General features: G+C 52.1%; 2 protein-coding genes across 3 annotated transcripts; one reads left to right on the plus strand and one right to left on the minus strand.

Moving 5' to 3' along the window:
- Window positions 1-215: 215 nt before the first annotated feature.
- On the plus strand, window positions 216-17,739 carry RPN1 (ribophorin I). Its single transcript, XM_004316880.4, has 10 exons — window positions 216-537; window positions 3,386-3,450; window positions 4,932-5,238; window positions 8,677-8,886; window positions 9,914-10,106; window positions 11,188-11,287; window positions 12,076-12,214; window positions 12,455-12,574; window positions 15,787-16,032; window positions 17,176-17,739. Exons 1-10 carry the CDS (start codon window positions 241-243, stop codon window positions 17,356-17,358), a joined length of 1,860 nt encoding a protein of 619 aa, XP_004316928.2. The 5' UTR covers window positions 216-240; the 3' UTR covers window positions 17,359-17,739.
- On the minus strand, window positions 6,589-19,969 carry LOC117313986 (uncharacterized). 2 transcript variants are annotated; one of them, XR_004528674.2, is made up of 3 exons: window positions 19,541-19,969; window positions 18,561-19,356; window positions 6,589-16,290 (listed from the first exon to the last, which is right to left on the minus strand). XR_004528674.2 is itself a non-coding variant. In XM_033865534.1 (2 exons), exons 1-2 carry the CDS (start codon window positions 19,966-19,968, stop codon window positions 18,855-18,857), a joined length of 930 nt encoding a protein of 309 aa, XP_033721425.1. In that variant the 5' UTR covers window position 19,969; the 3' UTR covers window positions 17,534-18,854. The 2 variants fall into 2 exon arrangements, 1 of the variants encoding a protein (XP_033721425.1); XM_033865534.1 differs by lacking the exon at window positions 6,589-16,290 and having other exon boundaries at window positions 17,534-19,356.
- Between the last annotated feature and the right edge of the window lie 45,956 nt (window positions 19,970-65,925).

Raw genomic sequence — 65,925 nt, forward strand, 5'->3', positions numbered from 1 at the left:
TGTGGACAGACGCAGTCTGTGCTCCTCCTTTATCTTTGTCAGTGTTACCTCTGTGGGAGAGCGGTGGGGAGACCAGGGCGCCTTCCAGGGACCTGAGACCGGCCAGTGCACGCAAGCAGGCGCCCGGCGGGCCGCCCGTTACCATGGAGACGGGGTCCTCGCCCCTGGGCGCCGCCATCTTGGGGCGCCAGCGGGCCCAATGGGCGGCTGCGCCGTGGCGGACGCGGGGTACGCGCGCGGATGGGCCACCCGCGGCCTAGCTCAGTCACGGCCATGGAGGCGCCCGCAGCTCGCCTGCTGCCGCTGCTGCTGCTGATCTGGGCCTGGGCTCCGGCGCCGGGCCGCGCCTCCACGGAGGCGCCGCCGCTGATCAACGAGGACGTGAAGCGCACTGTGGACCTGAGCAGCCACTTGGCCAAGGTGACGGCCGAGGTGGTCCTGGCGCACGCGGGCGGTAGCTCCTCGCCCCGCGTCGCCTCCTTCCTACTGGCTCTGGAGCCCGAGCTGGAGGCGCGGCTGGCGTACCTCGGCGTGCAGGTGAGCTGGGCCCGGGGACACGGGCTGGCCGGGAGGACCGGCGCCCGTCCCCGCCCCGGACACGTCAGCCCCAGCCGGCGGCGCAGGCGGCTGGGCCCGTGGCCTGCGGGGGCGCCGCGCGGTGGTGCGGCCGGAGCGCGGATTCGCCAGGGAGCTGGGCTCCGTCCAGTGCGATCGCAAATGGAGCAGCTCCCCTGCTTCCAAGTTTGGAATCGTTTGAAACCGTTGTTAATATAACGCACTTCTTACGGTTGCGAACGGCGGCTTCAAAAAATTTCCTTTTCCTTAAAGTTAGTTTAAAAACTCGTGCAAGTAATACAGTACAGAAAGGGAAAGTCCAGTTCTCTCCCTCGCCCCGACCGGTTCTCATTCTTACAGTAACGCAGTAAATGCCTCCCAACTTTGCTTCTGTTCTTCCATGCATTTCAGTGGTCATTTTTATGCCTCTCAAGGAAGCAGTGTTGGCTTTGGGAATAGAGGGAATATACGTATACAGAGGTTTGCCTTCTATTACTGTTTTCCTTAAACAGCATCCATTAAGTGATTACCCAGTTATTGGTTTGGAGAATAGTCATTCCAGTGTCGTATTTCTTCTTAGCGTACCTGACTGCTGAATTTGGAGCTATAAAGTTACCTTTATGGAGATCATGCTTCCGAAATGACTCCTGTTCCCTTATCATGCTTTGTCCATGATGAAACACGCAGTTTTACTTAAAGGTTTGTGGAAGGATGGATTAAAACTTCATTTGAATGTTCTGAATGTTAAATCCCATTCTTTTATAAAAGCAAGTTGTCATTTAGTGAGGTTGCCACAGTATAACAAGACGACAGCAGAAGCTATCTGGCCATCATGCCGGAGAGCGCTTAACTGGTGTCCTAACTGAGAATTTACCTTGTGTCGGGTATTGTGGTAGGTATTTTAAGTACATTCTCATTTAACTCTCATAAGAGCCCTTCAAGGTGTACTGTTACTGCTGGTGAGGACTGCAGTCTGGGAGGTTAAGTTGTTTAACCTACATGATGTCTTAGAATAAAGAGTCAGGTTAGTTTCTTTCACACTTTGTGTGTGTGTGTGTGTTCTTCAGTGTACGACATTGCCTCTTGTGGCCTAGATGGTGTGAGGTAGGGTTCTGTTGGGGTATAAAACCTGTAGTCCCATCACCAGGTTTATTCAGAACCATTTTTTGATTTGTGGTCCAAGAGCGAGATGAGTCAAACGGGTGTATGTGCTCCCTTGTACCCCTATCCCAATGGGAAACGTAACTGGATGATAAACTTAACCAAGAGATGTGTATTTTCCAACAACTGACTGGGAGGCTTTGGTGAGGTTGCTAGAAACTGTTTCAGTGAATTATCTTCAACACTACATGTAGAAGTTTAGGAACTGGTAGAGGAGGCGGGGATGATTATCGACTAGGAGCCAGTGGTTCCTTGTCTTTTTACTACCAAAGACTTATCTTACTATTTTTGCTTTCATTTGGATCCTATATTTGAAATATTTTGTTTCTCTAACCTTTTATTAGATTACACATTGAATCTAGTAAATATTTAGAAGTGATAATAAATATTTCTTAAGACAAATCAACATATAACTGAACAATGAGAGTTCCTGATAAGCACAAGTATACTAGAATGTTCCCACTGTGATAGGATTCTAGTAAAAGTAGTGAAATTTGTTGTTTTTATTAGGCTGTACACCTTTGTTGAGGATGATTGTATGATAACTTTTAGGCTTTTTGAAATATGACAAATAGCTTTCTCATTATAGCTTTGTATACCCGATTGGGAATCACTGGTCCAGTCTTAAAAGGTGGTCTTAAATATTTTTTCTTTTGGTGGAGGTTGGGTTGGCAAAGAGATCAGTGCTGTGTGTGTAAGTTTTTCCCTTAGAATCTGTTCCACAGTCTCATTCAAGATGCCTGCTCTTTCTCAGAAAGACCCTGCAGCCTGCCGGAGTTGGCATCCTTTTCCTGGTTGCACAGCTGGTTGCAATGAAGGATAAGAATAAAAGAGTGTGCCACACAGTAGCCATTGCTTTTGCCGCTGTTAACTTCTTTTGCGCAACTAAAATCAGTTTTGGTTATGCATGAGACTTTTCTTCTACAACAGTAAATAGGGACTTCCCTGGTAGTGCAGTGGTTAAGAATCCACCTGCCAGTGCAGGGGACACGGGTTCAAGCCCTGGTCCAGGAATATCCCACATGTTGCGGAGCAACTAAGCTCGTGTGCCACAACTACTGAGCCTGCGCTCTACAGTCCTTGAGCCACAACTACTGAGCCCATGCGCCGCAACTACTGAAGCCCGCACCGCACACTCTGGGGCCTGTGTGCCGCAGCAAGAGAAGCCACTGCAATGAGAAGCCCGCACGCTGCAACGAAGAGTAGCCCCTGCTCGCCACAACTAGAGAAAGCCCTTGCGCAGCAACGAAGAGCCAACGCAGCCAAAATAAAAAATGAAAAAATAAAAGTAATAAACAATACTGGGACTTTTTCTATGCATAGCCATATTGGAATGTAAATGAAGAAGAAAACGTCCAGAAAGAAACCTTTCTGGCCTTTCTATTTGGAAGTGTAAACTGTGTTTGGAAGCGTAATTTTAATTTGTATGTGTGTATTTGATCATTCAGGAAAATATGATTTTCTAGAGCATATCATACAGCTTATTCAGTGCAAAAGTAGGTCTTTTGACACTGTTCTTGTATTTCACTTGAAAAATTGTTACTGAAACCAGCAAAGTTCTGGTGGTTTGAATGTTTTAATGTGGACTTCTGCGGCAGTTAGTTAATTGTTGACTCAAAATTCAGAGACTAAAAGACAAAAAAGAATAACTTCCTTTGTCCTTTTACAGGTGAAGGGAGAGGATGAGGAAGAGAACAATCTGGAAGTACGAGAAACCAAAATTAAGGATAAAAGGTAAGGTAACGGTCAGCATATCTGTGTCTGTCTTGCCTTGTCTGGTTGTAGGTTATCACATCAGGGCTGGAATCATAACTAGGAGAGTCGCTTAGAATGGGCCCAGCATGTTAGAGGCTGTCTCAGTTAGTAGAGTGGGTGGTAGCAGGCGACAGGCTCCCTGCATTCTGGACCCGTTTATGATGTCTTTTCTGACTCCTCGTGCTGAAACTGGACTCCCCTGAGAGTGGCAGTGTGTTTCACAACAGGAAAGTAGTTACTTCCATGCCACATCAGGTCTCTAATCTATGGGGGTAGGGATCCCCAGCCAACAGATGGGAAACCGGTGGGTGGGACCTGCGGGCTGTTTGCCTCAGCAGACACCTTCCCATCGCTGCTTGGCTACCGTCCTGTTTCCAAGGGGTAGACAGCCTTACCACACCTCCTCGCCAGCCTTCACGGCGCTGAAAGTGATGCCTTTTATTTTATTTTATTATTATTTTTTTATTTTTAAAAAATTTTGACTGCGTTGGGTCTTTGTTGCTGCGCGGGCTTTCTCTAGTTGCGGTAAGCGGGGGCTGCTCTTCGTCATGGTGCGCGGGCTTCTCATTGCGGTGGCTTCCCTTGTTGCGGAGCGCAGGCTCTAGGGTGCACGGGCTTCAGTAGTTGTGGCACGCGGGCTCTAGAGCGCAGGCTGAGTAGTTGTGGCACACAGGCTTAGTTACTCCGCGGCATGTGGGATCTTCCCGGACCAGGGCTCGAACCCGTGTCTCTTGTGTTGGCAGGCGGACTCTCAACCACTGTGCCACCAGGGAAACCCAACAGTGATGCTTTTTCACAGGAGGTAGACTGAGCTCTTTGAACATGAAGCCTGGGTTTGAACTTGCCGCCTTCTCTGCTCTAACCTCAGTACCTAGCAGGGGGCCTGACACTTGTTTTTTATTTTAAAACACTTTACTAAGGATAGTTTTCAAACACACGTTAAAAAGCAGGAAGGGACTTCCCTGGTGGCGCAGCAGTTAAGAATCCGCCTGCCAATGCAGGGGACACCAGGGTTCAAGCCCTGGTCCGGGAAGATACCACATGCTGTGGAGCAACTAAGCCCGTGCGCCACAACTACTGAGCCCGCAAGCCACAACTACTGAGCCCGTGCACCACAACTACTGAAGCCCGCGCGCCTAGAGCCCGTGCTCCGCAACAAGAGAAGCCACCGCAATGAGAAGCCTGCACACCGCAACGAAGAGTAGCCCCCGCTCGCTGCAACTAGAGAAAGCCCGCGTGCAGCAACAAAGACCCAACCCAGCCAAACAAAAAATAAATAAAATAAATAAATAAACGCCAAATAAATAAATTTTTAAAAAGGCTTAAATTAATAGGTTGAAGGTGATCTCTTAGAAGTAACTGCTTTTATCTTGGTACAAAATTTTGCTGTGATTTTAAGCTGCTGTACTCTTTTCAGTTTCTTGGTCTCTCTTAATTGTTTCTCCTCATCCTTGCTCCAGCGGGAGATTCTTCACCGTCAAGCTCCCAGTCGCTCTTGATCCCGGGGCCAAGGTTTCAGTCATTGTGGAAGCCGTTTATACCCATGTGCTTCAGCCATATCCAACCCAGATCACCCAGTCGGAGAAACAGTTTGTGGTGTTTGAGGGGAACCATTATTTCTACTCTCCCTACCCGACCAAGACACAAACCATGCGTGTGAAACTCGCCTCCCGAAACGTGGAGAGCTACACCAAGTTGGGGAACCCCACGCGCTCCGAGGACCTCCTGGATTACGGACCTTTCCGCGATGTCCCTGCCTATAGTCAGGTGGGCCCTTGTGGAGTCCAGGCCACCCCTGTCTGCTTCAGGGACATATCTCCTGTGGGGCTGACTACGCGTTGAGGGGCTTGGGTGGGAATCCAAAGCACCATGTCAGATCATCCCCAGAGTTTTAACCTGCCGAGAAGTGACTCCATGGGGCTCACTGTCCTCATTCTGGGAGTTCAGATAGAGGCTGGGGCTTGAGGAGGGCTTTCTAAAGGAGGTGGGAGTTGGGGGAGCAGGAAACCAGGCATTCTGGGCAGAGGCGATGGAGGGACAAAGGCGCGGGGATGGGAAAACCTGAGCTGTGCTGGTCCTGGTGGCTGGGGTTAGCTGCTGGTGGTGTTGCTGAGCCTAGGGCGTGAGCCTTAAAGGCAGAGGGAGTGATGAAGGCGTAAAAAAGATGTTGTTATTATGGGACGTTTCAAACACACGGAAGTATGGAGTATCGTAAACGGACAGCCATCTGTCGCTGAGATTCAGTGGTTGTCAGGCTATTGCTACAATGCTTCAGCCGTCCTTTCGTCTTTTCTTTGCTCTGTACTCTCAGGATAGAGTTTTTGAAGTACAAGTTTTCAAATCAAAGCATATAAACATTTAAAAATCTCTTGCTGTACTGCCAAATGCTTTTTCAGAAAATTTAGCCAGTGTATTACGGCACCAGCACTATGGAACTGCCAGTTTCCCCATAGCCGTGCCGGTATTGGCATTAAATGCTGTTAACTACAATTATAATAAAATAGCAAAACAAAATAACCTTATCTTGTCTACTTCTTGGACTTTTGGGAAAGAAAGGTGTTTTTCTGGTTCTTTTGGCCTTTAACTTTTTCTTTTTCTTCCATTTTTAAGGAGATTAAATTGACATACAGCCCTGAGTAAGTTCAAGGGGTACAGCGTCGTGATTTGACTTATATCATGAAGTGATGATCGCAGGAGCTAGTGCACGTGCATCATCTCATACAGATACAAAATTAAAGAAATAGACACTGTTCAGGCCTCGGCTCCAGTTTTGGGTGCTTCATATATAAATTATATGGAACGAGGGGCCGTGAAATTAAAATAAAAAAAATTAAGGAAATAGAAAAAAAATTTTTCCTGTGATAAGAACTCTTAGGATTTACTCTCTTAGCTTTCATATGGAATGTACAGCAGTGCTAATTATATTTATCACGTTGTATGTCACTTCCCTAGTGCTTATTTATGTTACAGCTGGAAGTTTGGACCTTTTGACCACCTTCCTCCAATTCTCCCTCCGTCCCGCCTCTGCCTCTCGGGGCCACAAATCTGATCTCTTTCTCTATGAGTTTGTTTGTTTGGTTTTTGGTTTTCGAAGTGTAATTGACCTACAACACTATGTTAGTTCCTGTTATACAATATATTGATTCAGTATTTCTGTACATTTCAAAACGATCGCCACCATAAGTGCAGTTAGGATATGTCACCATACAAAGATATTACGTAGTTATTGACTTCGCCACACTGTACATTTCATACTTGTCTCATTTATTTTGCAACTGGAAGGTTGTACCTCTTAATGTGCCTCACCTATTTCTCTCCCTCCCTGACCCCCCTCTCCCCTCTGGCAACCACCTGTTTGTTCTCTATATCTATAACTCTGTTTCTATTTTGTTCATTTGTTTTCTAGATTCCACATATAAGTGAAATCATACAGTATTTGCCTTTTTCTGATTTACTTCATTTAGCATAGTATCCTCTAGATCCATCCATGTTGTCACAAATGGCAAGATTCCATTCTTTTTTATGACTGAGTAGTGTTCCACTGTGTGTGTGTGTGTGTGTGTGTGTGTGTGTGTGTGTGTGTGTGTGTGTGTGTGTGTGTGTGTGTGTGTGTATCTCACATCTTCTTTATCCATTCATCTATTGATGGGCACTTAGGTTGCTTCTGTATCTTGGCTGTTGTAAATGATGCTGCTGTGAACTTTGAGGTGCATATAACTTTTCTAATGAGTGTTTTACATTTTGTTTGGATAAATACCCAGGAGTAGAATTGCTGGGTCATATGGTAGTCGTATTTTTAATTTTTTAAGGAATCTCCATACTGTTTTCTGTTGTGGCTGCCCCAGTTTACATTCCCAGCAACAGTGCATGAGGTTTCCTTTTTCTCTACATCCTCTCTAACACTTGTTATTTATTATCTTTTGATGATAGCCGTTCTGACAGACGTGGAGTGATAGTACCTCATTGTGGTTTTGATTTGCCTTTGCCTGATGATGCGTGATGTTGAGCATGTTCTCATTTGTCTGTTGGCTCTCTGAATATCTTCCTTGGAAAAATGTTCAGATCCTCTGCCCATTTGTAAATTGGGTCCTTTGTTTTTTGATGTCAGGTTGTAGGAGTTCTTTGTACAGTTTGGATGTTAATCCCCTATTGGCTGTATCATTTGCAAATATCTTCTTCCATTCAGTAGGCAACCTTTTCGTTTTGTTGGTAGTTTCCTTAGCTGTACAAAAGCTTTTTAATTTGATGTTTTTCTGGTCTTTTTGTAATTTTACTTTTAAAAAATTTTGTTATTCAGTTTATTTAAATTAAAAAGAAACAAAACAGTTCACCCATTTCTCCCACCCATGCCTCTGGCAACCACCAATCTGTATCTGTGACCAGAAAGATTTCTTAATACTAACTGCTGGGCCTCTGGGTTTTTTATTTGTAAAATTGGGGATAAGTAGTATTTACTTCGTTGTGATGTTTTGAGGATTAAATGAAATTATGTGCTTATTCAGAGCTCATAAAGAGTGCCTGATACATACATACATGTCAACTCCATAAACGTTATCTTAAAAAGTCTCTTCTGTGAACTTTTCTAGATGACTTTTCTTCAGGTTAGAACAATCCAGTAATGCTACGTGTCTCCCTCAGTTATGAGTTATTTGTTAGCTCACTGGTGAGAGGTTATGTCTTCTCTGTTAGATCTTATATTTATTTCCTAGTTACAGTTTTTCTTTATTTACAGCTTAAGATTTTATTTTATTTTAAAACTGTAAAAATTGCTTTAAAAAATCAATTTAAAAAGCTCATTTGCAGAAATTTGGAAAATAAAAACTACAAGGAGAAAGTAGAAATAATCTGTAATTCTGTTTCCTATCTGTGTTGAGATTCTCATGTATCTCAGTTCAGGTTCTGTTCTCTTTTTCTCACATAGTCGCTATAAAATAATAAGTATAGACAATTTTGTTTGTACAACAAATGATGTTTATGTTGGAACCTAAAACAGCTTTGTGTATCCTATCTTTCCAATTAATAATATATCGTGACTATTTCCATGCCATTACGTTAGAGACAGCACAATTTAACCATTCTGTTGCACACATTAGATGTGTCACAGTTTAACCGTCCTGGTACTGATTGTTTCCAATCAATTTGCTTTAAGCTAGTGTTGATTCCTCTGTCACCAAACTTTGAGCTGCTTGTTTCCTTCCTCTCCAGGACACTTTTAAAGTACATTCTGAGAACAACAGCCCTTTCCTGACCATCACCAGCATGACCCGAGTCATCGAGGTCTCCCACTGGGGTAACATTGCTGTGGAGGAAAACGTGGACCTGAAGCACACAGGGGCTGTGCTGAAGGGGCCTTTTTCGCGCTATGATTACCAGAGACAGCCAGATAGTGGAGTCTCCTCCATCCGTTCTTTTAAGGTATGGACTGTTGGACTTGGACATTGGGGAAAGTATGACTATCACATCTGTCCTTTCTTTTGCTTTTTGAAAGTAGCTAATTATGGACAGTCATTGGGATTGACTGGTGTTCAGGTAGTTGAGTGATGGTGTTAGAACCAACAGAATGTTAAAAAAAAAAAATTGCCTCCAGGAGTTCCCTGTCGGCCCAGTGGTTAGAACTTGGCATTTTCACTGCTGTGGCCCAGGTTCAATCCCTGGTTGGGGAACTAGCATCAAGGCCAAAAAAAAAAGCCCCCATTTATATAAGTAGGTCATGTTTTTTAAAGAAAATTTGAATAATGGAAAAAGGAAAAACAAACCCAGGCACTAGTTTTTCTGACACACTTTTATATATTTCCTTTTTCTTTTATAATGCTGTTTTTAAAAAACATTTGATCGTATTGCATATACAGTTTGCATATACAGTTTTGTATCTTTTTCTGTCTTATAAATGAAATCCTAGAAGCATTTTCACGTACTTAAGTATTACAGAAGCGCTCACTGTGCAAACAGAGGCATTACATTTTCCTCTCAATTATCAAAATTTGCTTACAGATTTGGAAATAAATAATTAAAAATAAGTAAAGATTTTAAAAAATTAGTTAAAAATATTAGGTGGAGAAACCCCTTTCATAAGTAAACCATAAACCACCTAGCGATTTCATGTGATTTCCTCCGTCTTTAGTTTGCTCGCCTGCAAAATAACTTAGATGATTTTTACCTTTGTATTAAGTCTTTAGCATCTGCAAAGGTATTTATGAGTCTGTTACTTACTGTTTAGAAGAGTTTGGCTATTTACTGACGTTGATTGAGAAGCAGATGAGGTATCTAGATATTCTGGAGCCTTTGGGGGGAAGTTAGACTTTGCTCAGGTTGTTCACAGTTTGGAGACTACGAAGCAGTGATGTGGTGAAGAGCTTGGTGCAGGAAGTCTCTTCTGGACTTAGGATCGCTTCCTCTGCGTCGGTTTCTGGAGTCTTCAGAAGGCATGCTCACTCTCTTGCAGACCATCCTTCCTGCTGCTGCACAGGATGTTTATTATCGGGATGAGATTGGCAATGTTTCCACCAGCCACCTTCTTATTTTGGATGACTCCGTAGAGATGGAAATCCGGCCTCGCTTTCCTCTTTTCGGCGGGTGGAAGACCCATTACATCGTCGGCTACAACCTCCCAAGCTATGAGTACCTCTATAATTTGGGTCAGTTTTCAATTGTTGGGGAGTTGAAAAGGGAAAGACTGTCTTTTTCTTTAATTTCCTGTGGGTTTGTTTTGTGTTGTGTCGTGTGTGTGTGTGTGTGTGTGTGTGTGTGTGTGTGTGTGATAATTGCCAGTCCTTTTAGATGGGGAGAGGGTATTCTCTTGTCATTCTTAGGAAGGCTGGGATATCAGCAACAACTTTTCATGGGTGAGTAAAAATTACTGTTGTAAAAGTGATACCTGCGTATGGTAATCAATTCACATAGGACAGTAAAAAGCTTCTTCTTATCCCCAGTTCTAGCATAAGAAGGAACTGCTTAAATTCTTTAAATTTGAAATATTTAAAAAATAAAAAATTCAGAGAATAATAAACATTTTTACACAAGCACCCAGAACTATTGATTATAAACATTTTGTCATATTTCCAAGTCTTTCTTTTTAAAACCTTTTTAATGCAAAATAAAATCTAGTAAATCATACAAATGTAAAGTTCAGTAAATTATAAGAGGAGCACCTTGTAACCATCACTCAGGTCAAGAAAGTGAAATTGGCCAGCCACTCAGAAGGCCCTCATGTACCTCCTCTTTTCCCCACAACAGCGATCACCGTCCTGGCTTTTGGGAGACACTCTCTTGAATTTCTTCATCGTTCTATCACCCACTTGTATGTCTCTAGATACTCCAGTTCTGCGTTTTTCAAAAAAGTTGATTTGTCTTGTCAGCCTCTAGTAATCCACAGTTTCCTCCTCCATCTGTTTTCCTCATGGTTTAGCTGTTGAAGAAGTTGACCTTATTTGTAGTGTAGCCCATGGTCTGGATTTTGCTGATTGCGGGTCAGAGTGCAGGGCAGCACATTCCTCTGTCTTCCGTATTTCTAGCCCATTAACAGCTGTCTCTGGAGCCTGATGAGACTCAGGTCGATCCTTTCAGCAAGACTCAGCTGATGTGTTCTTTCATTGAAGGCACACAGTCGGTGGTGGCTGTTGTCTCCTTTTGTGACGTTCAGGGCCTAGATTCTAGTACTTTACTTAGGAGAAAGACACGCACAAAACCAGTCACAGCTATGTCTGCTTGACCCTCCAGGAGACCAGTATGCATTGAAGATGAGGCTTGTGGACCACGTGTTTGATGAACAAGTGATAGACTCTCTGACTGTGAAAATCATCCTGCCAGAAGGGGCCAAGTGAGTCTGACCTCCCTTCCTGTCTCCCTTCCTGGTGGTGCCCTCTTGGCACCTCAGTGGGACGTTGGGTTCTAGGGCGCAGAGGAGGGGCTTCTGGTGGAGTTTAAACTGAGACATTTGACTCAGTGAGGGCACAAGATGCACTTATGAGCTATCCCAACACAGCCCTTTCTGTGACAGGGGCAGGATTCATAGCAGGCCAGAGTGATGGCCTGAGTCCGATGAGGTGACTGGCAAAAGGAAAGAACTGCAAAGTTGAGGCAGCTGGGTGGCCTTGGGCTGTGCTCCTAGGAAGGGGAGGGATAGTGGAGAGGGCTTTGTCTTGTCCTGGGCGTGTCACACCAGGTTCAGAAGGTGGGGGGGAGGGTGGTCTCAGATGGTATATCAGGTTCCATGGTTATAAACAGAGGGAGCTGTCTTTGGCCAGTTTAAGCAGAAAGGAAGGAATCTGGAAGGGTAAGGGATCTCATCAAATGTTGGCCTAAGGTGAAGAACCAGGCTTGGGAAAGGACAGAGCCACAGCGTCTCTAGGGTCCACTTGGCAGAAACCAGCTGACACTCACAGGGCCCCCTGCCCTTGGCATGGGCGACAAAACATTCTCATGCTCAGGGCTTTCTGACAGTGGGTCCGCGGTCTCAGGGGGTTGGGTGTTCCCTGTGATGGGAGGGGAAGAGAGTGGAGTAGAACTCGTGACCCTGGAAGACCCCTTGGGCCTTGGATCCTCACTGTGAACCTAGTTGGTCAGTGCAGTTTGTGTGAGGCTCAGTTTCCTCCCATTGGCATCTAGAAACATCCAAGTGGACAGTCCCTATGAGATCAGCCGAGCCCCTGATGAGCTGCACTACACCTACCTGGACACGTTTGGCCGCCCCGTGATCGTGGCCCACAAGAAAAACCTGGTGGAGCAGCACATTCAGGACATGGTGGTATGCGCTCCACAGCCCTGCCCCCCAGGCCTCCTCCCTGGACAGTGGCTGCAGGGTCAGGGACTTGCCATCCTCTCCTCCTTGCCTGGAGTGGTTTGGGCACAGCCGCCTCTGGGGGCGGGGGTGGGGCACATGGTGGGGGCAGCCCGGACAGTTGTAGGCCTGGCGAGGCCCCTTCGCCCCCAGGTTTCCGAGTCCGGGTGGACCCGTGTGTCAGCGTGTGTTCCTGGCTCCCCCCAGGTGCACTACACCTTCAACAAGGTGCTCATGCTGCAGGAGCCCCTGCTGGTGGTGGCTGCCTTCTACGTCCTGTTCTTCACCGTCATCGTCTACGTCAGGCTGGACTTCTCCATCACAAAGGTACCCAACTCGGCCGTCTGCAGTGCGTGCTTGACTCGCTTTCCCAGCGCCCGGCCGCGCGACATACACCTCTGCCTGCTCGTGGCCTCAGCTGACCGTTACCCTAGAGACCCCTCCTTTTGTTGCTGTGGTCACGGACATGCACTGTTGAAGGAGACAGGTTGCTGCTGGCGGCCAGTTCCGTGGGGAGAGGCGGTGGGCAGAGCGTGTGCCCAGAAAGGCTCGCGGGGAAGTGACTGGCAGAAGAGGTGGGGCGGGGCCTTTGCCTCAGGGAGCAGCTTGTGGGACAGCGTGGCAGGCTTTTGCTGGGGCCTGTGGGTGGCAGTTGGTACGAATGAGCAAGGACGTTGGTCTGGCTGGTTCCGTAGACCAGCGAGGCTGCCCTGGGGTAGGGGTGCCACCAGGGCAGCTGCTCACCTTGTCACACAGAAGGGCTGAGTCTAGGTTTTACTGTGACATATCCCCATTTCCTAAGCTATATTAATTTTAAAAATCCCGAGTTTTAAAATAATTCTGCATTTAGACATTTTACAAGAATAGTAAAACGAACTCTTGTGCACTCTTCACCTGGACGGAGTGGTTAACATTTGGCCTGTCGTATGTACTCTTCCTGAGCCGTTTAAGTTGCCCGCCTCCCTTGAATACTTAGGCGTGTGCACAGCCTGACCCCAAGGGCCCCGTTTCATAGAGCCAGAGCACGATGATCGAAGTCCGGAATGTGACGTTGCTCTAATAACAACCAGCACCCAGTCCAGGCTCAAATTTTGCTGATCGCCCCAAGGGTAACTTCTATAGCCATTCTTTTTCATACTTCAGAATTCAGTTGATGATGCATTGCATTTAGTTGTCATATTTCCTTAGTCTGCTTTAATCTGGGACATTCCTCGGCCTTGTGTGTACGTTAGGTTTCTTATGTTTCTCCTTGAAAATGCAGATTATGCATTTTTGGCAAGAACATTATGAAGTGGTGCTGTGTCTGCAGTGCATCACGTCGGGAGGTACCTGATGTCATTTGGTCCGGGGTTGGTGATACTGACTCTCCTTGGTTGAGTTGGTGCCTTTCTTGGTTTATTCACTGTAACGTTACTATTTTTCTTTGCAATTAATACATAATCTGTTTGGGGCTATATATAAATATCATATATATTCACCCATTAGTTACAGTATTTATTACTAATTCTTATCTGAATCTGATAGTTGTGGTGGCTGAAAAACTATGGTGCCTTTTACCTTACTAGGTGGTTTTCTACTATAAGGAAAAGCTTTTCTTGTTGGTTGGTTGGTTCATTATTCGTTTGGATTCATGTGTTATTTTACTGGATTACTGTCCACTGTGCCGTTCCTTTTGATGCTCAAGTGTCCCAGGTTTGACTGTCTTTCCGTCTACATCGTATTTTTGTGCACTTCCTTATTGTAGCGTGCAGCAGTACGTTTCCGGCATATCTTGTACTTTCTCCGAGGAGCTCCGGTTCCTTTCAGTGCAGAATGGTACCTGGAGACCATGATCCGGGAGCTGGTTGTGATCACTGCTCCTGGAGCATCTCTGCTCCTCAGCCCTTTCAGCAGACAGAGCCGGGAGATAAATACATGTGGTATTTGAAATATGAGTTATTCCAGTCTAACCCCGCAGGGTTCTTTGCCTGGATCCCAACATCAGTGTGTTTGTTTATTTGCTGAAGTCTATAAACAAAACAAAACAGTTCCACAGTTGCTGCACTCATACCACTACAAACACCAAACCTGCCAGTAGAGCGCCAGGTTTCTTGGCAGTTCTTTTTGTCTTTATTTTTTAAAATAAATTTATTTATTTATTTATTTTTGGCTGCATTGGGTCTTCGTTGCTGCGTCCAGGCTTTCTCTAGTTGCGGCAAGCGGGGGCTACTCTTCGTTGCGGTGCGTGGGCTTCTCGTTGCGGTGGTTTCTCTTGTTGTGGAGCACGGGCTCGAGGCTCCTGGGCTTCAGTAGTTGTGGCACACGGGATCAGTCGTTGTGGCTCGCAGGCTCTAGAGTGTGGGCTCAGTAGTTGTGGTGCACGGGCTTAGCTGCTCCGTGGCATGCGGGATCTTCCGGTATCGGGGATCGAACCCATGTCCCCTGCATTGGCAGGCGGATTCTCAACCACTGTGCCACTAGGGAAGCCCTCTTTTTGTCTTTAGATTGAGACCATAGTGTCAGAGTCTGTGATCCCAAGGTAGTTAGTTGCTCTGTTCTTCTTTCCCTGGTTACTCATTTGAAAGGTATTAGGTTCATTGATGCTTGAATTTTATTCTGGTTTCTTCCTCCATCATTAGTAATATTTAATGTTGGTTGTGATACCGTAAAACACTAACAAAGTTCTAAATTGAGAACTTGAAAATGGTGTGGTTTCCTCCACCCTGTCCCACCCTGCCTTGTAGGGAACAATTTCATCAGTCCCCTAGGTAGCCTTTCTGATTTGTTTATTTTGCAAAAATAGGCAGATATTTAATTCTTATTTTCTTCTTTTGTACACAAAAGGTAGCAACAGCATATCTATTTTTCACTGCTTTTTTCACTTAACTAACGTATCCTGAAAATCACTCATATCAGTTCATAGAGAGCTTTCTTCCTTGTTATTTTTTTATAGCTGCAGAGGACTCTCTTGTATGGATAAGTCATAGTTTATTCAACTGATTTCCTGTGTATACATCTCTATTTTAAAGCTTTGATAATTTACTGAGGAAAAAAAAACTAATTGTGGGCCAAATCGACCTTCTGCAGGCCAGAGTCAGCCTTTGAGCATGCCCGGTTAGGGCTTCTGCAGTAGCCCACTGGTTAGGGATTCTGGGGAGTACATGGGGCTGCGTCTGAAGGGCCTTGGCTGGCTAAGGAGCTTGGGCTTCATCCTTTAGGTCCTGGAAACACGTCCTGGAAGTCTTCCCCGGCCTGAGATGGAATTTCTCCTCCCTCAGCACCTCATACCCCTCTCACGGTGCACCCTGGCATTAGTATCCCTTTTATACCAGTGTGTCTGTCCTGCTGGACTTGGATGTGAACGTCTGCTTCATCTTCCTGTCCCCTGTCCTGCCCATTGCTGAACCGTTCCAGGGTCAGTGTCGGCAAGAGTGTGATTCTCTGACTTTCCAAGATGGTGGCTTTTCTCGTTTGTGTGCTAGTGGTGGGTGCTCCTTGGGAGGAGAAGGTCGCAGTGGGCTCAGGGCTGGATGTCATCACACACGGTGTCTCTCCCCCAGGATCCGGCTGCAGAAGCCAGGATGAAGGTGGCCTGCATCACAGAGCAGGTCTTGACCCTGGTCAACAAGAGACTAGGTCTCTACCGTCACTTTGATGAGACAGTCAATAGGTACAAACAGTCCCGGGACGTGTCCACCCTCAACAGTGGCAAGAAGAGCCTGGAAACGGAGCACAAGGCCTTGGCCTCTGAGGTGGCGCTGCTGCAGTCCAGGCTGAAGACGGAGGGCTCCGACCTGTGCGACAGAGTAAGTGCCTGCCATCGCCGTGTCACCCGGCTCCTTCCTGCCTCGCCCAGCGTGGCCTTGCTCGCCGCTGGCCTGTGGGTGGGTGCGCCCAGTTACGGCCGCGTCGCGTGGTGCCGACCCTTGGGGTGGAACGAGATTTGGGCTCTTGGTTGTGAGCTGGATTTGGAGGAAGTGCCGCTGGCCTCCACAGCACTGGTGTTGAGAGCAGCTGCTTCCTCTCCTGGAGGCCAGACCGGACAAGGCTCCAGATTGCTCGGGCTGCAGGGAGAAGCACCCAGACTTAGAATTGTGGGTTTGACTCCAGGCTCTGATTCAGACTTTCTGAACCTGAGCAGGTTACCTAACTTGTGTGCCTCAGTTTCCTCATCTCTAAAATGGGGGAGCTGTTAATCCTTACTGAGCTCACAGCGGTCATGTGAAATGAGTTAGTGCATGTGAAGCGCTGGGAACCCTGCCTAGGATGTGCTGCATGAGTTCTTGGTGCCTGTAAATGAGGCTGAAAGCCCCCGGGGTGCCCCTCTCCACACGCCCCCACCCACTCCTGCTCCGTCTCTGCACCCCTCTGTGAAACCACGTATCCGTGTGCTTAAGTATTTATCGTGCGTCAGCTCCTGAGGGTGCGATGCCTCATCTGTCGTCACTGCTGTTTTCCAGTGTAGCGTCGTGCCTGGCTTCATGGCTCACAAGTGTTTGTTGAGTGTTGAATCAATGTGGCTATAAAAGGCCTCAGCCAAAAAAAAAAAAAAAAAAAAAAAGGCCTCAGCCTGACACCCAGTTGGTGATAACAGGAGTCGCCCGCCCGCGGCCGTTGGCCCTCTGCCCGACCAAATCCCTGGCCAAGTTTGGCCGTGGGAGGGAAGAGAACGAACGTTCACTGAGTGCCTGCATGTGTCCGGCACTGTGCCGGGGGGTGTCGGTGTTTCCACACTTGGTCCGTACAGTCTCTCCGCATCTGGGGCCGGGGGTGGTGAAGGGACTGGCTCACAGGGGCCAGAGCTTGTGGGAACAGGCCTTACAGGGGGTGAAGCTGGCCTCTCCCTCCACAGCAGCCCTTCTGCCCTGGGCGGCGGGGGTGGGGGGGGGTGTCTGTGGGGCGGGGCCGCGGAGGACACTCGAGCCCTGCCCTGCTCTTGCCTCGGCCAGGTGAGCGAAATGCAGAAACTGGACGCGCAGGTCAAGGAGCTGGTACTGAAGTCGGCAGTGGAGGCCGAGCGGCTGGTGGCTGGCAAGCTCAAGAAAGACACGTACATCGAGAACGAGAAGCTCATCTCGGGAAAGCGACAGGAGCTGGTCACCAAGATCGACCACATCCTGGATGCCCTGTAGCCCTGCACTTCCAGAGGGCAGGGTGGGAGTGGTGAACATCAAGGCCAGCAAATGCTGGCTTCTGTATTTTGCAAAAGGCCTTCCAGGAAGAAAGAAGCCAGGCTCTGCCTCAGGCAATACAAGAAGTTTTTGTCCCTAAAATGTTCCTTTAAAAAAAAAAACAAAAAAACTTAAATGTTTTTAAAAACAAAATATTTTTGTGTTTTGAACAAAGAAATTTTTGAGTTGGTTTTGTTTGTTCTGAAGCCTAGGATATTCTTTCCACCTGTAAGCCCCTTGTTTTATGCCCTTCTAATTCCTGATGTTTGGGTATTTTACAGGCGTGTGTGTATGTTTTTTAAAGCATGTGTGACCAAATGAAAATAAAGCTGGAACGGTGAACATCTGTTCTGTTCTGTTGAACGCCTCTCATAACTTATTTCTTAACTTTGGGGATAGTACTTTTATCAAGTGCTTTTTATCCATTAAATAATGGATTCGCTCCTGAGAGCAAGTCTGCATGGCAAGTACTGGTTACATTTTACATGTTAGAACACTGACGCCACAAAGGTAAAGTGGCCTAGGTAAGGTCCCAGAACAGAGTGGTGGGGTGTCACAGTGCTTGTGTCATGGGCTCTTCTGGGCACTAAGGAAACAATGAGCAGGGCAGAGATGGCTCTTGTGGAGAACAGTCACGTGATCAACACAGACTCATAGTCACAAACTGATAGAACCCTGTAAGGAAGAGGGACAGGGTCCTCTGATGGTAAATACAGGAGAGCACTGGATGGGGAAAGTTTCCCTGAGAAAGTGGCATAGCATGTGCCAAGGCCCTGGGGCTTGAGGACCTGAAGGGAGTCCAGAGAGTGGGGTACGAAGTGTATGACACAGGGCTGCAGAGCTGGAAGAGCCCAGACAAGACAGGGCTTTACAGGTCGGCCCAGGCTTTTGGCTTGACCCTAAAGTCAAGGGAAGACCGAGCCGTGTATGAGAGACACGCTTAGCTTTGATTTTGGCTGAGAACGAACTGAAGGCTATAAGTAGATGTGGGAGAAGGCCTGCCAGCCTGCTGTAACCCAGGCAGAAGATGAAGGCGTGGGCCAGGGTGGTGATGTAGGGACACGGATGGACTGGAGAGACTTATGTGGGGGAATCGGCTGCTGAGTGATCAACTCCCTCCACTCCACTCTCCTCCCCGCCTAGGGTGGACGCCTTAGCCTCACCTAGTGAAGTCCTGCTCGTTCTTCAGGAAACAGCTTAGGTACTGCCCCCGGGAAGCCTTCCACGCCCTCTGGGACCCATCCTGTCGTGCTCTCTTGTGGTACCCTGTAGCCGTCCTCCACATCTTCCAGCGCTGTCGGAACGCGCGTGATCACTGGACCAGCCCTGATGAGGCAGAGGTCTCGCCTGATACGCTCACCCTCGTGTTATCAGCTAGATGTTCAAATCAGCGTGTGATACCCAGCTGGTGCCTTCCATCTTGGTGGGGAGGGTGGCAGGATGGCTGTGCCATTCACCTAATGTGGGGAAGTCTGCACGAGGCCAGTTTTGAGGAAGACGATGATGAATTCTGTTTCAGACCTGGTGAGGGGGTGTGTGTGCCTGAGCCGCCCGGTGGGACCGTCCGTGGGAGCTGGATATTCGGCGTGGAGACGGCTGCGGAAACGGCGAGCTGGAGGCTGCGGGTCCACTGCCGGGGAAGGGTGTGGGGTGGTGGAGACCCAGGACTGAGTATTAGGGCCCCAGGGTGCCGCGGCCGCCTGGAGCACGACGCTGCGCGGGTGCGGCAAGGGAGCGCAGGACCGCGTGGACTCGGGCAGTGTGTGTCTCGGGTCTACCAAGAGGAGGCTGTGGGGTTTCGGAGCGGGTCGTTGAGGTGGTGACTGCAGAACTGCGTGGCTGGGCGGTGGGGACGGGCGCGGGACCGCGGGGAGGCTTCCCGGTGCAACTGACAGGTTGAGGATGGACGGGTTCAGGTGTGTTAACTGCCGTCGCGGAGTGTCCGGTGGGAGTGGGAGGCTGAAGAGGAAATGATGGAGGACAGTGTAAGGGCTTGAGGCGGGGGGCGGGGAGGGTACGGAAGACGCTCGCTCCAGAGCGGGGCTGCACGACTCCCGGTCCCACCGGCACTGTGGTCTCGGGGAGCCTGGGAGACCGACGGGCGGTGTTCGGTTAGCCCTCGGGAGGGAACAGGTGACGGTACCTCGCGGCCGCTCCCTCAGCCTTAATGCTGGCTCCTCCGAAGAGCTTCTGGCCGCGCCGGGTCCTCGGGTTCCGCTCTCGAGGCCGCAGGCGGGGCTCCGCTCGGCCGCGGCCCCGGGCTGCAGGGCGGGCTCCCCTGGGGCGGGGGCCGCCTCGGCCGGCTGTTAGGCAGCTTCTCCTCCAGCCTCCCCGCCCGCCTAGTTCGGGTAAATCCCTCACTTCGGAGCAGGGAAGGGAAGAACCGCGGTTAGAAACCGAGGGTCGTGCCGGCGGGCGCCCTCTGCTGGGCCGGCGGGCCGCGCGCAAGCCGGGGAGCAAGCTGCTTGGCGCCCTCGCGACTCCCGGAAACCCGCCGACACTACACGGGCTGCGCCGGGTGCGCAGGCGCGGAGGGCCCGCCGGGAAGACGCGGCTAGGGGAGCCGCGCATGCGCAAGGCCGCACCCCTGGTGAAGCCGAGGGCTCTAGCGGTGGTGCCACCTAGGGGCGGGAGCCGGGAGTCGCTGCCCGGCCTGGACCAGACTTGCGCTGGGCCGGCAGGAGCCCGGGCCTCGTCCATCACCCCAGCGGGACCCGGGCTAGGCCTGCGCGCCCGCTGCCCCAGCTCCGCGCAACCCCAGCTCTGGGGCGCGGGCCCCCCTGTTCCTACCTGGTCCTGGATTCCCTAGTGGCCAGCGGGGCCTGGTTCCCCCTCCTAAGCCCGGGGCGAGGGTGGACTGGCCTGGCCCGTGGTGCACGGCGAGGTGCCCCAGACACAGACACGTTCACTGGTCGAGGACCAGCCTCCTCCCTGGGCCCACAGTGGGGAGTGGGCGCTCCTGGGCCACGTGCGGTCTAGGCACCCAGGCCAGCCTGCTATCCAGCCCATCACCCGACCCCACCGTCCAGCCCATCACCCGACCCCGCCGTCCAGCCCATCATCCGACCCCGCTGTCCACCTCGTTTTCCAGCCCCGCTGTCCAGCCCCATCGTCCAGCCTGCCTCCTCCACGGATGGGCCTCGAGCTGCCCACGGCCGCGGGGGGTCAGAGGGAGGAAAAGGTGGCTGAAGAAGAGGGCCGTGTGTCAGTCTCCCTCTCCATTTGTCTTGGAGGCTGACATGGAGAAACCCCAGAGGGCCAAGTGCGCCCTCACAGTTTCACCACAAGTATCCTGGCCGGGCGTCTGGCGCCGAGCTGATAGTGCAGCCCGGCCGCAGCCCCGCCGGAAGCGCTGCCAGCGGTTGGGGCCGCGGCCCAGACAGGAAAGGCCCCCGCGCCCGGCCCGCGGCCTCACTACGCCGGCTGCTTCCCCGACGGCGGGGCCAGACCGGAGCCCAGTGGCCGGGGACCGGGACCCGGACCTGGGGACCCACCTGTCACCTGCCTGGAGGTGACACGGAGGGAAGATGGAGCCTGCAGCCTGGGCCTGACCTAAGCCAGTGGAAGGGCGTCCTCTCCCTCCCATGGCCGAGCCCTCGTGGTGCCCCCCACCCAGCTGTTTACATTCCCATCGTCCCTGCCGTCGCTGGTTCCATGGTCACTGTGACAGGCCCAGAACCAACTGCAGGGAAACAGAAGTGAACAGAAGGCCACGGTATTGGCCGTGGGGAAGAGCAGGCCGAATGGGACACAGTTAAGAGGAGTGGTCAGAGGGCCTGGAGGAGTTGCAGGTGGGGATGGTGGGGAGGGAGGAGCCCAGACTCCAGCCCCCTTTTTGCCTTTCCTTCAGGAGGTGAAATCCAGAAAGGTATGTTTTAAGATGAGAAAGACAGGAGCCCCTTTCAATGCTGGAGGGAAGGAAGGAGGTCATGGGGAGGGAAAGGTCGCAGATCCAGGAGAGAAGGCGCTGGTCAAGAGAAGGAGTCCCGGACAGCAGGACTGGACGGGATTGAGGGCTGAACGGGGATTTCAAGGGAGATCTCTGAGCAGTTGGCCGTGCCTCCCCCCAGCTCCGTGGAGGAAAGCGGCGGAGACCCCGTCCAGCTTTGCCTCCCAGGTGACCTTCCCGACTCCCCAGGTGGCTGGGAGGCCCCTACCTTACACCAACCGGCACTGCTCTCTGAGGTGCAGCGACTGCTTCCTGCCCCAGCCCAGGAGCTCGCTCTCTGCGGGGCCGAAGAGGCAGCATGTCGAGGCTGCAAATGATGCATTTCACAAATATCTTTACTCTGTCTCAGGCACAGTTCTAGACACTGGGGATACAGCAAGGAGGCAAAGTGCTGTGCGACTTTCAGGAGGACGAGAAACTAGAAAATAAATCACTGTGGGCAGTGCTATTGAGGAAATAAAATAGGGTGATGTGATCAGTGGGGTTAGCCTGCAGGCTTGGGGAGGCTCGCTGGGAGAAGGAAGCAGGCATGGAGAAGGCGGCGGCAGGGTTGACGCTAGGGCTCAGCGAGCTCCCCGAGTCCTGCTGCGTTCTGCAGGCATCTGCTGTGCTCCACCCAGCCAGGCCCTGGTGGCGGCAGAACCTCCTGCCTCCAAGTCTTCTCTCGGGGTGCCCCCCGCTGCCTCTCCTTGGGCAAGCGCCTTCCCCTCCCCGGCCTGAAGTCTTCCCGCACAAGCCCCTGTCTGAGGGTCCTTCTGCCCTGACTCTGGGATGGATGCTGGCCCAGCCTCTGTTGAGGAGGGAGGAGACATGGGGCTTTGTTTGTTTTGCCAAATTGTGGGCAGCAGCGGGGCCAGTTGGAAGGGGGAGCCTCAGACCTGCCTGGGCTTGAGTCTTGGTTCTGCAAGTCACTTGGGTCCTTTGCACACACTTCCTGACTCAGGCTACAGACCACATAATACCTGCGTTACGAGGGTGAAAAGTGTGCAAGCAGGCGTCTTGACAGGGCAGTTGTGACTTATTTGTGTGTGTGTGTGTGTCGGGGCCCTTTCCAGGCTTGTGACTTGCAGGTCCTGGCAGAGCTGGTCTCGAAGGCCCGTCCCAGGGTGGCCGTCCTTTGGTTCTAGGTGCGCAGCCCACCTGTTACTCAGGTCTCAGAGCCACCGCCTGTGGACCTGGCACAGACAGCAGCCCTGCCGCAGGGCTCTGATCTGACAGACGTGGACACAGGTACCCGGAGACATGGCCTTACCCAGGGCCCACGGTGCAGGCGCGCGTGCACCCTGGTGAGGTATGTGGCGTGTCTCCGCGCGTGTGTGTCCACTTGGCTCTAGAGCTCACTGTGTTTCTTGCTGGTCTCATTTGTGTCAGGTTTTTGGGTCGATTCACGTTGCCGTGTGTACATCTGGGATGTCCTGTCCCGGAGTATCTTGCTGTGTGTCCTCTGCCTCTTGACTACCCAGCCTGCAGTGATGTGCCGCCGCTCTGCAGGCTGGGTCCATCTTCCGTCTGCCCACAGGAGGCTGCAGGGGGACGGGGAGCTCACAGGCTCTGCCAGCATGGCCACGGTGTGCCCCCTTCTCAGCCGTGTCCCCCCTGCTTTGTGCAGTTTGTATCTGCTGAGTCCCTACAACAGACCTGGGGGGGGTGTGACTCATTTCCATTTCCGGTGAGAACAGGACCCCAGGGAGGAGAGGCGGATCTTCTGGGGTCACACGACCATCAGGCAGGTCAGGCGCCAGGCTGGCAGCAGGGACTTGCAAGATGACCGGTACGTGCTGCCGCCCGCCCAGCGCTGGGAGCTGCGCCTTGCCTGACCCAAGACGGGGGCGCTGCTGCCAAGTTCCTGGCTGCTCTGAGGTATCGGGGTCCCCAGAGAGCAGCCATGCCTGCTGTTGGGAAAGAGAGTCTGGTGGTGCAGCGCCCGAGTGACGAAGAAACCCTGGGGCAGTGTGAGTCTCACACCTGGCAACACAGTATCTCTTTACAGTGACTTTTTATTTAGGCAAGTGAAACTGGCTTTCCACTAGGGTAGGGATGCAAACTTTCATTTGAAACCGAATTAGGCTAGAGACCCACCAGAGTAAGGAGGGTGCGATAGGCAGAGAGCTCCAGGCGGGCTGCTGGGGTGGATTGCTGGCTTTGCCACCACTTAGCTGCGTGACCAAGGACAAGGAGCTCAACTGCCCTGTGCCTCGATTTCCCCACCCGTAAAACGGGGTCATATTCATTCCTAACTCTGAGACTCATTGTCGCTATGAGGCTCACAGGAGTTGACAGGCTGGGCGGTGGCCAATAGTAAGTGCCGGGTGGGGCCTGTTGTTTATGGGAACGTTTAGACTGGGGGGTGGGAGCATCTGGCACCGCTGTGAAGGGGGAGTTGACTGCTGACCAAATACCCTCTAACTTAGCTGCCATTGCGGAGGGGAACTGAGTCCCTTTTGTCGTGTGGCACACTCCCCTGCACCCCGGGGACACAGGGGCAGCTGAGAGGCGGTCCTCTGGGAGCCTGGCCTCGGAGCCTTGGGTCTCAAACATAGGATGGGATACTCCCAGGATTGCTGTGGGTGCGACAGGGACCCTCTCCTTGACCAGATTCCAGTCGGGGTCCTCTGAACCCTCTTCTCACCTAGGCCCCGACTTTCGGGCTTCTGTGTCCCTCTCTGCACTGTCCCATTTTAGCAAGAATCCTGCTAGGTCAGTTTAGCTGGAATTCCCCCACCCTGGATATCTGATCGGTTCCTCACCCCTCACCTGGTGTCTGATCACCTGGCCCACCTTCAGCGAGAATCCTGTGAGGTTGGTTTAGCCAGAAACCCGGTCCCCCGGTGTTTCCTCTTGGTCATTTTCTATCCACTGCCCCCACCTGCTCCTTGGCGGTAAATTCCCTTTTCCTTGTTGTGTCAGGGTTAGACCCCATCACTCTCCCACTGCAAGACCCCATTGTAGGGCCCTGTTGATAACAGTCTTCCTTACTGTCTTTAACAAGGGCCTTGAATAATCTTTTCCTTGGTAGGGGTAATGGGAGACCATAGTTGTAGAGCATACAGTGGGCTCTCAATAAATGCTGGAGTCTCACTTCGCCCCCCAGGCCGGCCGCTGGACACCCGTCTGGCTTCCTGTCGTCCTTCCAGGGGCGTGTTCTGTGGCTCTGGACAGAGTTACTGCTCGGTGTTCAGGGCCTGGGTTTCCCCTTTGCAAAGTGGGGCAGCTGGACCCCGACCCCTGAGTGGTGAGCGAGGTTCAGGTAAGGGCTGGACTCGCCTCTCTTTGCTCCAAAGACCCTCCGAGGCTGGCGGGGACTGTGACCTCATTGCCTCCAGAGGGCGCCCCTGCCCAGGAAATCCACGCTTGTGCCCAGAGGAGGGCCGAGCAGCCCAGGGCACAGGGGCCACACGTTTTGTGCCGCCTGCGGGGGCTGTGCCCCGAGGAGCGCTGTTGGGGGCGCCGGATTCTACTTTGGAGGGTGAAGCAGCATGGTGCCTGCCGACGGGTGAGGCGGCGACCGCCGGGTCCTCTCGCACACTCACCAGCTGTGTGCAGCCCTCTCTGCCTTGGTTCCCCACCTGTCACCTAGGATTGTCACTGGAGCTGCCTCACAGGCCTCTGTGCAGATGGAACGAGCCGATGGTGGTGGAGCTCTTAGAGGGGTGGGCGCTGGGTACGTATCAGCAGCTATTACTGGGCGCCTGTTCCAGGCGAGGTCCTGCGGTGGGAACTCGGATCCTCATACCCCTGGGTCCTCACGGCTGCCCCACGGGTGGAGGGTCCTACCTGGCATCTGGAGGTTAGGGAAAGTCAGCTCAGGGTCCCGCCTGGTGAGTATGGGTCCCATTGGGATTCGGGCCCAGTGACCGGCTCCCAGTTGGGGGCTGGTCATGCCACATTGCTCAGGCCTTTGCAACAACCAATGCTGCCGACCCAGGCTCCCCTGAGAGCCCGGGACACGCCTGTGGGCAGAGTGCCCGAGGCGGCCTCCTGGACTCTGGGTGGCAGCTCTGGGCCAGGTCCTGTGGGGACCTGGGGACGTCCTCAGGCTGTGTTCCCTGCTCTGGAACTGCCCTGTGGTAGCTTGGAGGCTACGGCTCGGTGCTGGAATAGGTGGTCTGGGAGATGGCCTTCCTGGAGCCCAGCTAGAGCCCACAGCCCCTGACATGTGCCAGGCTCATTCCTCCCTCTGTGTCCATGCTTGATCTGTGCCCACCACGTTGACCCCTCTCATTCAAATCCTCCGTATCCGTCAAGATCCCACCGAAGCACCCCCCTCCATAAACTCCATGAACCTTATCTGGTGGCTGATAGCCACTGATTTCCTTGGCCTGCAAGGAAGCTTCCCTCCTTGTCTGCCTGGAAAAACTCCTATTCATTCTCTAAAACCCAGCGGCCAGCATTGCCCCTGGGAAGGCTTAATGCCACTCTCCTCCCCTCTTCTATATGGAGACAGTTACTGCCTCGCTGGGCTTTCTGTACATTTGAGTTACAGTGTCATAACAGTATCGCTGCGTTGGTTTGCATTCAGATTCATCAAAAAACGTATACTGTACTTTAAAAATTGTAAAAGTAATACCTGCTCGTGGTAAACATTTAAGCAGATCAGGAGTGTCGAAAGGAAAAGTGAAAGCTCCCACCTTCTTACCAGCCCCCAGGGGCCAACCTCCCTTCCAGGGGAAAACTTGGTTAGCAATTCCTTGTAAATTCCCCAGGAAACTCTGCACGTCTGCAAAAGAATGTGCGCGCTGTTTCACTGCTCTTTAATGATCTGTCTCTGTCCACCATTCCATGCCTACCTCCCGAGGCCTGGGATGGGGGCTGCCTTACGTGGGTGCCCAGGGCTGCTCAGAAGATGCTCAGAAGATGTTGCTAGGGCTGGTTTTGCGTCCTCATGACACCGATTGGCTGCGTGTAGCCTGGGATCTGGTGAATCACCTTGTTGCTGGACGCAGATGTGCTTTTCTTGCAGAATGTTATTATCACTATGGGAAGCTGAGTTCGTCATCCACATTTAAAAGTCAGGAGATATTCCCTAAAAGTTTGAGGTGGGGCCTGGGCTCAGAGCTTCCAAAACAAAGCTGGAAATATAACTTCAGAGTGGACTCAGAGATTTAAAGACGGAAACCCAGTTACCCACAGAGCAAACTAAACATACCAGTGGGCCTTCGGTTTGCCGTGTCTGATGGCTAGCACCATCTTTTCTTCTGAGAAAAGGTTTTATTCTCTTTTTTCCCTAAAGAGAGGGATACTCCTAATCTCAGAGGACAGGGAGACCCGTTGCATGAATGTGTTTTGCTTTACGGAAAACCCACTGGGCTGCCCTCAGGCTTCTGGTTTTCCGGAGAGGAGAGGAGGTGTCATCGGCCCGAACCCGTCGACCGCTGTGAAGGGGAGCCCTGACCATGGTGACCCCGGAGCCACTCCGGGCCTGCCCTGCTCCTGTCAAGTCCGGGCCTGGGGTCGCTGCCCAGCCGCTGAGGTAGAGGGCTGCTCTGCAGCACTGGCAGGGGGACCCAGCCAAGCAGACGCCCCCATCCCCTCCCCTTCCAGCACATTGGCCGAGGAGCTGGCAGGGCCTGGTGGAGCCCCGGTCGGCCTGAGGCCCCCGTGCTGGGCACGGAGGCTCAGGCGTCAACCCAGCTGTGGGAAGCTTCCAGGCCGAGGGGGTGTCTGCCGGCTCCCACCCCTCCCCATGCGCAGCGAGGGCCAGCTGGGCAGCGAACCGGGGCTGCCGTGCTGCTCACCCGGCCCCGCACCTTGGCCTCGTCCCACTCGGGGTGCCAGGGCTGCTGCTGCAGGCCGGGTAGCCAGGCCGAGGCTGAGGCGTGGTGCAGGCTGGGCCGCCCTCCTGCCTGCTCTGGCCGAGGCCCCGTCTGGCTTTCCTCTCCCGGCGTGCCCCCCACCTGCCCCTGCTCCCCTGTGGGGGCAGCGGGAGGCTGTTGGCAATTTGAGCATTAATCTCTCTGCCTGGGGCCTCCTGGTCAGGTGGTGCTTATCAGGGCTCTGCTCCTGTCAGATGGGCCTTCCGGAGCCCGTGGGCGAAGGGGGGGCGGCGGGAGCCCCTACTGCAGGGCCTGGAGGCTGCCTCGCCATCCTTGGCCTTCACATCCCCTCCCCCCCGCCGCGGGCCGCCTTCTTTACCACATCAGGATACAGAACATTGCATGAATTCCGGTCTCAATGGAATTATTTCAGAATTCTGGTCAACCGCAAACTCGGGGTATTTCACAAACTATCTATCACTGCTGTGTGGTGGGCAGAGCCTGGGCCCGGGGGCCGTAACGGATGCAGGGAGGCCCGGTCCACTGCCTGCAGGGGCGGCGAGTCCCCGCCCATCTTGCTGTTCCCCCGCCCAGTGGCGCCCGAGGTCCTGCGGGCAGATGTCCCCCGTGTCTGCAGGGGGCTCAGGCCCAGGGCAGGGGCTCAGGAGAGGCAGCCGGGGCCAGGCCCTGGGATGGGAAGGGTGGACGGGGGAGAGGCGGTGGGGGAAGTAGCCAGGTTTGGGGTCCACTCTGCGATCCACCCCCTGCTGCAGTGGGACCCCGGCACGTGCTCTGTGAGTCTCCGTTGCCGCAGCTGGAAGTGGGTTTATGATGCTCACTCCTCAGTTCGATGGCTCCTCGGAGACAGTAAGACTCCAGCCCTCGTTGATTCCCTTAACACTTGTAGGACTGTTACGGGGACGCACCTGTAAAGCGCCTGCCTCGGAGTACTGCTCAGCGAGCTATAGTGACAGCTATAGTGCGAGTGATGATAGTAGCAGTAACGATACTCGCCATAGTGACAGGAGTCACCGTAGCAGTAATTCTGCTAAAGTCCCCCCCCCCGCCCCGCCGACTTGAGGTCATGCTTACAACTTGGGGAAATGGAGAGACCCCGCTCTGGGGATGGAAATGCATGGTCTGTACATTCCCAGTTTCCCATTCCATGTCGTGCAGACGGGGCCCACAGATCAGCCCCGCACGCTTTCCTTCAAGCCCGGACGGTGCCTCAGCGCCCTCCTCTCAGTGCCCCGCCAGCACTGTCAACCCACCAGTCTGCGCCCTTGAGAAGAAGCTTCTTTGTTATTCTGGCCCCAACTGATGGGAGTGAAGAGTGGCTGGGCAAGGGGTCCCCATTCTGCTTCCTGCTCCCCCGAATCCTCCGATAGGTCTTGGCCCCTCTGCCAGTAGGGGGTCCTGAACAGGGCAGGGATTGGAGGGCCAGTCACATCTCCTCTGCAGGCTTCCCGCCAACCACGAGTGAAGAGGCCTGGTCTGGGTGGGATGCGATAGAGAGGCCCAGGCTTGGCTGGCACAGGACGTGCTCCCCACAGCGTCCAGGATTCGGGGCCATTTGCTCAGCAAGGCGCTCCCAGGCAGCACCGCCCAGACTGGGCTGGAGCACCGGGGGTGATGCAAAGGTCCAGTGCCAGGCCCAGGGCCAGCGCTTCCCTCCTGCGTGGGCCAGAGGGGAGGACAGGGCCTGCGGGGGCCACGTGGCCGCATGCCCAAGCTGTGGCAACGCAGTTGGCAAGGCCCGGCTTGGGGTCCCAGCCGGCCACGTCGGGGGCACTGGCAAGAGTGACAGAGGCAGCGTTTGAAGTCAGGAGGGTCCCAGCAGACCCAGGTCCCGTCCTTGTGGCAAGTCCCCAGGGCTCACTAGGCCGGGGCCCACCCCCTTTTCTATTTTCTTGTTGAGATGACCGCCCCACGCCCACTGCTGTCCTCTGAGTGCTTGCCTGGCTGGTCTGCACATCTTGGGCGCAGATCCATGGCTGTGGGTCTTCCCCCAAATAACAGAGTGTGTGCACCACACAGCCGGCAGCGTCCGACTCCTTCCCTCTGTTTTGGAGAAAATGGGAATGTCAGTTATATATATGTATTTTTTCCAAAACAAACAGCTTTTTCTTGAAGTATAGTTGTTTTACAATGTTGTATTAGTTTCAGGTATACAGCGAAGTGATTCAGTTATATATATTCTTCTTCAGATTCTTTTCCATTACAGGTTATCATAAGGTACTGAATATAGTTCCCTGTGCTATACAGTAGGTCCTTGTTGCTTATCTATTTTGTATATAGTGGTGTGTATCTGTTAATCCCAAACTCCTAACTTATCCCTTCCCTGCTTTCTCCTTTGGTAACTATAAGTTTGTTTTCTATGTCTGTGAGTCTGTTTCTGTTTTGCAAGTAAGTTCATTCGTATCATATTCTAGATTCCACATATAAGTGGTATCATATGGTATTTGTCTTTCTCTGTGTGACTTACTTCCCTTAGTATGACAACCTCTAGGTCCATGGACATTTAGGTTGCTTCCATGTCTTGGTTATTGTGAATAGTGCTGCTGTGAACATAGGTCATGAGGCTGGGGACAGGCTGAGGAAGAGGACGCTCTGAACGGGGTGGGGGCGCCGGTCGAAGGCAGGGCGTGGGGAGGTGAGGCGGTGGTGCAGGGAGTGGGGAGAGGGCAAAGGGCCCTGCAGGGGGCGACAGGGGGTGCAGGGCGGCCCTGTGGCACCGGGTCTTCCCTCCTGGGCGGTCACCTGGAGCTGGCGGCCAGTGCTTCGGGCGTTCCGTGGGAGAGTCGTGTTTGGGCCACCCTGGGGCTGGAGGATGCCCAGGCTGGCGCTGGGGAGTGACGGGGTTTGGGCAGAGCCGGTGGGTTGGGAACGATCGCATTGTTGTAGCTCCCATTGTTGTCACCGCTAATAGCAACTGAGAAGGACTTATTTAGCGCTGGTGCCTTCACCTTTATGAACGCATTGGCTGCGAGCAGCAACCTTACAAGGTAGGTACTGTTATTGTCCCCATCTGAAAATGAGGAAACCGAGCCAAAGAGATGTCAGAGACCTTCTGGAGACACTCGGCCCAGGAGCGGAGGAGCCGCCAGGGGCCTAGGCCGTCCAGCTCCGGAGTCCTGCCCTTGGGGACCGTGGGTAGCCTGGAGTCCTTAAGACACATCAGGTTCTAGGGTTGCATCGATTTAGTCTGAATTATCAAACTAACATACCACTGCAGAACGTTTTCAAAGTAACAGGAACAAAACGAATAAGCAAAATCTTTGCCCTCACAACTACGTGCCCTCCATGACCATTGGACGTGTTTTTGCCCAACGGACGTTTTCGTGAATGTAACTTTCCCTCCCTCCCTCTCTCCTCTTTTTCTTTCTTTTTATGCCTTTCTGAGGCTAGATTTCCAGACATAGGTGAACAAGGCAAGGGGGATAAGTTAAAAAAGTTTTCCAAATGGTTCCCGGCAGCTCTCATGCGAAGCCCAGCCTTAAACAAGGGAATTCCCGTTTGTGGAGCCTGCATGTGGGGTGTCACAGATCAGAAGCTTATCTTAGATCACTTTTCAGAAGTTGATGGGAAATGCCGAGGTCCCAGGCGTCATTATCGCTATGGTCATCTGCACTGCGTTATCTGAGGCCATTGCAGGAAGCGCGAGGGCCCAGTAGAGACCGACATGGCCAGACTCAGCCTTGCCTTGGGATTTCTCTTGAGACAGATGCACACCACGGAGGGCGAGTGTAGACCGCACAGAGGGACAGTCCTAAGCACATGGCTGGGGACGGGGGCTGGGGCCTGGGCCTCTGCCGTGTCAGCTGTGCAGGTGGTGGGCTCCAGGAGCTGCCCTCTGGGCACACTGTACTGGACGGGGCCCTGGAATGAGCAGTGCACAACCTTGACAACCTGATGAGGCAGCTCTGGCCGAGCGGGTAACGCACGTGGTGAGCAGGAACAGGACGGTGTGTGCAGGTTGACTCCACGTGCATCTTCTTCGTGTCCGTAAAGTAACACCCATGGTACTTTCTATTTTCCAATTTTTGATGGAGCTGTGGTACCACGAACCATGTCTCCACCATAGGAAGAGCAACTGTGTAAAGGCCTTTAGAGACGAAAGCAGTATCTCAGCTTCAGTGTCAGGGTGCAACAGGGAGTGGTGGGGACTGTGGCATTGGTGAGCACAGGTACACATGGAGGGTGTGTGGGCCAGGAAGTGTTCTTTAGGGTTAGGAACTGCGGCCCCAGTGAGGCCTCTACTGTAAAGGGACGTGCTGGTGATGTTCTTAGGTGAACAGTTTTGTCTTTCTGGGTGTTTCCTCCTTAAAGGGAAGGGGCTCTAGGAAATGGTGGGAGGGACGCCCTCAAAGACTACAGAATCCTGCTCCATCAATCTGATTTTCCGAAAGGAAGGAAAATCTGTGAATATTCTTTTTTTTTTTTTTTTAAAACACAGGTTGTTGCACCCTGGACACCCTGTTAACAGCTTTCATTTAATCATTAATCTGTATCACTCTCAACGTCTTTCCATGGAGCTCTTTTCCATTCCCTTCCTTTTAAAATCCAAATATGTTTTAAAGGGTGACACATTCATGTGATCTAAGATCCAAAAGGTACAAAAGCCCCCTCCCCCCACTGTCCCCAGTTACAGTCCGTAGAGACAGCCAGCATCACTGGCCCCTGGTGAGTTCCAGAGACAGCTCTCCTAGCTAGGAACAAGCGTATGTGTCTATAGATACTCTTTTTTTTTTTTAATAAATTTGTTTGTTTATTTATTTTTGGCTGCATTGGGTCTTCATTGCTGTGCACGGGCTTTCTCTAGTTGCAGCAAGCAGGCACTACTCTTCCTTGCGGTGCACGGGCTTCTCTTGTTGCGGAGCACGGGCTCTAGGCACGTGGGCTTTGGTAGTTGTGGCACACGGGCTCAGTAGTTGTGGCTCATGGGCTCTAGAGCGCAGGCTCAGCAGTTGTGATGCACGGGCTTAGCTGCTCTGTAGCATGTGGGATCTTCCTGGAGCAGGGCTCGAACCCGTATCCCCTACATTGGCAGGTGGATTCTTAACCACAGCGCCACCAGGGAAGTCCCCTAGATCATCTCTTTAAATTGAGATGTAATTGACATGCAACATTATATTCATTTCAGGTGTGCAACATAATGATTCAATATATGTATATCTTACGAAATGATCGCTGCAGTAAGGCTAGTTGACACCTATCCCCACACATAGTTACAGATTTTTTTTCTTGGGATCTTTCTTTAAGTTCTACTCTCATAGCAGCTTTCAAATATGCAGCCCAGTATTACTAACTATAGTCACCATGTTCTACATTATATTCCTAGGACTTATTTATCTTATAACTGGGAGTTTGTCCCTTTTGACCCCCTTCACCCATTTTGCCCACCCTCCCATCCCTCACCTCTGGCAACCACCAATCTCTGTTGCTAGGAGTTCAGGTTTTCTGTTTGTTTGTTTGTTTGTTTTGAACATTTTACATATACGTGAGATCATACAGTCTTTGTCTTTCTCTGGCTTATCTCACTTATCATAACGCCCTCGAGGTCCATCCGTGTTGTTGCAAATGGCAGGGTTTCCTTCTTTTTTACGGCTGAAGAGTACTTCTGTCTCCCCGCTTCTTACACCAGGCTTCTGCACCTTGATTTTTTTCCCTGAACGATGTCTCTTGGAGACCCACCAGTAATGAGTTTTTCCCTCTCTTTTACAGCTGTGTCACGTTCCGTTGTGATGTAGGCATCGTCACTTGTTTGAGCCATCTCTTATTTGTGTCTGTGTAGGCGGACTCCTGTGTCTCTGGGTGCGTCCCAGAGAAGATCAGAGCCTTCAGTGGTGGGATGCTGGGCACAGGACAGGCACCGAGAAAGCACTGGGGGCGGGGCTCCGGGGGCTGCTGGGGGCACACGTCCCCACAGAGGTCAGGTGCCCGGAGGCCCAGGGGTCTCTGCCCAGTTGTCCGGGGGCTGGGGGGGGGGGGCAGATATCAGCGTGCTTCCTGCCCGTGACATCTGCAGGTTGGTGACTCAGATGCTCTTCAGTGTTTATCTTACTTCCTTTTTGCGCTTCACTTTTTCCAGCTTCTCCTTCTTACATCCTCCCACCCGGTGATCAGGACCAAACCTGAGGCCCTGTGAGCACCTCCAGGGGCTAATGATTAGAAAAAGTCGTCCTGAACCAGGACTGTCAGAATCGAGGTTCCTTATTGGGCTTATTTCTCGGGACCTGGGAGCTGAGGAAATTTGGCTAAGCTTTCCGATTTGCGATCTTATGATCAGGGCCTGGTGACGACTTCTGCGCTTCCTGGGGAGGTGGAGATAGAGCCACAGTTCTGCTTTGACAGTTGATGAATTTGTGTGAAATTGGCAACGGCTCAGGCCTGCGGAGGCCAGCTGGGCTCCAGCCTGGCGTTACGTTTACCTCTTTGATTATTTTTGGTGATACGGGTTTTGAGAAGGGAAATCAAATGCCAGTAGTTTCGTGGACATCCTTAAAGCGGCCTGTGTTGTCGAGTCAGGGAATATTTCTGTGAAGCTGGAGTGCTACCCTCCAGCTCAGGCCCCGGGAATGGTTTGAATTTGGATTCTGGTTTATGCCCAGCATGCGTGGCAGGGGTGAACATAGCAAAATCTGACCCTTGCGTTTGGTTATGGGCCCTTTTAGGGTCTGACCTTTGAAAGTACCAGGGATGGCCTCTCCACTCGGTCTCAGCTGACAAGGGCACCTCGACAAGGTTTCAGAGCAGCTCACTAGGGCCCCCTAGTGACAGCATAGGACCCTGGCTCCAGGGTCCTCCCGGCCTGGCAGAGGAAAGTCCGTGTGGATCTGTCTCCAGGACTCCAGCCTCCGGGACAGAAGCCTCAGGTGGACTCTGCTTCCCACCCGGCCTCCCTGCCCATCCCAAGCGTCCCCTCATCCCGCCCCCCCTTCCTTCCCCTTCCTCACACTTAGCTTTTCCTCCAGGCCCAACTCTCCCCCACAAGGGAGGAATCTCTGTGCCTCCCTGTGAGGACTAATCTTTCCTCACAGGCCCCTCCTCTCCCCTCAGGGACCACGGGGGCATGAGGAGGGCGGGGATCCCACTGATACTGCATGCGGGTGGGTCTCAAACGCAGACTTTCAACATTTTCCCTGAAAGAGGTCAAATACCAAGAGGGTGAGAAGACGGGCCACGGACTGAGGAAACCTTTGCAAAAGGTTTACATCTGGTAAAGGGCTGTTGTCCAACATACACAGAGGGCTCAGTAAGAGCCGTCTTCTTCTCACTAAGAAGGCAAACAAGCCAATTTAAAAACGGGCAAGAGGCCTGAACAGGCACCTCACCAAACAAGACCTGCGGATGGCAGGTAAGCACGTGGAAAGATGCTGCACCTGATGTGTCATCGGGGAAAGGCAAATTAAAGCAACAATGAGGCACCACTGCACACCTGTCAGGATGGTCCAGATCCAGAGCACTGACATCGCCAAGTGCTGGCGAGGACGTGGAGCAACAGGAACTCTCCTTCGTTGCTGGTGGGGAGGCAGGAGGGTGCAGCCACTCTGGAGAACGGTTTGCAGGTTCTCACAAAACTATACATACTCTTGCCACACTATCCAGCAACCATGCTCCCTGGTATTTACCCGAAGGAGTTGAAAATTTATGTCCACAAAAACCCTGCATGTGTATGTTTATAGCAGCTGTATTTATAATTATAGAGGCCACCAAGATGTCCTTCGGCAGGTGAATGAATATGTAAACTGTGGTCCATTTCACTACAACAGAGTGGACTGTTTGTTACAATCAGTGAACCTACACCTCTTTAGTGAAACAAGCCAATCAGAAAAGACTGCAGACTGTGTGATGTCAACTATACCTCATTCTGGAAAATGGAAAACTGTAGAGGCAGTGAAAAGATCAGGAGCCGCCAGCGGCTGCAGGGAGGGAAGGGTGAGCAGGTGGGGCCCAGAGGAGCTTAGGGCAGTGAAACTATTCCGTGTGATACTGTCATGGGGAATATGTGTCCTTATACATGTATCAAAACCCAGAGGATGTACGTCACCAAGAATGAACCTGCATGTACGCTGTGGACCCTGGGTGCTTATGATGTGTTAATGTGGGTTCATCAATTGTAACACATGTACCACGTTACAATTCTGTACTTTCCACTCAATTTTGCTATGCCTCTAAAACGGCTCAGAAAATAAAGCCGTTTAAAAATTAAAAACAAACAAAAACGAGGTTGAACACAATTGCAGAAACCCACTGACAGGGCTGAAAGAAGACGCTGTTCCTCACTCAGCGTTTCCACTGATTCGTGTTCCACAGTTGCACTCACTCCTTAGAGCGACTCCAGGTTAATATACACGTACTTCAGGACTTCCCTGGTGGCGCAGTGGTTAAGAATCCGCCTGCCAATGCAGGGGACACGGGTTCGAGCCCTGGTCAGGGAAGATCCCACGTGCCGCGGAGCAACGAAGCCCGTGCGCCACAACTACTGAGCCTGCGCTCTAGAGCCCGCGAGCCACAACTACTGAAGCCCATGTGCCTAGAGCCCGTGCTCCTCAACAAGAGAAGCCACTGCAATGAGAAGCCCGCACGCTGCAACGAAGGCCCAACCCAGCCAAAAATAAATTAATTAAAAATTAAAAAAATATGTATATGTATACATGTATTTCTGTAAATCTTCTCATCACCTTGTGTGAGCATAATCACGGGGTGGCATATTTTAATTTTTTCCATAACAGCTGTAGTGAGGTGAAGGGGCCCTGCTCAATCCCTTTCACAGCCCAGTGTGTCCGGCCCTCGGGCCCTTCTTCCCCTGTCTCCCGTCGGCCAGCTTCCCCTGCCCCGGAAATGCCTGGCCGCCCGTGTTTGTCCTCTTGGGGGCAGCCACCGCTCAGGGAAGGGACGGCCCAGCCCCGGTGCAGCTGCTGGCGCCCTGGGCCCCATCTTCTACATCCAGGGACGGCCTGGTGGCCTTTGAAGGGACAGTGGCTTGGGGATGAGCCTCCCCCCAAAAGGAGAATTCGGTATGACTACACGGGCTCGTGTCTCTCCCGGCTCTCTGGGGGGTTGTCTGGTGGCTCCGGGCCTGGCCTCAGGGACACAGCATTAAGTCCCGACGGTCCCCTGTGTACAAGCAGCAAGTGTCCTCTGGGAACGCTGGGAGCTGTGTCCCAAGGCCGCTCCCTCCAGGAGCGAGGGACCTTCTAGAACACTAACCGTGAAGACAAGACAGAGCAGCGTGTGACGAATTGTGTAAATAACAAAGATTAACGCCCCAGCAAAAAGGCTTCTGTAGGTGGAACCTAATTTGGAGGTAATATAAAAGAAGTCTAAACTCGAGGCCCTTTGTGAAAGCCAAGGCTTCGATAAAAAGGACCCCTGACCTCACGGCCCTGCCCGCTGGGTTCCCACAAGAGCTCTTGTCAGGGGCTCGCGCTGGACGCTGGACACTGGACATCCTGCAGGCCTCCCCCCAGGTCCTTCCCTGTACCTGGGATCACCGCAGGGCTGGAGTGGGAGGGAGGAAACCAAGGAAGAAGGATGGCTTCTTGGAGCCTCCTGAGGACGAGGGTCTTGGCCTCCCGGCCTCTCCGCCAGGCATCACGGCTGGAGGACGATGGACGCAAAGCCACCATCTTCAGACGCCTCTTTCTTCCGCCAGCAAGGAGTGCCTTGGAACCCGGCTTGGCAAAGGGTTTAGCTCTTGCTAAACCACAGGGATTGAGAATATATACTTTTAGTTACAAAAGTAATACACACTCAATGTAAAAAATCAAAATATACCCAAGTGCCTATGATAAAAAGTGCAAGTGCCTCAGCCCCCTTCTCCCACTAAATCCCGACTCGGCAGAGGCAGCCCCAGGCCACGGTTCGGGGAGAAGCCCCCACATGCCTTCCATCCACGTGCACACACACAGGGCTGCCTCAGTCTGAGGGTCCCCAGGGGGGTCCCCTGTTGGGCTCTAGTTCCTCTATGAATGGACCCTGAGAGGGTCAGTTTTTCACTCCAGTATTGTTTGTAGCTTCATTGCCGCCTTCTCCCAAGAAAAAAGAAACCACTGTCGTTGTCCCCATCGGTGGACATTTAGTGGTGGCTACTGTGTGCAGGACCTTGTGCTTTGAACGGGGACATGAAGCAGGATGCAACAGGACCCTTGCTGTGAGGGCTCGGCTGGGTGGACGGGGTCACACCTGAGCCCCACCTGGTGCTGTCCGGGGAGGAGGGAGCGAGGAGGTGGGGTGGTTGACCGCGGTGGTCCTTGGGAAGCAGGAGGGGAGGGGTCACCGGGGCTGGTCGGCAAGTTTGGGCCGGGGGTGGGGAGGGCGCCAGGGTGGGCGGGCCCAACCCTGACCGCGACAGTCCCAGCAGGGGCAGAACGGAGGTGGCGCGCTTGTTATCTGGCCTTCCGCAGGGCTGCAGGCTCATCCCTGCATCGTGGTGGTATTTTTCGTTCTTTCTCTGGCGCTCTTTTTTTTTTTTTTTTTTTTAATAAAAATAACTATGGAGGGCTCAAGACGCCTTTCTTTCACGACATCCCAGCACTTAGGTCCCAGCAGCGCCTCGGTGGGAAAGAATGTCCCCTGTCACCGCGGCTGCTTGCCTTTATTTGAAGTGTCTGGCTGAGCTATCTCCCCGTGACATGCTTCTTTCAGAGCGAATTATTCATGCGCCCCGGCCCCCCTCCCGCGCCCCCAGCCGGCTCCATCCTCCCGCAGGTGTGAAGACAGGCCTGGCCTTTGTGCTGAGGGGTGCGCCCCCCTCGCGCTCCCTCCTGGATCCCCTCCAGGCCTGTCAAGGCTCCCTCGCTCCGGGCTGCGTGGCGTGTAGGGCTGACGGCCCCTGTCATCCGGGAGGGCTGCGCGGCCCCCTCACCCGCCCCTAATCTCCCCCTCCACAAAGGGCAGCCCGTCACTCAGGGGAGCGGGCGGGCCTGGGGCCGGGCCCGCCGTGGTGCACCCACCCTGCCTCGGGCTGGGGGAGGCCAGGCCAGGGGCAGGGGCCCTGGGCACAGAGCGGGAGCCTGGGGCCATCTCGGGCCACTGGAGTCAGGGAGCTGAGCTTCTGCTGGGCCAGTCCTGGTGGTCCCAGCCGGCGGTCAGGGTGCGCTCTGGGTGCTGGTCTCAGGGCCAGTCCCAGGAACAGGAAAATGACCTACGGAGACAGGTCGGCGTCCCCATCCTCCACCGGACCCCTAAACTCTTCCCCCGTTTCTAGATGGACGTGATGTCAGTATGATCAGGCAGGAATGCAGTAAGCAAACCGGGACTGGCTGGGTGCCCGCGGTCAGCTGGTTCGCCTCTTTGGCCTCAGTCTCCTTGTCTGTCCGATAGGGAACCAGCTGCGGGGGGGCATGGAGGACCGAGGGACCACTATGCCTACAGTAGGTGCACGCTGCTGTCACTGGTACGGCGCACAGGCTTACTCTGACCCACCCAGTGTTTAGTGCCCGTTACTAACGTGGGAACGTGGAGATTCCACATAGAAATCTGGCCACACAGGCTTACCTTGCTTCAGGGTCGCAGCAGGCTCTCCTCACCCACTGCCCCGTACTTGCCTGCGGCCAGCACCTCCCCGTGGGGTGCTTTGCCTGGACCCTGGAGGCATCTGAGTTTGCAAGAGAACCCAGGGCCCCGGACAGACTTGCGCTCGAACCCCAGCACTTCCGTTTACGACCTGGGTAGTGGCCTGTCTGAGCCTCAGTTTCTTCGTCTGTAAAATGGGACCCACACTCCCCATCAAAAGGGGAGGAGCGTGTGTGCGTCACCTAGCCGCTCCAGGCACGGGAGTGGGTCCTCCACAGAAGGGAGGACATGGTCTGTGAAGTTTGGTGGTCCTTGTTCATTACTGGGCCAGTGTGGCATGTACCCCAGGCGGCTGAACTGCCCCCCGTGGACGGGGGCTCAACGGCAGCCTGAGCCGCAGCCCACAGGCCAGCGTGGCAGAGAGGGCAGCCGGGGGCGTCTGGGGAGGCTGTATCTGTGCAGAGGGGGCCCCCTCCTGAAGGCCCCCAGGTCCGGAAGTGGGCCTCTCGGTGGGAAAGCAGGTGCTGGCACGCTGACCTCGCGCTCCCACTGTAAATTACCCACCCGAGCAATCGGGAACGGAAAGTGCTTCCTGTCCCAGCCACGACAGTGGACAATAAAGGCAGCCAGCCCGCTGGGCCCTGGCCCCTGACCTCAGAGGCTTCAGGAAGGAGTTTCCAGCACACACACACCTGCACCGTGTTGAGCGCTCGGCATTGTTCTAAGCCCAAAGCTGAGCTGGGCCCCTTTCTCTCAGGAGCCTCCAGCTCGATCTGGAGCGGAGCCCAAGGAGCCTTCCCTCCACCCGACATGCCATTTCCCGGGGAAGGAGAGCCTGGATGGCACGTGTTGAATAAGCTCCCTCTGGCTCAGGTTCACCTGATGTGCGCTCAGAAAGCCCCTACTGTGCGCAGGACCTGGACCCGTGCCAGCAGATCACCAGGTGTTTCTCCTACGCGCTGTTGCCGATGCAGAGCAGAGCTCGGCGTGCGCGCGCCCCTCCCCGGGCACCTAGGTGTAGGCAGGCCCCCAGGTGATACAGCCACGGGCAGGTTCCAACATTCTCACCTCGCTGGGAAGCTTAAAGGTGGGTACAGCCTGACATCACCAGCAAGGAAGGGCAAGTCATTCATTACAGGAATTTCTGACCCCAGAGAGACTCATTTCGTAAGCATGACTCTGGCCTGCATCGTTTCCTTGGGCCACGCCAGCCCCGGAGGAGGCCAGCTCCTTGAAGTGAAGTGAAGGCTGAGGTTCCCGTAGGCTCGAGCCGTGCCAGGCACCCCTGTCACTTCCCAGGCTGTTACCCAGGCCTGTAGTTTGACTTTAATAGACAGTTAACTTTGGGAGCACAGGTCTGAGTGCAGCCACGAAGCTAAACGCCATTCTGCCCTGCTGGGCAGGCACACACTTGGTCTTTTCCGGAAAAATGGCCCGGTGCCATCTTAGAGAAGGGGGGGAAGACGGCCCGCATCCAGCCAGAGGGAGCTGGGAGGTCAGTTCCGAAAGGTTTGGGCAGGAATCGGGCCTGAGGAACTCTCCCGTTTTTCCTGAAGAAAATCTGAGCTGCGGGTGAGGCCCTGGGGGCTGCCCCGAGCCCCAGGACGAGGCAGTGGGTGGACTGGCCTCCTGGCCCCGGGTCGGCCCTGCGGCCATCCAGCTCCAGGGTGAGCAGTGCTCTGAGACGAGTATGTCCTGGAAGTTCCTCCTTAAACAAGAAGCCCGTAGCTGCTGTGGAGTGCAGGTGGGGGCCAGTGAAGCCGGGGGCTCCGTTCCTCTCTCCAGGTGGCGGTCTCACAGCTGGGCTTCTTCCGCTGTCGGCCCTCGGGGGTCCCGCGTGAAAGACCGTCCTTCCTGTCCTCCCCGTGACCACTGATGAACCACTCTCTCTCTCTCTTTCCTTTCACCGATTGGCCGTTGGAATCAAAGAGCCCTCTGGTGACTCAGGCGTTTCCCATTGCCCTATTCGAGCATCCTCTACTCTTAGCACTGAGAGTTTTTCACGTCCTATTTGGAACTGATAGGAAACCCTTTCATTGTTTCACTACATGGATATTAGCGCTGATGAAGGAAGCGTTCCATCAGATAATCGGCCACTGCAGGGAGCTGGTTTCCAGCGTGAGTCCCCCTGCATCAGTGCGTCCCCGCCACCCGGTGACCCCGACTCACAGCCCCCAGGGCACCCTCGGCCAGCTGAGAGACACAGGGCTCCGGGGCTGAGTCTGCGCTGGCACCCAGCACCCCTGCCCCCACTACCATCTGAAGTGCTGCCCTCTTCTCCCCTAGAGAGAGAGCGATGACAACGCTGGTCCCCGAGTGCCGCCCGGGCCAGGACCCCTCGGCCACCTGCAGACACTTCCTCCCCTCCCCCCCAGCACAGTTGCCAGCCGTGCTCCTCGAAGCCCTGGGGTCCTGGACATACCCGCCCCCGGAGCCCTCCAAGCTGCTTTCCTCTGATCTGTTTTCCATGCCCACTTTCTGTGTAAGGCCTTATTTGAACAAAGGGTTCTGCTGCTAAAACGTTGTTGGAAGAACCTTTGCCTAACCACAACTTTCGAAGCTAGGTATTTGGTTTTGAAATTAGATGTTTGCAGATGGTTTGACTAAAGCCTGGCTCTTCCACTGGACGGTCCACCGTGAGGATGAGGCTGTGTCTACCGTGTTCACTGTGGTCTCACCCGCTCCGACCACCGCCGCCTCCGCCGCACCCTGGTGGTTGCTCAGTAAAAATCCCCTGAATGAATGAATGGTTGTCACCTTCCTCCCCGTAGTAAGAGATGAGGATCTCAGACTCAGAGAGGGTGAGTGATTTGCTCAAAACACACAGCAGGCTCTGAACCCCTGCTGGTGAGCACCCTTGTCTTCCTGGGAGAGGGTGCATCAGGGGTGAGCTTCAGGCAGAGCCAGGTGGCGGGGGGTTTTCCCCAGCTCTAGTCTCATGGCTGGTAAGAAGGGATTTCCCCTTGACAACCTCCGTCCCATTTTTCAGAGCTAAAGTGACAAGCCATGTCCAGTCCCTGCTGAAAGGTGCGCCCCCTCCAGGAAGCACCTGTGCGCTTCGGGTGGAGCCGTCTGGGAAGGAGCTGCACCAGGAAAACGGCTGCCCTCTCGGCCGCTCTCGGCTGTCTGTCCGTTTCGTGCCGGCCGGGGCGGCCTCTCCCAGCTCCCGACTCCACACCCCAAGTACCAGTTACTGAGCGTGTGTGTGCCCGGCCCCGTGCCGGCACCTTACAGACATTATTGCCAATTCTCAGGATTAGACCTACACACACAAGCATGTCTGTGCCCAGCGCAGAGATGGGAAACTGAGGCCCAGGGAGGCTGGGTGACCCGCTGGAGTCACGCAGAGCTGCTGACTGCAAACCTGGGTTCTCCCAGCCGCCCAGCCGCCAGACACCCCCGCAGGCCAGGTGTCAGAAGGGCTTGAGGAGCAAGTGAGAACTGCCCCCAGGAAGGTGTGTGGTGACCCCACTTTCCACGCAGGACCCTCGAGATGGCGGGAAGTTTGCCCAGGGCCACACGTGCAGGAGGTGGCAATGCCCGGCCGGCCGACTCTTCTGAGACCCCACACCATGCCCACCACCAGGGGCCAGCCTTTGAGTCCAGTTCCCAGCATGGCCGTCCGGGCCTCTCACTGGTGGCTCTGGGGCTGGTTCCCGGCGTGGAAAGTCGGCCGTGCTCCCAGGCCGGCGCTTCGTCATGCAGCCGCGTTGAAGACGAACAAACGTCTTCCCCCGCCCCCCCACGACGTCCGCTTTCCCTGCATTGTTTAACGGCTGCGACTGTAACCGGCGGGGTCTGTTCTGCCCCCGCAGATGCCTGGTGGTCCATCGGGCGGGGTGGGTCAGCCAGGCTTCGGGGGCCTCCTTGGGCGCCCACAGCCATTTAGAACTTGTTTATGTGGGAAAGCGGTTCTGCCCTCCAAACAACAGCCATAGGAAAGAATTTTAGGAACACAATTAGTTCATAAATTGGGAACTTCCTGTCTTTGTTGGGGTGGGGGGTTGGGCACAATAGCTGGTTTTCAGCACTAAAGTGAGATAATACATTCAAAGGCCTGGAGCACGGTGATTAGCGCACCAGACCGACTCAAAAACTTGTCGCCCTTATATTATTATTATTACTGTTATCGTTGTTTCGCATGGAGGCAAAGGCTGTGTGGCTCAGGATGGCAGAGCCGGGATCGGGGAGCTGTAGGTGGTACATTTCTCCTGACGAAAACGCTTCCTTATCCATCAAGGCTTCAAAACTGGAACGCCCGGCAGTGAGCTCCCCGTCACCGAGGGTGTTCAAGCAGAGGCTGTTGAAGGAGGGAACGCACAGCAGCCACTGAGAGAAATACCTGGCCCGGGGTAGGCCCCTGACCCGTGCTGATTCCGGGTGTGACCAAATCCTTCCCACGCGGCGTTACACCTCCCTCGACTTTCCTCTTCTGCCAGCACAGCTACCATGCCCTGAGCACTCACTGTGAGCCAGGCACGGCTTCAAGCGATTGACACACAATAACCCGTGGATGGGTGTTGTTACCATGTCCACGGCACAGAGGGCGAAGGAAGGATCGGAGGGGTGGAGCCACCCACCCAGAGTCGCACAGCGAGTTAAATGCGGAACCAGGCTGCTGTTTGCCCGGAAGGGTCTTGCTCAGGAGGGAGTCAGTCCGTAGACTCGCACGTTGCTTGGCTGCCGGGTGCCTGAAGTCCAGCTGCGTCCCCTCCGTGGCGCTGGCGGGTGGCAAGGGAGGCCAGGCTGAGGGCTGGCGGGAGCGTAAGGCCCTCACCAGTTCCGGGGTGGGGGGGGGTCTCCTTTGCTCTCACCACACCGTCTTCTGTCTCAGCAGACCCTACTGAAATAGCCCTGGGAAGTCAGTTCCCCAGCCCGGCGCCCACCGGCCCGGTCCCCGAGCCTTGGGCTGGTGGGAAGTGTTGTGACTGAGGCCACATGAACAGTGACGGGAGTCCAGGCAGCAGCTCCCCCTGTGACTTTGTGGCTGTGACTTTGGGCAGGTCGGTCAGGCTTTCTGAATTTCCCCTTCCTCCTTTCCTTTTTTTTTTTTTTGTTGGCGGTACGCGGGCCTCTCACTGTTGTGGCCTCTCCCGTCACGGAGCACAGGCTCCGGATGCACAGGCTCAGCGGCCATGGCTCACGGGCCCAGCCGCTCCGCGGCATGTGGGATCTTCCCGGACCGGGGCACGAACCCGTGTCCCCTGCATCGGCAGGCGGACTCTCAACCACTGCGCCACAAGAGAAGCCCCTTTCCTCCTTTCTTAACATGAAGGGTCACTAGAGATTTCCCAGTAGCAGTTCCAACACCAAGTTTCTCTGGCTGTTAGGACAAGAACTAGAAGTGGTATTTTTATCAGTGGGAAAGTGGGTTAGGACGGTGCCGTCATGAAGAGAGATCTTGAATGAGGCTGAATGTAAGGAAGAGGCTGAAGTATCCACCAAGATTTCTCCTGAGATCCTAGAGCTTCAGGTGTGAATACAGCCCTCCCTTTGGTGAGAGCTAAGGGGTGAGGACTGTGTGGGGCTGAGCTGGCTGCGGGGGAGGGGAGGTGCTGGCCCAGGGCTGTGCTGAGTCTCTCTTCTCCAGGATCTGTCTTCTACATCATCCCTTCCCTGTCATGTTTTGAGGCAGGGGCTTGGCTGTCAAACCTCCTGTAGTGATGTTGTCTTAACCTGTGATTTGATTTTGGACCTTTGGTTCCCATTTAGGTATATTTCCTGTAGTTAGGACATGCTGTCACCAAGTGGCTGTGCTATTTCCATCTTGCCTAATTGCTCCGGGGTTTAATGGTAGCTGAGGTTTGCAGAAATTGAAGAAATTAGCTTAACAATTTGTGTGTGGAAACAGAATTCTGCATTTAGCATTTTGGCTGGTAGTTGCCAATTGTGCTCTTAATACTGTCTGCCTTTAAGGGTCCTTACTAGCAAACCTCTTCCCTCCAATTTTCATCAGTGGAGATACTCATCATGGAAGAGAACTCTTTGGGAATGAAAATAAGGTACTCCTTCTGGGGGATAGGAAGCCATGACTCTTTCCTTTGAAAAATGAGGCAAGAGTTTTGCTTCTTTTGTAAAGATGACTGAGTGATTGGTACCAACCTTTCCACTGAAGGCGATTAGAAAAACCAGGCAAAAGAAAACGAAACAAAACAAAGCAAAATGCCTGCTTGAAGGCACTGGAGAGCTAACAACATCGTGAGGAATTACTGGGCCAAGAACCTAGTATAAAGTAAAAATTCCAAAAATGTGGGTTCAGCATTTGGGATCACCTTCTCCTTGAGGCTGTTTGCTGATTTCGGCAGAGGGTGCAGGAGCTGAGCAGTGCTTTTGTCAGTGGGGGAATGAGGAAGGGAAGAGCTAGTGAAGCTGGTTCAGAGCCTTGAAGCAGCACCTCCGGGACCGAGGGCGACCTGCAGGCAGACCTCCACCAGCCCTGCAGGAGCTGCTGCTCAGTCTCACATAATCTCAAACCCCAAGACTAGATTCAGAGTTTAGGGTCTAAGGCGCCAGAAAAACCCTTCTGGAGGTATTTAATACCTTTACATACCTCTCTGAAGGAAGATAACAGCATTCGAGGCCTCAAATAATTTCTCCCAACAATGTTTAAAATTTTAATATCAAGCACACGACGAAAGGAACCAGGCCAGACAGAGAAAAGACCACACGAACAGAAACTAGGAGGAACAACAGACAACAGAAAACAGACAAGGAGAAATGGCTAAAGCCAGAGCTATAGTGGGAGGTATTAATGCACCTCTTACCTCTCTCAGTAATGTGTTGAACAAGCAGAAGAAACTCAGTAAGGATATAAAAGATTCAAATAACAGGATCAGCGAACTTGACCTGCTGGACCTGTGTAGTACATTGGACACACAACTGCTTTAGAAAACACTCTTTTCAAGCACACGTTGGAAGTTTACCAAAAATGTACTCATACCAGGAGGCAAGTCTCAAAAAGTTTCAAGGAATTGGAATATTACAGGATGTGTTCTCTGAGCACAATAAAATTAAGTTAGAAATAATGATTTAAAAGAAAACTAAAAAAATCCTTTTTTTAAGAAAAATGAAATGTTACCCATTACATAGACAGTCGTTTAATTGAAATGTTATTAATGCTTACAGTAGAAAAGTTCAAAGCTTTTGCAGTAATAAAACAGTACGTCCTAAAACAATCTAAAGATTATGGAAAAGTATTTGAGTGTGTCTCTTTATTTTTTATTATTTTAATAAATTTATTTATTTATCTATTTTTGGCTGCATTGGGTCTTCGTTGCTGTGCATAGTCTTTCTGTAGTTGCGGAGACTGGGGGCTACTCTTCGTTACGGTGCACGGGCTTCTCATTGCAGTGGCTTCTCTGGTTGCGGAGCACGGGCTCTAGGCATGCGGGCTTCAGTAGTTGTGGCTCACAGGCTCAGCAGTTGTGGCTCACGGGCTTCAGTAGCTGTGGCTCATGGGCTCTAGAGCGCAGGTTCAGTAGTTGTGGTGCACGGGCTTAGTTGCTTCGTGGCGTGTGGGATCTTCCCAGACCAGGGATTGAACCCATGTCCCCTGCATTGGCAGGTGGATTCTTAACCACTGCACCGCCAGGGAAGTCCCGAGTGTGTCACTTTAAATCTGACTAAAATTTCCAGATGTTAACTAAGCACAAGATATGAGGAGTAATTCCATCAAAAAGAAAGAAACTGAAGAAAAAAGTGGACCCAGGTAAAAATGAATCAGCCTGGGGTCAAACCATTGTTTCTTTGAATACTTCCTCTTCCTGTCTCTGAATTTAAGAATATTAAGTGATTTTTGCTTAAAAAATTAAGCAAAACAACAACAAAAACCAAACCCCAAACCATAAGAGCCAAAGAAAAAACACTATGGCAATAAAAAATATATCCTGAGAGAATGATATATAAAATACCAAACATAAAAATGTGTGGAATGCAGTTAAAGCCATGCTTAGAGGGAAAATTATAGCCTTAATACATATATTAGAAAAAAGGGGAAAGGTTGGAAATAAATGAGCTAAGCAGTTATTTCTCTTCCTTTCTGTTTTTTTTTTTTTTGCGGTACGCAGGCCTCTCACTATTGTGGCCTCTCCCGTTGTGGAGCACAGGCTCCAGACGCACAGGCTCAGCAGCCATGGCTCACGGGCCCAGCCGCTCCGCGGCATGTGGGATCTTCCCGGACCGGGGCATGAACCCATGTCCCCTGCATCGGCAGGCGGACTCTCAACCACTGCGCCACCAGGGAAGCCCCCTTTCTCTGGTTTTTAAGTCACATTGGGAGAACTTGACTTTACAAACGGGGTGTGAGGTCATGCTATTTTTGCATCTTGCCGGAATGAGGTTTAGCATTTTTGTATGACAAAATGTTATATACATCACTGCAGAAGTCCTCGTCTAATTTGACATGTCAACAGCATTTAATATGAGGATCACTCTTCTGTTCTTCTAATTCTTTCTTGTGACTCTTTCTTCACTTGGTTTCCAGGCAGTGCTGAGCAGGAGCCAGCTCGTATCAGCTTGCAGGTGTTGACTGTGTGCCAACAGCCTGTTCAGTGACACCACAATGGTAGCTTGAAATGAACCATGGTGGGAGTGCTTCACCATAGAAATTGGAAAACACTACAAGTCAGTACATCTGTCTATGGATCTATCTATCATCCATCCATCTATCTATCTCTCTATCTATCCATCTATTATCTATCTATCTATCATCTATCCATTATCTATTATCTATCTATCATTTATCCATCTATTATCTATCATCTATCTACTATCATCTATCCATCTATTATCTATCTATGTATATATCTATCATCTATTTATCATGTATCTATCTATCATCTATCATCTATCATCTATCTATCATCTATCATCTATCTGTCATCTATCAACTATCTATCATCTATCTGTCATCTATCATCTATCTATCAGTCATCTCTCATCTATCTGTTATCTATCATCTACCTATCATCTGTCTATCTTCTGTCTGTCATCTATCTGTCTGTTACCTCCGCAGCGGGCAGGCTCACCAGCTCTGGAAGTGCACTCTCTCCTGCCTCTCCTGGCCTTTGCTGGCTGCTCTGAGTCAGGCCCCGAGGCTGGCTCCTCCTGGTTTTGGAATGCTAAACTTCAGCCCCAGGACTCAGTCCTTAGGCCTCTCCTCCGTCTTACTCACTCTCTAGGAAACTCACTCAGTCTCAGGTCTTTAAACACCTGTACACCCTGGTGACTTCCAGATGAATCATCTCCAGCCCTGATATCTCCCCTGACTCCAGACTCCTATATCCCACTGCGGACTCCACGCTTCGGGGCAGGCGAGATTTGCGGGGCCCATCAGACATCCAGGTGGGCGTGGGTGACTCCCCTGAGCAATGGGGAAGATGGAGTTGCTGTCAGCCAGGATGGGAGTTCCGAGGGAGGAGCAGGTCAGAAGGTAGGAGAGAGGCAGCTGCCACATGGAGCTGTTAGGATACCCGGAGGAGGACGGAGCTTCAAGTCACATGATTTAACGTTGAAGGTGTGAGACGGGTACCTCGGGGTGAGGGAGAGGGTTTAGGACGTGGATGTTTGTTTAAGTGTGTCTTAGTGTAAGACTTAAAAAGTGATAGTGACATAAAGGCTTTCTTTTAAAATACTTGCATTTTTAAAAGCAAGCCAGTGGAAAGGATAAATAGTAAGTTATGATAGTACAGGTAGGTGCTGGACGAATGCAGCAACAGTGTGAAGGTGGTGTGACAGTGACCGAGGTTTGGGAGCCCCGGGATGCAGGCACCAGATAAAGGACATTAGGGAAAAACTAGGGAAATCTGAAAAAGTATGGATTTGAGTTAATAATTCACAATAATATAATTAGTTAATGATAATAATAACGTCAGTGTTGGGTGGCAAATTGTAACACAGGTGCTGTAGTAATGTAAGATATTACTAACGGGGGACAGGGTGAGGGGTACAAGAGAGCTCTCTGTGCTGGCTTTGTGATTTCACTGGAAGATAAAGAGTTCTGGGGAGGAAGACGACAGAGGTCAGGGGCCTTCTCACCATGTCACATCAAGGGTGCCTGCTGTCACCATGTTGAATCACCGTCGGTGTTGACCTTGACCACGTGGCAAGGCCGTGTTGTCAGGTGTCTCTTCCTCCTTTCCACGCCCAGCGCTTGGGAAGGATGTCACAGCCCATGCGCTCCCTCCTTTAGTGTGGGACAGCTTGAGCCCTTATTTGAAATTCTTCTGCTCTTAGTAATGTACTCAATCATTTGCTGATACCAGTGTGGGTATTTATTTTATGTTTGGGCGACTTGACCTTGTTTTATTGTGATAAAATACATGTAACATAAAATTTCCCACCTTAGCCATGTTTACGTGCCCACTTCAGAGCATTAAGAACATTCACGCTGTTGTGCGACCATCCCATCATCTACAGAACTCACCTTCCCAAACTGAAGCGCTGTCCCCGTTAAACACCACGTCCCCCTCCCCCTCCCCCAGCTCCTGCAACCCCAGTCCGTTTTCTGGGTGCTTGGCTTTTTAATTATGTGAATACGTTAGTGGACGTCTTCTTGTTGTTCTTGGTCTTCCCAGAAAACAGGATCTGGGAGGGCATTTGTGCGCAGGACGTGTCTGGGAGTGTTCTTAGGGGTGTGAGAGGGGCAGGGTGTGGATGGCAGAATGGCCAACCCAGGAAGCCGGTGGGATGGCTGGGCAGGGTGGCCGGTCAGAGCAGCGGCCTGTTGGCCAGGATGGGCACTCAAGGCAGGAGGCCGCACCGGGAGAAGGCTGGTGGGAGCTGGAGGGTCTCTTAGACACAGGGCTGGACTTCTTTGGGTGTCAGAGGCCAAGGCAGATGGACGGTCTAGGGGCCTGATACCCCAGAGACCATGGCAAAGGGACTGTCAAGGGGCCTGATACCCCAGAGACCAAGGCAGATGGACTGTCAAGGGGCATGATACGCCACCGACTGGCTCCACACTGGGACAGACAAGGAGTTGTCTTGTGACTCTCACCAGAAGTTTGAAGACAATTTTCTTGCCTTGAGCTGGAAGAAATCTCCTGGTGTCGTTGTGGGCTGAGTTCTCTCTGGTTCCAGGACGGGGCACACAGTTTGTGGGTGGCTAGAGGCTCACCACCGTGGAGCCAGGTGGGCGGGGCCCAGGCTGCCCAGTACCCATCCCCAACCTTCTGCTCCCTTGGAGCCTTCCACTTTGGAGGCGAGAAAACAAAAGACTTCCACAGACTCCACTGTAACCAGAGGTGGTAGTTTTGGCCCATGATATGTTAGCAGCTATCTGCTGGGGGCGGCTTTGAGGAAAGTCTTTCTTTCCTGATAAAAAGAGATGAACTCAACTGGTCCAGCCCTTCCTCTTTCCTCCTTCTCCTTGCCTTGAACATGGATCTATTGGCTGGCGCTACAGCAGTCATCTTGTGACCCTGAGGAAAGAGAATCCCAGAGATTTCAGTCCAAGCATGCTTCAGCCATTGAACATTTTGGATTTCTCATTATGTGAGAAAAATCAATCCCTATCTGTTTAAGTTGCTGAGATATTTTTTGTGCCTGAACACAACCCAGGCTGTACCCCAGCCTGTCATTGGCTCAGCCCCCATCACGGTCTTCCTAAAACAGGCATGACTGTGCCCCTCTTCTGCTGGAAATCTGCCCCTTGGGAGATGCCGTTTTCCTCTATCAGATGAACAAGGACGAAGAAAGTAGAGAAGGCTCCAGGCCTGTGGAAGGTGCAGGGGAGACGGGTCTGAGCGTCCTCAGCTGGCGGGACCGTTCATCGGTGCAATGCCTGGGACAGTAATTGACAATGGCTTTCCCAAGTAAAGATGCTTATAAACCCCTTGCCAGCAATCCCACGGGGTCAACAGAGCCCTGTTCCCCGGCCCCGGCCAGGGACGCGCTTGTGCCGGCTGGTGAGGCCGGGCACGCAGGCTGCGAGGTCCGGCCCAGCTGAGGCCTGCGCTGTCGTGACCGCTGCCTGCGGCTTCCACCCAGCTGGACGGGGCTGCAGCTGGGCCCGCCTGACGGTAATGAAGATCACGGCCACCTCGCTCGCTTGCCACGAGCCGGCGGCAGGAAACATTCCAAGAGCACCTGTTTCCTGAGGACCCTGTCAGGGGCTCCCGGGCACCATCTGGGCGCTGCCCCACATGTTGTTTGCATTAGGAGTTTAGAAAAACAATTCAGTTTTGACTAATCGCTCTTTAATTTTTTCAGGCGCATCTCAAAGTCTCACTCCCGCCCCCCCCTCTTTCTTTGCCAGCTCTTCTCAGGAGTCTTTAGGCTGCCACACATGCACACACACACCCAACCTCCTCTACACGCTCACACCCACCCACACGTCCTCTCAAACACACACACACGAACACACAATGCATTCACAGTTCACTCACACACGCTCACTTTCACATTTACGCACGGTTACAACGCACACTCAACGCACACTCGTGCACATTCACATACACTCAGACAATACACACACACCTACACATCCTCAAACACACACTCACAGGCATACACACACGCACACACGCCTCCCCCTTACACAATTCTGGAGAACGACTTCTTGAAGTGGGGACCTTAGCCCTTGACGCGGGCAGGGGCAGGTCAGCCTAGGGTGTGTGCGGTCCTCGGGACCCGGCATGCAGAGCAGTGTTTATGAGCCAGACCCTGGAGCCAGATGCCAGGGTTGAATCCCAGTTCTGCAGCCTTCCACCTCCGGGCAGCCTGTCCACCTGTCCACGCTTCGGTCTCCTCCTCTGTGAAACGGTGAGGTGTGGCCACTGCTGGCGCCTCCGTACAGGCGAAGTGTGGAGAGCAGCGCCCAGAGCAAAGTGCCGTGCGTGTTTGTTTAAAAACATTCCGACAAATCCAAGTAACATCAGAACACGGTGCTGAAGTCGGCATTTTCCTCTGGACTTTTCTGATTGCGTAACTGTGAAGCAGTTCCCTGAGGTTGAATGTTTGTCCCCTCATGGAGCCTGGGGCCTCCCGTAAAGCAGAGGAAGCTGGAGCACAGAGAGGTTAAGTTGCTTTCCTGATGTTGCACAGTGCGCTGGAGACCAGGGCAGGTCTGCCGAGTTTCCACTGTGAGCCACCCAGGGCAGGTCTCCAGCACGGCGCCCAGGAGGTTACCATGGCAGGGCGGGGGCGGGGGGAGGAAGGGGGTGGTGGTTATGGCCGGGGTGGGGGACCTAGCGAGGACAGGGGAAGCAGGACATGTGGTCTCCGTTTTAGGCAGTGGGCATGGCTGCAGGAAACAGGGGGTGGCCTCAGCAGATCCCACCAGCTGGAATTACACAGCCTGTCCAGCTGGACGGGGCCCAGTTTCCAGGCGGCTCCAGGGAGGGGTTGCCGGGAGGGGGTCCCAGGAGGGGCGGTGGCGCCGGTGGGGTGGAGGGTGCCTGATGGTGGGTGGGCGGGCATCGTGGGGCAGTGCCCAGCCCGTGGCCGGCTGAGGGCTTCCTGGGCCTTGCTCTGGCCGGCCACCCGGACACGGCACAGGCCTCACGGCCGTAGCAGGGCTACCGTCTGAGAACAAAGCGTCCTGCAGGAATTCCGGCCCCCGCCCCATTCCCGCCCCAGCGGGCCTGTTCCCAGTTTGGGGGCTTGGAAGTCACCATCAGCATGTAAGATGGCGAGGACCCCCTTCCTCGGCCGACCGGCCCCCGGATTCCACAGCTGCTTTGATGCTCACCTCACCTCTTCCCTTCCTGGCCTCAAAACTGTTTGCCTCTGACCCGAAGGCGGGGGAGGGGTGCTTCCTGGCTGGGCCGGACTGCTGGGCCCAGCCGAGACTCCCAGACTGTTAGAGCGGCGAAGATTTCCTTCCTGAAAAACACACTAGCCTCTGCTTTCTGTCCCTCATGTTTCTCTCCAGAGAGAAACGCCCCCCGCTCACCCCCGGCTGTGGGCCCAGCCCCGCCCTGGACTCCTGGCCACGGGCGAGGGGGCAGTTCGCAGTAGCCTGTGGGCCAGCGGGCCGTCCTCGGTGGGCCAGCCGGCGGGACCTGGCCTCTTGCAGACAGGCGTGGCACCACCTGCTAACTAGAACCAGGAAGCCCCTCCTGTGGGTGCCACCATGCCAGACAGGTGCCGTGACTGCACACAGCCCGCCGTGGTGACTCACAGCCCACAGCAAGTTTCTTACGAGCGCGTGCCCCACTTTTCTCAGCTGCATGTGATTATCTCTTTCCCTCCCCCTCATCCAGTTCATCTGTAGGTCCTGCCGGTTCACCTTCCCCAGACGCAGCCCCCTCGCCGGACCCCTGCCGCCACCCAGTCTCGGCCCTCCCTGGGCCCCCACCTCCCTCCTCGGCCCCCTTTGTCCCAACCACAGCCTCTTCTCCACCTGGCAGACAGCCTCAGGTGGCAGGATCCTGTTCAAACCAACGTCTCCTCTATGCTCCAAACCCTCGGAGGCGCCCGTGTTGTTCAGGGGGAGGGCCTTCCCTCCCCGGCCCTCCCCGGCCCTCCCCTCTGACCTCAGCCCCCGCCCCAGCCACAGGGGCCTTTCCTGCTCCTCACACCCACAGCAAGGGGCTCAGAGATGGGCATGACCCAAAGTCGACCAGAGACATTCCCGTTTCCTGAAGTAAGGGCTGGAGCTGCTGCAGCCATCTCTACCGGGAGGAGAGTAAAGTCATCGGAGGAGGTGAGCTAAGCTGACAGGTGGGAAGAAGCCGAGCGGGGCAACAGTGATGGTGTCTGGAGCCCTCTTACCTGGGCCTAACCCACCTCTGGGTTTTCCAGGTACTTACGTCAGTGGTGCCCATTTTAATTAAGCCAGTTCAGGTTGGGTCGCTGTCACTTGCCACAGAAAAGTCCTGCTTCATCTAGAATCTGACCTGGAACCCTCTGGAAGTTCTCTCCCTCACCCCCCTCCGTGCCCTCCCCTCCCTATTGTCCGAGAGGCCCCGTTTTGGCCCCTCGGTCTGGCGTTTGGCAACCAGCGGTTCCTGTCTTTGAGTCTGGTCTCCTCCCCGGCTATTTGTCTGGCCCCTGGTGCCAGGTGTGTTTGGTTCCTGCCCTCGTGGGGAACCAGAATTTAGAAGGCCTGAATTTTAACACATTATTCGCTCATTTGTCAAATTAATGGCAAGAGCCTCGTTAGCGAACGTGGCAGGTGGAGGCTGCGTCTGGTTAATCACGGGTTCTGGTTGTGAGAGTTTCCACGCCCCCTCCAGCCCTCCCCTGGGATCCGTCGCCTCCCCCTCCCCCTTCTTGCTCCGTCCCGGCCGTCCCGCCTCTGTGCGCTCCCTGGACTGTCCTTCCGTCACACCCTCCCGTGGCTGTGTCCGCATCCTTCAGTTCCCAGCTCGGTTGTCAGTTAGAAGAGCCACGGCCCCCCTCACCCCCCACGGCCCCGGCGGCTCTGGCAGGTGGATCTCGGTCTGGAGGTGGTGTGACGAGGGCGGGATTCAAGCCGGCAGCCCGCCCACCGCGGCTTTGCCCTCGCACCGTCCTCTCACCCATCAGGCCTGGGCGTCCTCGGTGCCCTATCTGGACAGCCGCCCGCTTGGAGCGCAGGCGGCAGCAAATCAGCCTCCGCGAACATTCCCGCCAGGGCAGCCCTTGCTCCCTGGGGCTCAGACACCAGAGGAGACAGGCCTTCTGCGACTCGTGGGCCCCTTTCCTTCTCTGTCGGGTCCTCTCGGTGGAGTTTTCCGTGGTGTGACGAATGGCCCACCCTGTCATCCCCCACCCCGGGCCCGCATTCTCATGGGTTCGCGTCCTTGGCCTGTGCTGCCTGCCTGAGTCCTGGAGCCGCCCTGAGTGGACTGGCTGGACTGGCCTCTTTACCCTGAACCGGTTGCTGTGTACGCAGAGGACCAGCCTGGAGCACAGGGTCCGGAGGGGCAGGACCCCGACTGCAGGCTGGGGCTCGGAGGTTTTCACTGACTGTTGGCCCAGTGGGTGAGCGGACTCAGGGCTGAACCTCAGGTGCCCAGAGGAGACAGATGGCGGAGGCCAAAGTCAGGTCCTCGTGCTCAGGCTGGGGTGCGGGGACCCGGCCTGGGGGACAAGAGGCCATAGGCCATACTGGGGCTGCAGGGGAGCTGGACCGTTTGCCTTCCTGTCATGACGACCCCTAAGCTGGCTTCCCCTCAGTGTTTGGCAGGGGTCTTGTTTGGAGGGACAAGTTGCCTTGTGTGTGGGCTCGCGTGTTGGGGGTGCGTGACAGACGCTGTCAGCCGCCCCACAGCTGCTCTGCTATTTCTGGGTGGTAAGAGCTGCAGCGAAGCAGGGGACCACCCTCTGAGGGATGTTACAGCCTATGTCCCTTCGGGTGGGCATGGCCGCGGGCAGCTTCTGGGCTGTCTCCTGTCCCCCTTCTGAACGGGGGCTGGGCAGCGACCTCGCGGGGCCGGGGAGCCGCAGGCAGAGAGAACCATGTCTCTGACACATGGTGCCGCCCTGTCAGCCCCGGAAGGCTTCTGCCCAGTCTAGTCCTGAGAGAGAAACGACCTCTATATTGTTCGCACCTCCCTCACTCTGGATTTCTCTCCTATATCTTATCTAACTAACATAGGCAGGAGGCACCGCCGGGCCTAAGTGTCATGGGGCACAGAGTGGAGACGGGGCCCTCGGGGAGCAGGACCTGCTCGCCCGTCAGTGGATTTTTCCAACCTGACCCCTGCCCCGGACCAAGCAAAGCCCCTGTGGCCCCCTCTCCATCCCTTCCTATGTCAGGTCCCTCCTGGCTGGAAGTGCAGCTCCTCGGACAGGATAACTTGCGGGGTGGGGTGGGTGGGGAAGGCTCAGAGCGAGGGCCAGGTGCCCCCAGTCACAGTCCCGTGAGCCCTCCCACCTTCTCCTCTCTGTACACGGCCACACCTGCTGGAGGCCTGCTGAGGAGCGGCCCACCATCCCCGTCCTGTCCTCGGGCCCAGAACCTCCTTCCCTCCCTCCCTCATCCCTGGCATGTGCCAGGAAGTGCCAAGGATTCCCCATCTCTGAAAGAAGCCAGCTGCACTGTGTGGTGAGGCCCAGGGCTGCCCGGCCTGGCCTCTCCAGACTGCCCTTCCAGAAACTCCCAGCCCCTTCCTGCCTGGCTTCCTGCCCAAGCCCTTCCTGGAAACTGGGCCCACCCTGCCCCCAGCCCAGGGCGCCAATATTTCCATGGGGTGAATCAGCCAACCTCCCCTGGCAGGGCCCCTCCTTTTACTCACAATATAGGAAAGCAACTTGCGGGCAGGGGCAAGGAGAGCCCAGGCCGTGGCCCCAATCCCACCTGCATCCCATCGCACCCATACCCTCGGCCGAGGTCTCCAAAGCAGACGTAAAAGACAAGGGAAGAGAATCAGAGAATTTCTATTTAAGCCTTCGTCTAAAAAGAGGAATTAGTGAAGCCTTAGTGATACAGGAAATGCAGGTAGTGTTGCCAAGTATATAAGGCGTGAATAAATATATGGGTGTTGAGCTGCTCTTACTGACAGGTGCGTAATCCACGTTTGGTGATGGTCCACACGAGCCCCACACCTGAGCCTGTGTCCCTCTGTGGAAGGACCTGGGCCTCCATGGAGGGGAATAGACGGTGGGGGGGAGGCAGATACGAAATTATATAAAGTAATAACTGTAGTAACATGGTGTCGGGTCAAGGAGGAACAGGGAGTATGATGTAGGACTCATGTTCCTATATCTCACTGGAATTAAGTTAGTGTACATCTGAAGCTGTTGGAAATACCTCAAAAAGATACAGGGAAAGTATCATTAAAGAAATTTAAATGCCACCTTCACTTAATGCAGACGAAAGCAGTAAAGAAGGAATGGAGGAACTAAAGGACAGGATACACACAGAACATATATAATTAGAAAAACAACAGAGACAATCAAAAGCTGGTGCTTTGAAAAGTATCAAGAAAATTAGTAGACTTTCAGCTCGATTGACCAAGAGAAAATGACAGGAAATTCAAATGACTAGAATCAGAAATGAAAGAGACATTACTACTGACCTTACAGAAATAAAAAGGATTCTAAAGGCATCCCATAAGCAATTGCATGCTAATAAATTAGATAACTCAGATGACATGAACAAATTCCTAGAAAGACACAGAATACCATAACTGACTCAAGAATGAATGCACAATTTGAATAGGCCTATATAGTAAGTGAAGAGATTAAATTATAATAATTTTTTAAAAACTTCCCACAAAGAGGGCTTCCCTGGTGGCGCAGTGGTTGAGAGTCCGCCTGCCGATGCAGGGGACACGGGTTCGTGCCCCGGTCCGGGAGGATCCCACATGCCGCGGAGCGGCTGGGCCCGTGAGCCATGGCCGCTGGGCCTGCGCGTCTGGAGCCTGTGCTCCGCAACGGGAGAGGCCACAACAGTGAGAGGCCCGCGTACTGCAAAAAAAAAAAAAAAAAAAAAAAAAAAAACTTCCCACAAAGAAAGACAGCCCAAGGCCAGATGGCTTCATTGGTGAATTCCACCAAACATTTAAAGAATAATTGATACCTATTCCTCACAAGTGCTTCCAAAACATAGAAGAGAAGGGAACACTTCCCAACTCATTCTATGAGGCCATCTTCACCCTGATCCCCAAAGCAGACAGAGACATCACATGAAAAGAAAACTACAGACCTATATCTCTTGCGAATGTGGATGCAAAAGTCCTAAAAAAAAAATGCTAGCAAACCGAATCCAGCGACATATATAAAAGAATTATACACCATGACCAAGCGGGATTCATCCCAAGAGTGTAAATTTGGCTTAACATCTGAGAATCGATCAATGGAATGAAGGACAAAATACACGTGATCATCTCAATAGATGCCGAAAGCATTTGATAAAAGGCAACACCCTTTCGAGATAAAAGCACAAAAAAACTTGGAATAGAAGGGAACTGCCTCAAGCCGATAAAGGGCATCTACCAAAAAACACACATCACTGACCTTATAGTTAATGGTGAAACACTGGAAACTTTCCCTTTAACTACAGGAACAAGACAAGAATGTTCACTCCTGCCACTTCTGTTCAGCATTGTTCCAGAGGTTCTATCCAGGGCGATTAGACAGTTGAATGAAATAAAATTGCATCCGTATTGGAAAGGAAGAAGTAACATTATTTCTATGCACAGATGAAATGATATTGTATATAGAAAATCCTTAGGAAACCACTCAAAGACTATTAGAGCTGATAAACAAATTCAGCAAGGTTGCAGGATACAAGGTTAATATACAAAAATCAATTGTATTTCTCTACACTTGGAAAGAACAATCTGAAGATGAAACTGAGAAAACAATTCAGTCAACAATAGCACCAAAAGGAATGAAAGACTCAGCAATAAATTTAACAAAACAAGTGCAAAATGTAGAGTCTGCAAACTACAAAACATTGTCGAAAGAAACTAAATAAAGTCTCGATAAATGGAAAGACGTTCCATATTCATGGATCGGAAAACTTAATACTGTTTAGGTGACAATACCGTCTAAACTGATCTACAGACTCAACGCAGTCTTCATCAGGATCACAGGTGGCTTCTTTGTAAAAATCGAAAAACTGATTCCAGATTTCACACGGAACTGCAAGGGACCAAAAAGTAGCCGAAACAATCCTGAAGAAGACACTGTAGGAGGACTCACGCTTTTTGCTTTCGAAAGTTTTTGAGTGAAAAAAGCAAGGAGCAGAATAATATGCAAAGTATAATAAACAGCTACTTAGCAATCCCCTCTTCGGTGGGAGTGCACACATTGAAGTTTCGCACAAACTTATAGAGCTCTTAACTTACAGAGCTTCAGTCATAGCTAGCCTTCCCTAAGAAAAAGGAAAAGGCACCTGAAAGTCTCCAAGGATGCTTTCCCACCTGGTGTCAATTTAAGCCACTTTTGGAGGTGGTGAGCCGGAAGTGTGAGGTTTCAGTCTAAGGGTTTAATGTGGTCGGCTGGTGAGATTGAAATAAGTAAAAAATTAAACCAACTTTCCTTTTCTTGAGAACTAACTGTGTGCCTGGGGTCCCATGTTCTTCAGCTCATGTAATCCTCAGAGGAGAGGCCTTAGGCTCAGAGAAGGTAAATGGCTTCCCGGGGTCACACAGAGGGGAAGTAGCAGAGCTGGTCCAGGTGCGCTTGATTTCAAAGCCCATCCTGGGTCCACTCCCCGCCGGTGGACGGGATGTGGAAGCTCAGGGAAGCTGGCGGGGCCTACTGCTCACCTGGCTTCTCAGGGATGGCCTGTGCGGGCGAGTGGCCCCAGCACACACTGCTAGGATGACCTCTCTGATGCCCAGCAGGGAGACGTGTGTGGTGGACACTTTCCTTAGTCATCCCATCCCACCCGTGAGAGCTCTGAACAGGATGTTCATTGACGTAGGGCTGGGATCTGCCTCCCTGGGACTTCCCCACCTGTCCCCCGAATGCCACAGGCTTCCGCCACCTTGGGACAGGCCTGAAGAGACCTAGAGGGTTGGTGCCTGGACCTTCTCCAGGCCGAGCCACTTCTGATCCTTACAGGAGGCGTCCCCAGCCTCCTCCGCATTCCAGCTGTCCCCTCCAGCCCCCCTGCCCAGGTTGGCCCCGTCCCTCTCTAAGGTGGGACCTCCTGTCTTGGTGTCTGGGGGTCTGAGGGGTCTGTCTTCTGGAGCTTGTAGAGTGTGAAGGAGAGAGGAGCCCCGGGGTCCCTCAGGGGAGGAGATGCCAGCGTCATGGGGTCCTGTGGTCACGTGTACCCAGGGCGACTTCAGGGAAGATCCGTCACAGTTCCTGATACCCCAGTCTGGGCCCCTCTGGATGGCCAGCGCGGACCCCGAGCCTGAGGCTGGCGTGGCGCGGCCAGGCTCCTCTCCTCCCAGGAGCGCCTCGCGGTGGTTTCCGTAAGTTGGTGGCGATTGCATAACCCTTTCGCCAACTGCCATGCCGGATATATGTTGCAACCCAGCCCGCTGTGCCACACGTGTCGGCTGGCACTGCCAGGCCCCCCGCAGAGGCCGGAGGAAGTCTGAGAGTGAAGCACACTGACAGCGCTGCCCGGGACCTGTCAGCCGCAGGACCTGCTCCTCTCCGTCCTCAGGGGCGCTCCCAGGGCCCCACTGTCCTCCGGCCAGAACGGGGAGCTGTCAAGTCCACGGAGCAGTCCCAGCAGGTGTGGCCTTCTGAGGAGACACTGGCGCCTGCCAACAGCTCTTCTTGGTGTTCAAGGGAAGATAGGCCCCAGAGTCACACTGAGGGAGACCTGCGCACGTCACCCCGAGGGCAGCATCCTGCGGGCGTTGCTGGGAGAGGCCCCGCGGTGCACGAGGTGCAGCACGGCAGAGCGAATTCTGAGGAAGGGTCGTTCTAAGAGCGGGGAGAGGGGCGTCCGCCGGCTGACGGAGCAAGAGACAGGAAGTCCACCAGGCTGTGCGCCGCTGGCCAAGGACAGCTGCGAGGGCGGACCAGGGCCTTGCGGCTGGCCTCTGCCCACCGCTCTAGGTGCGCCGACGCTCCAGGGGTTGGCAGGTGACCCTGACGGATTCGTGATGCTCCCAGAGCAAAAGCCTGCGATCTCTGGGAAAACGGAGCCGAGTGCGGAGCGAGGACACGGACACTCCCTCTTCCTGAAAAGGTTCTCGGCAGAGTCAGGAAGCACAGTGGACACTGCTGGCTGCCGATGGCTCCCAGCTGAGACCGTCACTTGCAGCTAAAGAGAGCCGTCTCTCCCAAGGCCAGACCCCTTCTTGGGGGCAGCCTGCATCCGATGGCTGGCTAGTGCAGGGGTCTAAAGGCCCAGCCCCCCACTCCCACTTGGACAGCCCTGAGGACCACCCTGGCTCCAGCTCCCCCCGGCAAGTCGGCTGAGCCTCTGTGGTGACTGCATGGCAGCCCAGCTTCGCTCTGCTTCCCTGCTGCCCTCACGAGATGCTGATTCTCAGGGCTCCCCAGCGAACCTCTTGGGGACCCAACCTAGGGAAGTCCCCTGATTGCCTTTTAATTCCCACAGCAGAGGTTACCGCTGACTGCACCGGCTCCAGGCAGAGCAAATCCAGGACTCGCCATCTGCAGCCCCATCCAGCAGGAATGACTTCATACACGTGTACGGGGCTGACCCACTTACCAAGTGCCCTTCTGTGATTCATCGGAGGAGTTGGGGATCCCACACCTTCCTAAGAAAAAAGAAGGAGGAGGAGGAGATACTGCTCCACGTAACTGAAAAATCTAAGCACGGTCTTTAGGTATGGCTTCATGCAGGGCTTAAATTATGTCATCAAAACCCTGTTGGTTTTCTCTCTGAGACTCTGCTCTCAGGCAGGCTTTTGTCTCAGGTGGCAAGTTAGCGGCAACGGTTCTGGACGAACACCTCCAAGTTGAAAAGTTCCGTGGGAAAGTGAATCTTATTTCCAGATGCTTAAACAGAAGTCCTGGGATTCATGTCGCTTGGCCTGACTGACTTGGTTTTAGCCATCTCTGTTTCCCAAAGTGACATACCATTTTGCGTCCCCATCGGCAAGGTATGAGAATTCTAGTTGCTCTGTATCACCTTCCACATTTGGTACTGTCAGTCTTCTTAACTTTAGTCACTTTAGTGGGTATATACTGCCTTTAATCTGCATTTCCTTGATGACAAGTGATGTTGAGCATCTTGTCATATTCTTATTGGCCGTGTTATGAAGTGGCTGTTCAAATTGTTCACTTTAAAAAATCAGGTAGGTTGTCTTATTCTTGAGTTGCAGGAGTTGCCCTAAAAAATAAATTTTGGTTACAAACCCTTACCAGATATATACATTTTTCTCAGTCTGGGGCTTGATCTAAGCTCCAACTTTAAGAGATTAGAGAAAGAAAAACAAATTAAACCCAAAATGTTGATAAAAGGAAATAAAAAAGAGAAGAAATCAATGAAGTGGAAAATTAAAGAAACAATAGATAAAATCAGTGACAGCAAAAGCTGGTTCTTTGAAATGATGAGTAAAATTGATACAGGCCTACGATGAACTTGACCAAGAAAAAAGAGAAGAGATACCAATTACCAATATCAAGAATGAAAGAGGGACTTCCCTGGCAGTCCGGTTGTTACAACTCGGTGCTTCCAATGCAAGGGGCGTGGGTTTGATCCCTGGTCGGAGAACTAAAATCCCGCATGTCACATGGTGCGGCCAAAAACTAAAAAAAAAAAAAAAAGAAAAAGAAAAAGAAAAAAGAATGAAAGAGGAGACACCACTATAGATCTTACAGATATATTAAGGATTATAAGGAAATATTATGAACAAGTTTGTGCCAATAAATTTGACAGCCTTGATAAAGCGGACAATTTCCTTGAAAGACACAAATTACCAAAATTGATCCAAGAAGAAATAGAAATTTAGAATAAATCTATATAAATTAAAGAAATTAAATTTGTCATTAAAAACCTTCCCACATGGGCTTCCCTGGTGGCGCAGTGGTTGGGAGTCCGCCTGCCGATGCAGGGGACGCGGGTTCGTGCCCCGGTCCGGGAAGATCCCACATGCCGCGGAGCGGCTGGGCCCGTGAGCCATGGCCGCTGAGCCTGCGCGTCCGGAGCCTCTGCTCCACGGCGGGAGAGGCCACAACGGTGAGAGGGCCCGTGTACCGCAAAACAAAAGAAAAAAACCAAAAAACCTTCCCACAAAGAAAACATTTTAAAAAGATAATATAAATGCTACACAAACTGTTTCAGAAAATAGAAGTGGAAGAAACATTTCTCAACTAATTTTATGATGCCATAAAACAGACAGAAACATGAGGAAAGAGGACTATGGACCGAAATCCCTTATGAGCATAGATGCAAAAGTCTTTAACAGAATTTTAAAAAATCAAATATAGAAATGTACAAAAAGGATAATACATCATTACCACAAGGAGCTTATCCCAGGAATGCAAAGTTGATTTCAAGTCCAAAATCAATTAATGCAATCCTCCACGTTAGTAGAATAGGAAGGGAAAACCATATGATCATTTGTCATATAAAGCATTTGACAAAATTTAACACAAGTTCACAACTAAAATTCTTAGCAAACTAAGAATGGAAGAGAACCGCCTCAGTCTGTTGAAGTATGTCTGTGAAGAACCTATGGCTAACATGCTCAGTGGTGAAAGATTCAATGCTAAGATTAGGAACAAGGCACAGATGTCTGCTCTCACAACTTCTGGTCAACATTTACACTGAAGATCCTAGCCCGTGTAACGAGGCAAGAAAAAGAGACAAATGGCACAAAGATAGAAATGAAAGCTGTCTCTATTTGCAGGCAACACGATTGTATACCCAGAAAACCCTAAGGAATTGTTTTTTAAAAAGATGTTAGAACTAAAAAGTGAATATAGCGAGTTTTCAGGATAAAAATCAATATACAAAAATGCACTGTATGGGCTTCCCTGGTGGCGCAGTGGTTGAGAGTCTGCCTGCCAATGCAGGGGACAGGGTTCGTGCCCCGGTCCGGGAAGATCCCACATGCTGTGGAGCGGCTGCGCCCGTGAGCCACAACTACTGAGCCTGCGCGTCTGGAGCTTGTGCTCCGCAACAAGAGAGGCCGTGGCAGTGAGAGGCCCGCGCACCGCGATGAAGAGTGGCCCCCGCTCGCCGCAACTAGAGAAAGCCCACGCACAGAAAAGAAGACCCAGCACAGCCAAAAATAAATAAATAAATGAAATTAAAAAAAAAAAATGCACTGTATTTCTATATACTAGCAATGAACAATTAAAATGGAATTTTAAAATTAATTCAGTTTACAGCATCATCAAAGACAAAATATGTAGAGATAAGTTTAACAAAATATGTGTAAGGCCTGTCCACTCAAAACTTCAAAACCTTTATAAAGCAATGTTACCGCGATTTAAAAAAATCTAAAATAAAACTACAAAACCTTATAAACGGAAATTAGAGGTGATCTAACTAAGTGGAGATACATATCATATTCATAAATCAGAAGACCCAATAGTGTTAAGGTGTCAATTATCCTTAAATTGATCTATATATTCAGTACGATCCAAATCAAAATCTTATAGGCTTGGGGCTTCCCTGGTGGCGCAGTGGTTGGGAGTCCACCTGCCGATGCAGGGGACACGAGTTCGTGCCCCGGTCTGGGAGGATCCCACATGCCGCGGAGCGGCTGGGCCCGTGAGCCATGGCCGCTGAGCCTGCGCGTCCAGAGCCTGCGCGTCCAGAGCCTGTGTTCCGCAACGGGAGAGGCCACAACAGTGAGAGGCCCGCGTACCGCAAAAAAAAAAAATCTTATAGGCTTTATTAAGAGAGAAATCGACAACCGAATTTTAAAATTTATATGGAAAAGCAAAGGACCTAGAAGAGCCAAAATAATCTTGAAAAAAAGAAAGAGTGGAGTCAGAAGATTTACACAGTCTGATTTCGAGACTTTCTATAAAGCTATAGCAATGAAGACAGTGTGATATTGGTGTAAGGATAAACCTATAGATCGATGAAAAAGAAGAGTCCAAAAATAGACCCACACTTATACGGTCAATTGATTTTAAAAAATGTTTTCATTAGAGTATGGTTGATTTACAATGTTGTGTTAGTTTCAGGTGTACAGCAAAGTGAATCAGTTATACACACACATACATCCACTCTTTTTTAGATTCTTTTCCCATATAGGCCATTACAGAGTACTGAGTAGAGTTCCCTGTGCTATACTGTAGGTCCTTATTAGTTATCTTTTATATATAGTAGTATATATATGTCAATCCCAATCTCCCAATTTATCTCCCCCAGTTGAGAGGCTTTTTTTTTTTTTTTTTTTTTTTACAAACGTACGGAAGTAATTCAATGGGGGAAAATACTGCTTTTTAAACATATGGTGGTTGAACAATTGAATATCTTTATGGAAAAAAATGAGTGCCAACCCTTGCACCATACTCAAAAACAATCCAAAAGGGATCAGAGATCTAAACCTAAGAGCTAAAACTTATAAAAGTCTAGGAGGGACTTCCCTGGTGGCGCAGTGGTTAAGAATGTGCCTGCCAATGCAGGGAACATGGGTTCGAGCCCTGGTCCGGGAAGATCCCACATGCCACAGAGCAACTGAGCCTGTGTGCCACAACTACTGAGCCCGTGAGCCACAACTACTGAGCCCGCGCACCTAGAGCCCATGATCCGCAACAAGAGAAGCCACTGCAATGAGAAGCCAGCACACTGCAAGGAAGAGTAGCCCCCGCTCGCCGCAAATGCAGAAAGCCCGTGCGCAGCAACAAAGACTCAACACAGCCATAAATTAATTAACTAATTAATTAAAAGAAAAAAAAGTCTAGGAAAAAACATTTAAAAAAACCTTTGTGACGCTGAGTTAGGCAAAGATTTCTTAAATAGAACACAAAAGGCACAATCTATGAAAGCAAAATAATAAAATAGACCTCGTCTTTATTATTTTTAAGTCAGATACTTAGTACACATTCTTTATTAGGTTTTTAAAAGTTCTTTCTTGTTTTTGGATTACAAAAGAAATACATTTGTTATTACAAATCAAACAACGCTGCTCACAGAGAACCTTAAGGAATGCATACACGATTATCATATAGGGTTTTTAAAAATACGAATGGGATTATAAGATATGTATTATTCTAGAACTTGGTTTTCCCCCACTTGAAATACATTGTGGACAGCGTTCCCCATCAGCACATGCATAGCTAACTCATCCATTTAAAAAGCTACCTAACAAGCCGAGTAATGGCTGTATCAAAATCTGCTTAACCAGTTCATACTTATGGGTGTTAAGCTGTTTGCAGTATTTTTGCTTTACAAATGATGTTGGTACATCTATTTTCTCACGTGCTAGTATTTCTGCATGATCTGTTACTGAGTGTGTGGTTGTGGGTATGTACACTTTACATTTAGCTGGCTTCCAGCTAATTGCTCTTGCAGAAAGGCTGTATCAATTTATATCCCACCAATAGTGGAGGAGGGTGCTTACCTTCCCATGGGCTCGCAGTCAGTGGATGTTATCACTCTTGTTGCTTGTGTAATTGTTTGTCTGAGTGGCCAGTCTGTTAAATGAACAATGGTATCTCGTTGTTGTTTTTAATTTTCATTTATTTGATTGCAAGTGAGGGCATGCTTTCTTTTCATATGTTTATTGACAATGATATTTCTTCTTGAGTGAATGGAGTGTTTTTCTATTGAGTTATTTGCCTTTTTCTTATTGATTTTTAGGAACACTTTGCATATTACAGATATTGACTGTTACTTCCTTATATGCATTGCAAATACTCTCTCCCAGTCTATTGTTTTTCTTTTAAGTTTGTTTATAGCACCTTTAACTATACAGAAGTTGAAACTTTTTTTGTAGTCCAATGAATCAATCTTTTATATTTTCTGCTTTCTGCATGATGCTTAGAAAAACCCTCGCTACCTCAAAGTTACAAAAAAAAGTTGTT

This window comes from Tursiops truncatus, chromosome 10 (assembly GCF_011762595.2).
Source record: "Tursiops truncatus isolate mTurTru1 chromosome 10, mTurTru1.mat.Y, whole genome shotgun sequence".
NCBI lineage: Eukaryota > Metazoa > Chordata > Mammalia > Artiodactyla > Delphinidae > Tursiops > Tursiops truncatus.

Coding starts and splice junctions, on each gene's coding strand:
- LOC117313986 (XM_033865534.1), bottom strand. CDS start 19,968: ATGCGCGGCTCCCCTAGCCGCGTCTTCCCGGCGGGCCCTCCGCGCCTG. Junction 19,357..19,540: donor GCTGAGGGAGCGGCCGCGAG/GTACCGTCACCT, acceptor TTTCCTCTTCAG/CCTCCCACTCCCACCGGACA.
- RPN1 (XM_004316880.4), top strand. CDS start 241: ATGGGCCACCCGCGGCCTAGCTCAGTCACGGCCATGGAGGCGCCCGCA. Junction 5,239..8,676: donor ATGTCCCTGCCTATAGTCAG/GTGGGCCCTTGT, acceptor CTTCCTCTCCAG/GACACTTTTAAAGTACATTC. Junction 8,887..9,913: donor CCTCCATCCGTTCTTTTAAG/GTATGGACTGTT, acceptor ACTCTCTTGCAG/ACCATCCTTCCTGCTGCTGC.